Below are 72,089 nucleotides of genomic sequence, written 5' to 3'. Positions count from 1 at the left end.
ACATTGGTATGTTATATTTATTATGAGCACAGATGGTATAAAATATTGGTATGTTATATTTATTATGAGCACAGATGGTATAATACACTGGTATGTTATATTTATTATGAGCACAGATGGTATAAAACATTGGTATGTTATATTTATTATGAGCACAGATGGTATAAAACATTGGTGTGTTATATTTATTATGAGCACAGATGTTATAAAACACTAGTATGTTATATTTATTATGAGCACAGATGGTATAAAACATTGGTGTGTTATATTTATTTTGAGCACAGATGGTATAAAACACTGGTATGTTATATTTATTATGAGCACAGATGGTATAAAACACTGGTATGTTATATTTATTATGAGCACAGGTGGTATAAAACACTGGTATGTTATATTTATTATGAGCAAAGATGGTATAAAACACTGGTATGTTATATTTATTATGAGCAAAGATGGTATAAAACACTGGTATGTTAGATTTATTATGAGCACAGATGGTATAAAATATTGGTATGTTATATTTATTATGAGCAAAGATGGTATAAAACACTGGTATGTTATATTTATTATGAGCAAAGATGGTATAAAACACTGGTATGTTATATTTATTATGAGCAAAGATGGTATAAAACACTGGTATGTTATATTTATTATGAGCACAGATGGTATAAAATATTGGTATGTTATATTTATTATGAGCACAGATGGTATAAAACACTGGTATGTTATATTTATTATGAGCACAGTTGGTATAAAATATTGGTATGTTATATTTATTATGAGCACAGATGGTATAAAACATTGGTATGTTATATTTATTATGAGCACAGATGGTATAAAATATTGGTATGTTATATTTATTATGAGCAAAGATGGTATAAAACACTGGTATGTTATATTTATTATGAGCACAGATGGTATAAAACACTGGTATGTTATATTTATTATGAGCACAGATGGTATAAAACATTGGTGTGTTATATTTATTATGAGCACAGATGGTATAAAACACTGGTATGTTATATTTATTATGAGCACAGATGGTATAAAACATTGGTGTGTTATATTTATTATGAGCACAGATGGTATAAAACATTGGTGTGTTATATTTATTATGAGCACAGATGGTATAAAACACTGGTATGTTATATTTATTATGAGCACAGATGGTATAAAACACTGGTATGTTATATTTATTATGAGCACAGATGGTATAAAACATTGGTATGTTATATTTGTTATGAGCACAGATGGTATAAAACATTGGTATGTTATATTTAATATGAGCACAGATGGTATAAAACACTGGTATGTTATATTTATTATGAGCACAGATGGTATAAAACACTTGTTATATTTATTATGAGCACAGATGGTATAAAACATTGGTATGTTATATTTATTATGAGCACATATGGTATAATACACTGGTATGTTATATTTATTATGAGCACAGATGGTATAAAACACTTGTTATATTTATTATGAGCACAGATGGTATAAAACATTGGTATGTTATATTTATTATGAGCACATATGGTATAATACACTGGTATGTTATATTTATTTTGAGCACAGATGGTATAAAACACTGGTATGTTATATTTATTTTGAGCACAGATGGTATAAAACATTGGTATGTTATATTTATTATGAGCACAGATGGTATAAGACACTGGTATGTTATATTTATTATGAGCACAGATGGTATAAAACACTTGTTATATTTATTATGAGCACATATGGTATAAAACACTGGTATGTTATATTTATTATGAGCACAGATGGTATAAAACATTGGTATGTTATATTTATTATGAGCACAGATGGTATAAAACACTGGTATGTTATATTTATTATGAGCACAGATGGTATAAAACACTGGTATGTTATATTTATTATGAGCACAGATGGTATAAAACACTGGTATGTTATATTTATTATGAGCACAGATGGTATAAAACATTGGTATGTTATATTTATTATGAGCACAGATGGTATAAAACACTGGTATGTTATATTTATTATGAGCACAGATGGTATAAGACACTGGTATGTTATATTTATTATGAGCACAGATGGTATAAAACACTTGTTATATTTATTATGAGCACAGATGGTATAAAACACTGGTATGTTATATTTATTATGAGCACAGATGGTATAAAACATTGGTATGTTATATTTATTATGAGCAAAGATGGTATAAAACACTGGTATGTTATATTTATTATGAGCACAGATGGTATAAAACACTGGTATGTTATATTTATTATGAGCACAGATGGTATAAAACACTGGTATGTTATATTTATTATGAGCACAGATGGTATAAAACACTGGTATGTTATATTTATTATGAGCACAGATGGTATAAAACATTGGTATGTTATATTTATTATGAGCACAGATGGTATAAAACACTGGTATGTTATATTTATTATGAGCACAGATGGTATAAAACACTGGTATGTTATATTTATTATGAGCACAGATGGTATAAAACACTGGTATGTTATATTTATTATGAGCACAGATGGTATAAAACACTGGTATGTTATATTTATTATGAGCACAGATGGTATAAAACACTGGTATGTTATATTTATTATGAGCACAGATGGTATAAAACATTGGTATGTTATATTTATTATGAGCACAGATGGTATAAAACACTGGTATGTTATATTTATTATGAGCAGATATGGTATAAAACACTGGTATGTTATATTTATTATGAGCACAGATGGTATAAAACACTGGTATGTTATATTTATTATGAGCACAGATGGTATAAAACATTGGTATGTTATATTTGTTATGAGCACAGATGGTATAAAACATTGGAATGTTATATTTAATATGAGCACAGATGGTATAAAACACTGGTATGTTATATTTATTATGAGCACAGATGGTATAAAACATTGGTGTGTTATATTTATTATGAGCACAGATGGTATAAAACACTGGTATGTTATATTTATTATGAGCACAGATGGTATAAAACATTGGTGTGTTATATTTATTATGAGCACAGATGGTATAAAATATTGGTATGTTATATTTATTATGAGCACAGATGGTATAAAACATTGGTGTGTTATATTTATTATGAGCACAGATGGTATAAAACACTGGTATGTTATATTTATTATGAGCACAGATGGTATAAAACATTGGTGGGTTATATTTATTATGAGCACAGATGGTATAAAACATTGGTGTGTTATATTTATTATGAGCACAGATGGTATAAAACATTGGTGTGTTATATTTATTATGAGCACAGATGGTATAAAACACTGGTATGTTATATTTATTATGAGCACAGATGGTATAAAACACTGGTATGTTATATTTATTATGAGCACAGATGGTATAAAACACTGGTATGTTATATTTATTATGAGCACAGATGGTATAAAACACTGGTATGTTATATTTATTATGAGCACAGATGGTATAAAACATTGGTATGTTATATTTATTATGAGCACAGATGGTATAAAACACTGGTATGTTATATTTATTATGAGCACAGATGGTATAAGACACTGGTATGTTATATTTATTATGAGCACAGATGGTATAAAACACTTGTTATATTTATTATGAGCACAGATGGTATAAAACACTTGTTATATTTATTATGAGCACATATGGTATAAAACACTGGTATGTTATATTTATTATGAGCACAGATGGTATAAAACATTGGTATGTTATATTTATTATGAGCACAGATGGTATAAAACACTGGTATGTTATATTTATTATGAGCACAGATGGTATAAAACACTGGTATGTTATATTTATTATGAGCACAGATGGTATAAAACACTGGTATGTTATATTTATTATGAGCACAGATGGTATAAAACATTGGTATGTTATATTTATTATGAGCACAGATGGTATAAAACACTGGTATGTTATATTTATTATGAGCACAGATGGTATAAGACACTGGTATGTTATATTTATTATGAGCACAGATGGTATAAAACACTTGTTATATTTATTATGAGCACAGATGGTATAAAACACTGGTATGTTATATTTATTATGAGCACAGATGGTATAAAACATTGGTATGTTATATTTATTATGAGCAAAGATGGTATAAAACACTGGTATGTTATATTTATTATGAGCACAGATGGTATAAAACACTGGTATGTTATATTTATTATGAGCACAGATGGTATAAAACACTGGTATGTTATATTTATTATGAGCACAGATGGTATAAAACACTGGTATGTTATATTTATTATGAGCACATATGGTATAAAACATTGGTATGTTATATTTATTATGAGCACAGATGGTATAAAACACTGGTATGTTATATTTATTATGAGCACAGATGGTATAAAACACTGGTATGTTATATTTATTATGAGCACAGATGGTATAAAACACTGGTATGTTATATTTATTATGAGCACAGATGGTATAAAACACTGGTATGTTATATTTATTATGAGCACAGATGGTATAAAACACTGGTATGTTATATTTATTATGAGCACAGATGGTATAAAACATTGGTATGTTATATTTATTATGAGCACAGATGGTATAAAACACTGGTATGTTATATTTATTATGAGCAGATATGGTATAAAACACTGGTATGTTATATTTATTATGAGCACAGATGGTATAAAACACTGGTATGTTATATTTATTATGAGCACAGATGGTATAAAACATTGGTATGTTATATTTGTTATGAGCACAGATGGTATAAAACATTGGAATGTTATATTTAATATGAGCACAGATGGTATAAAACACTGGTATGTTATATTTATTATGAGCACAGATGGTATAAAACATTGGTGTGTTATATTTATTATGAGCACAGATGGTATAAAACACTGGTATGTTATATTTATTATGAGCACAGATGGTATAAAACATTGGTGTGTTATATTTATTATGAGCACAGATGGTATAAAATATTGGTATGTTATATTTATTATGAGCACAGATGGTATAAAACATTGGTGTGTTATATTTATTATGAGCACAGATGGTATAAAACACTGGTATGTTATATTTATTATGAGCACAGATGGTATAAAACATTGGTGGGTTATATTTATTATGAGCACAGATGGTATAAAACATTGGTGTGTTATATTTATTATGAGCACAGATGGTATAAAACATTGGTGTGTTATATTTATTATGAGCACAGATGGTATAAAACACTGGTATGTTATATTTATTATGAGCACAGATGGTATAAAACACTGGTATGTTATATTTATTATGAGCACAGATGGTATAAAACACTGGTATGTTATATTTATTATGAGCACAGATGGTATAAAACACTGGTATGTTATATTTATTATGAGCACAGATGGTATAAAACATTGGTATGTTATATTTATTATGAGCACAGATGGTATAAAACACTGGTATGTTATATTTATTATGAGCACAGATGGTATAAGACACTGGTATGTTATATTTATTATGAGCACAGATGGTATAAAACACTTGTTATATTTATTATGAGCACAGATGGTATAAAACACTGGTATGTTATATTTATTATGAGCACAGATGGTATAAAACATTGGTATGTTATATTTATTATGAGCACAGATGGTATAAAACACTGGTATGTTATATTTATTATGAGCACAGATGGTATAAAACACTGGTATGTTATATTTATTATGAGCACAGATGGTATAAAACACTGGTATGTTATATTTATTATGAGCACAGATGGTATAAAACATTGGTATGTTATATTTATTATGAGCACAGATGGTATAAAACACTGGTATGTTATATTTATTATGAGCACAGATGGTATAAAACACTGGTATGTTATATTTATTATGAGCACAGATGGTATAAAACACTGGTATGTTATATTTATTATGAGCACAGATGGTATAAAACACTGGTATGTTATATTTATTATGAGCACAGATGGTATAAAACACTGGTATGTTATATTTATTATGAGCACAGATGGTATAAAACATTGGTATGTTATATTTATTATGAGCACAGATGGTATAAAACACTGGTATGTTATATTTATTATGAGCACAGATGGTATAAAACACTGGTATGTTATATTTATTATGAGCACAGATGGTATAAAACACTGGTATGTTATATTTATTATGAGCACAGATGGTATAAAACATTGGTATGTTATATTTGTTATGAGCACAGATGGTATAAAACATTGGAATGTTATATTTAATATGAGCACAGATGGTATAAAACACTGGTATGTTATATTTATTATGAGCACAGATGGTATAAAACATTGGTGTGTTATATTTATTATGAGCACAGATGGTATAAAACACTGGTATGTTATATTTATTATGAGCACAGATGGTATAAAACATTGGTGTGTTATATTTATTATGAGCACAGATGGTATAAAATATTGGTATGTTATATTTATTATGAGCACAGATGGTATAAAACATTGGTGTGTTATATTTATTATGAGCACAGATGGTATAAAACACTGGTATGTTATATTTATTATGAGCACAGATGGTATAAAACATTGGTGTGTTATATTTATTATGAGCACAGATGGTATAAAACACTGGTATGTTATATTTATTATGAGCACAGATGGTATAAAACACTGGTATGTTATATTTATTATGAGCACAGATGGTATAAAACATTGGTGGGTTATATTTATTATGAGCACAGATGGTATAAAACATTGGTGTGTTATATTTATTATGAGCACAGATGGTATAAAACATTGGTGTGTTATATTTATTATGAGCACAGATGGTATAAAACATTGGTGTGTTATATTTATTATGAGCACAGATGGTATAAAACACTGGTATGTTATATTTATTATGAGCACAGATGGTATAAAACATTGGTGTGTTATATTTATTATGAGCACAGATGGTATAAAACACTGGTATGTTATATTTATTATGAGCACAGATGGTATAAAACATTGGTGTGTTATATTTATTATGAGCACAGATGGTATAAAACACTGGTATGTTATATTTATTATGAGCACAGATGGTATAAAACATTGGTATGTTATATTTATTATGAGCACAAATGGTATAAAACATTGGTATGTTATATTTATTATGAGCACAGATGGTATAAAACATTGGTGGGTTATATTTATTATGAGCACAGATGGTATAAAACATTGGTGTGTTATATTTATTATGAGCACAGATGGTATAAAACATTGGTGTGTTATATTTATTATGAGCACAGATGGTATAAAACACTGGTATGTTATATTTATTATGAGCACAGATGGTATAAAACACTGGTATGTTATATTTATTATGAGCACAGATGGTATAAAACACTGGTATGTTATATTTATTATGAGCACAGATGGTATAAAACACTGGTATGTTATATTTATTATGAGCACAGATGGTATAAAACATTGGTATGTTATATTTATTATGAGCACAGATGGTATAATACACTGGTATGTTATATTTATTATGAGCACAGATGGTATAAAACATTGGTATGTTATATTTATTATGAGCACAGATGGTATAAAACATTGGTGTGTTATATTTATTATGAGCACAGATGTTATAAAACACTAGTATGTTATATTTATTATGAGCACAGATGGTATAAAACATTGGTGTGTTATATTTATTTTGAGCACAGATGGTATAAAACACTGGTATGTTATATTTATTATGAGCACAGATGGTATAAAACACTGGTATGTTATATTTATTATGAGCACAGGTGGTATAAAACACTGGTATGTTATATTTATTATGAGCACAGATGGTATAAAACACTGGTATGTTATATTTATTATGAGCAAAGATGGTATAAAACACTGGTATGTTATATTTATTATGAGCAAAGATGGTATAAAACACTGGTATGTTAGATTTATTATGAGCACAGATGGTATAAAATATTGGTATGTTATATTTATTATGAGCAAAGATGGTATAAAACACTGGTATGTTATATTTATTATGAGCAAAGATGGTATAAAACACTGGTATGTTATATTTATTATGAGCAAAGATGGTATAAAACACTGGTATGTTATATTTATTATGAGCACAGATGGTATAAAACATTGGTGTGTTATATTTATTATGAGCACAGATGGTATAAAACACTGGTATGTTATATTTATTATGAGCACAGATGGTATAAAATATTGGTATGTTATATTTATTATGAGCACAGATGGTATAAAACATTGGTATGTTATATTTATTATGAGCACAGATGGTATAAAATATTGGTATGTTATATTTATTATGAGCAAAGATGGTATAAAACACTGGTATGTTATATTTATTATGAGCACAGATGGTATAAAACACTGGTATGTTATATTTATTATGAGCACAGATGGTATAAAATATTGGTATGTTATATTTATTATGAGCACAGATGGTATAAAACATTGGTATGTTATATTTATTATGAGCACAGATGGTATAAAACATTGGTGGGTTATATTTATTATGAGCACAGATGGTATAAAACATTGGTATGTTATATTTATTATGAGCACAGATGGTATAAAACATTGGTGTGTTATATTTATTATGAGCACAGATGGTATAAAACACTGGTATGTTATATTTATTATGAGCACAGATGGTATAAAACATTGGTGTGTTATATTTATTATGAGCACAGATGGTATAAAACACTGGTATGTTATATTTATTATGAGCACAGATGGTATAAAACATTGGTGTGTTATATTTATTATGAGCACAGATGGTATAAAACACTGGTATGTTATATTTATTATGAGCACAGATGGTATAAAACATTGGTGTGTTATATTTATTATGAGCACAGATGGTATAAAATATTGGTATGTTATATTTATTATGAGCACAGATGGTATAAAACATTGGTGTGTTATATTTATTATGAGCACAGATGGTATAAAACACTGGTATGTTATATTTATTATGAGCACAGATGGTATAAAACATTGGTGTGTTATATTTATTATGAGCACAGATGGTATAAAACACTGGTATGTTATATTTATTATGAGCACAGATGGTATAAAACACTGGTATGTTATATTTATTATGAGCACAGATGGTATAAAACATTGGTGGGTTATATTTATTATGAGCACAGATGGTATAAAACATTGGTGTGTTATATTTATTATGAGCACAGATGGTATAAAACATTGGTGTGTTATATTTATTATGAGCACAGATGGTATAAAACATTGGTGTGTTATATTTATTATGAGCACAGATGGTATAAAACACTGGTATGTTATATTTATTATGAGCACAGATGGTATAAAACATTGGTGTGTTATATTTATTATGAGCACAGATGGTATAAAACACTGGTATGTTATATTTATTATGAGCACAGATGGTATAAAACATTGGTGTGTTATATTTATTATGAGCACAGATGGTATAAAACACTGGTATGTTATATTTATTATGAGCACAGATGGTATAAAACATTGGTATGTTATATTTATTATGAGCACAGATGGTATAAAACATTGGTATGTTATATTTATTATGAGCACAGATGGTATAAAACATTGGTGGGTTATATTTATTATGAGCACAGATGGTATAAAACATTGGTGTGTTATATTTATTATGAGCACAGATGGTATAAAACATTGGTGTGTTATATTTATTATGAGCACAGATGGTATAAAACACTGGTATGTTATATTTATTATGAGCACAGATGGTATAAAACATTGGTGTGTTATATTTATTATGAGCACAGATGTTATAAAACACTAGTATGTTATATTTATTATGAGCACAGATGGTATAAAACATTGGTGTGTTATATTTATTTTGAGCACAGATGGTATAAAACACTGGTATGTTATATTTATTATGAGCACAGATGGTATAAAACACTGGTATGTTATATTTATTATGAGCACAGGTGGTATAAAACACTGGTATGTTATATTTATTATGAGCACAGATGGTATAAAACACTGGTATGTTATATTTATTATGAGCAAAGATGGTATAAAACACTGGTATGTTATATTTATTATGAGCAAAGATGGTATAAAACACTGGTATGTTAGATTTATTATGAGCACAGATGGTATAAAATATTGGTATGTTATATTTATTATGAGCAAAGATGGTATAAAACACTGGTATGTTATATTTATTATGAGCAAAGATGGTATAAAACACTGGTATGTTATATTTATTATGAGCAAAGATGGTATAAAACACTGGTATGTTATATTTATTATGAGCACAGATGGTATAAAATATTGGTATGTTATATTTATTATGAGCAAAGATGGTATAAAACACTGGTATGTTATATTTATTATGAGCACAGATGGTATAAAATATTGGTATGTTATATTTATTATGAGCACAGATGGTATAAAACATTGGTATGTTATATTTATTATGAGCACAGATGGTATAAAATATTGGTATGTTATATTTATTATGAGCAAAGATGGTATAAAACACTGGTATGTTATATTTATTATGAGCACAGATGGTATAAAACACTGGTATGTTATATTTATTATGAGCACAGATGGTATAAAACATTGGTGTGTTATATTTATTATGAGCACAGATGGTATAAAACACTGGTATGTTATATTTATTATGAGCACAGATGGTATAAAACATTGGTGTGTTATATTTATTATGAGCACAGATGGTATAAAACATTGGTGTGTTATATTTATTATGAGCACAGATGGTATAAAACACTGGTATGTTATATTTATTATGAGCACAGATGGTATAAAACACTGGTATGTTATATTTATTATGAGCACAGATGGTATAAAACATTGGTATGTTATATTTGTTATGAGCACAGATGGTATAAAACATTGGTATGTTATATTTAATATGAGCACAGATGGTATAAAACACTGGTATGTTATATTTATTATGAGCACAGATGGTATAAAACACTTGTTATATTTATTATGAGCACAGATGGTATAAAACATTGGTATGTTATATTTATTATGAGCACATATGGTATAATACACTGGTATGTTATATTTATTTTGAGCACAGATGGTATAAAACACTGGTATGTTATATTTATTTTGAGCACAGATGGTATAAAACATTGGTATGTTATATTTATTATGAGCACAGATGGTATAAGACACTGGTATGTTATATTTATTATGAGCACAGATGGTATAAAACACTTGTTATATTTATTATGAGCACATATGGTATAAAACACTGGTATGTTATATTTATTATGAGCACAGATGGTATAAAACATTGGTATGTTATATTTATTATGAGCACAGATGGTATAAAACACTGGTATGTTATATTTATTATGAGCACAGATGGTATAAAACACTGGTATGTTATATTTATTATGAGCACAGATGGTATAAAACACTGGTATGTTATATTTATTATGAGCACAGATGGTATAAAACATTGGTATGTTATATTTATTATGAGCACAGATGGTATAAAACACTGGTATGTTATATTTATTATGAGCACAGATGGTATAAGACACTGGTATGTTATATTTATTATGAGCACAGATGGTATAAAACACTTGTTATATTTATTATGAGCACAGATGGTATAAAACACTGGTATGTTATATTTATTATGAGCACAGATGGTATAAAACATTGGTATGTTATATTTATTATGAGCACAGATGGTATAAAACACTGGTATGTTATATTTATTATGAGCACAGATGGTATAAAACACTGGTATGTTATATTTATTATGAGCACAGATGGTATAAAACACTGGTATGTTATATTTATTATGAGCACAGATGGTATAAAACATTGGTATGTTATATTTATTATGAGCACAGATGGTATAAAACACTGGTATGTTATATTTATTATGAGCACAGATGGTATAAAACACTGGTATGTTATATTTATTATGAGCACAGATGGTATAAAACACTGGTATGTTATATTTATTATGAGCACAGATGGTATAAAACACTGGTATGTTATATTTATTATGAGCACAGATGGTATAAAACACTGGTATGTTATATTTATTATGAGCACAGATGGTATAAAACATTGGTATGTTATATTTATTATGAGCACAGATGGTATAAAACACTGGTATGTTATATTTATTATGAGCACAGATGGTATAAAACACTGGTATGTTATATTTATTATGAGCACAGATGGTATAAAACACTGGTATGTTATATTTATTATGAGCACAGATGGTATAAAACATTGGTATGTTATATTTGTTATGAGCACAGATGGTATAAAACATTGGAATGTTATATTTAATATGAGCACAGATGGTATAAAACACTGGTATGTTATATTTATTATGAGCACAGATGGTATAAAACATTGGTGTGTTATATTTATTATGAGCACAGATGGTATAAAACACTGGTATGTTATATTTATTATGAGCACAGATGGTATAAAACATTGGTGTGTTATATTTATTATGAGCACAGATGGTATAAAATATTGGTATGTTATATTTATTATGAGCACAGATGGTATAAAACATTGGTGTGTTATATTTATTATGAGCACAGATGGTATAAAACACTGGTATGTTATATTTATTATGAGCACAGATGGTATAAAACATTGGTGTGTTATATTTATTATGAGCACAGATGGTATAAAACACTGGTATGTTATATTTATTATGAGCACAGATGGTATAAAACACTGGTATGTTATATTTATTATGAGCACAGATGGTATAAAACATTGGTGGGTTATATTTATTATGAGCACAGATGGTATAAAACATTGGTGTGTTATATTTATTATGAGCACAGATGGTATAAAACATTGGTGTGTTATATTTATTATGAGCACAGATGGTATAAAACATTGGTGTGTTATATTTATTATGAGCACAGATGGTATAAAACACTGGTATGTTATATTTATTATGAGCACAGATGGTATAAAACATTGGTGTGTTATATTTATTATGAGCACAGATGGTATAAAACACTGGTATGTTATATTTATTATGAGCACAGATGGTATAAAACATTGGTGTGTTATATTTATTATGAGCACAGATGGTATAAAACACTGGTATGTTATATTTATTATGAGCACAGATGGTATAAAACATTGGTATGTTATATTTATTATGAGCACAAATGGTATAAAACATTGGTATGTTATATTTATTATGAGCACAGATGGTATAAAACATTGGTGGGTTATATTTATTATGAGCACAGATGGTATAAAACATTGGTGTGTTATATTTATTATGAGCACAGATGGTATAAAACATTGGTGTGTTATATTTATTATGAGCACAGATGGTATAAAACACTGGTATGTTATATTTATTATGAGCACAGATGGTATAAAACACTGGTATGTTATATTTATTATGAGCACAGATGGTATAAAACACTGGTATGTTATATTTATTATGAGCACAGATGGTATAAAACACTGGTATGTTATATTTATTATGAGCACAGATGGTATAAAACATTGGTATGTTATATTTATTATGAGCACAGATGGTATAATACACTGGTATGTTATATTTATTATGAGCACAGATTGTATAAAACATTGGTATGTTATATTTATTATGAGCACAGATGGTATAAAACATTGGTGTGTTATATTTATTATGAACACAGATGTTATAAAACACTAGTATGTTATATTTATTATGAGCACAGATGGTATAAAACATTGGTGTGTTATATTTATTTTGAGCACAGATGGTATAAAACACTGGTATGTTATATTTATTATGAGCACAGATGGTATAAAACACTGGTATGTTATATTTATTATGAGCACAGGTGGTATAAAACACTGGTATGTTATATTTATTAAGAGCACAGATGGTATAAAACACTGGTATGTTATATTTATTATGAGCAAAGATGGTATAAAACACTGGTATGTTATATTTATTATGAGCAAAGATGGTATAAAACACTGGTATGTTAGATTTATTATGAGCACAGATGGTATAAAATATTGGTATGTTATATTTATTATGAGCAAAGATGGTATAAAACACTGGTATGTTATATTTATTATGAGCAAAGATGGTATAAAACACTGGTATGTTATATTTATTATGAGCAAAGATGGTATAAAACACTGGTATGTTATATTTATTATGAGCACAGATGGTATAAAACATTGGTGTGTTATATTTATTATGAGCACAGATGGTATAAAACACTGGTATGTTATATTTATTATGAGCACAGATGGTATAAAATATTGGTATGTTATATTTATTATGAGCACAGATGGTATAAAACATTGGTATGTTATATTTATTATGAGCACAGATGGTATAAAATATTGGTATGTTATATTTATTATGAGCAAAGATGGTATAAAACACTGGTATGTTATATTTATTATGAGCACAGATGGTATAAAACACTGGTATGTTATATTTATTATGAGCACAGATGGTATAAAATATTGGTATGTTATATTTATTATGAGCACAGATGGTATAAAACATTGGTATGTTATATTTATTATGAGCACAGATGGTATAAAACATTGGTGGGTTATATTTATTATGAGCACAGATGGTATAAAACATTGGTATGTTATATTTATTATGAGCACAGATGGTATAAAACATTGGTGTGTTATATTTATTATGAGCACAGATGGTATAAAACACTGGTATGTTATATTTATTATGAGCACAGATGGTATAAAACATTGGTGTGTTATATTTATTATGAGCACAGATGGTATAAAACACTGGTATGTTATATTTATTATGAGCACAGATGGTATAAAACATTGGTGTGTTATATTTATTATGAGCACAGATGGTATAAAACACTGGTATGTTATATTTATTATGAGCACAGATGGTATAAAACATTGGTGTGTTATATTTATTATGAGCACAGATGGTATAAAATATTGGTATGTTATATTTATTATGAGCACAGATGGTATAAAACATTGGTGTGTTATATTTATTATGAGCACAGATGGTATAAAACACTGGTATGTTATATTTATTATGAGCACAGATGGTATAAAACATTGGTGTGTTATATTTATTATGAGCACAGATGGTATAAAACACTGGTATGTTATATTTATTATGAGCACAGATGGTATAAAACACTGGTATGTTATATTTATTATGAGCACAGATGGTATAAAACATTGGTGGGTTATATTTATTATGAGCACAGATGGTATAAAACATTGGTGTGTTATATTTATTATGAGCACAGATGGTATAAAACATTGGTGTGTTATATTTATTATGAGCACAGATGGTATAAAACATTGGTGTGTTATATTTATTATGAGCACAGATGGTATAAAACACTGGTATGTTATATTTATTATGAGCACAGATGGTATAAAACATTGGTGTGTTATATTTATTATGAGCACAGATGGTATAAAACACTGGTATGTTATATTTATTATGAGCACAGATGGTATAAAACATTGGTGTGTTATATTTATTATGAGCACAGATGGTATAAAACACTGGTATGTTATATTTATTATGAGCACAGATGGTATAAAACATTGGTATGTTATATTTATTATGAGCACAGATGGTATAAAACATTGGTATGTTATATTTATTATGAGCACAGATGGTATAAAACATTGGTGGGTTATATTTATTATGAGCACAGATGGTATAAAACATTGGTGTGTTATATTTATTATGAGCACAGATGGTATAAAACATTGGTGTGTTATATTTATTATGAGCACAGATGGTATAAAACACTGGTATGTTATATTTATTATGAGCACAGATGGTATAAAACACTGGTATGTTATATTTATTATGAGCACAGATGGTATAAAACACTGGTATGTTATATTTATTATGAGCACAGATGGTATAAAACACTGGTATGTTATATTTATTATGAGCACAGATGGTATAAAACATTGGTATGTTATATTTATTATGAGCACAGATGGTATAAAATATTGGTATGTTATATTTATTATGAGCACAGATGGTATAATACACTGGTATGTTATATTTATTATGAGCACAGATGGTATAAAACATTGGTATGTTATATTTATTATGAGCACAGATGGTATAAAACATTGGTGTGTTATATTTATTATGAGCACAGATGTTATAAAACACTAGTATGTTATATTCATTATGAGCACAGATGGTATAAAACATTGGTGTGTTATATTTATTTTGAGCACAGATGGTATAAAACACTGGTATGTTATATTTATTATGAGCACAGATGGTATAAACACTGGTATGTTATATTTATTAAGAGCACAGGTGGTATAAAACACTGGTATGTTATATTTATTATGAGCACAGATGGTATAAAACACTGGTATGTTATATTTATTATGAGCAAAGATGGTATAAAACACTGGTATGTTATATTTATTATGAGCAAAGATGGTATAAAACACTGGTATGTTAGATTTATTATGAGCACAGATGGTATAAAATATTGGTATGTTATATTTATTATGAGCAAAGATGGTATAAAACACTGGTATGTTATATTTATTATGAGCAAAGATGGTATAAAACACTGGTATGTTATATTTATTATGAGCAAAGATGGTATAAAACACTGGTATGTTATATTTATTATGAGCACAGATGGTATAAAATATTGGTATGTTATATTTATTATGAGCAAAGATGGTATAAAACACTGGTATGTTATATTTATTATGAGCACAGATGGTATAAAATATTGGTATGTTATATTTATTATGAGCACAGATGGTATAAAACATTGGTATGTTATATTTATTATGAGCACAGATGGTATAAAATATTGGTATGTTATATTTATTATGAGCAAAGATGGTATAAAACACTGGTATGTTATATTTATTATGAGCACAGATGGTATAAAACACTGGTATGTTATATTTATTATGAGCACAGATGGTATAAAACATTGGTATGTTATATTTATTATGAGCACAGATGGTATAAAACACTGGTATGTTATATTTATTATGAGCACAGATGGTATAAAACACTGGTATGTTATATTTATTATGAGCACAGATGGTATAAAACACTGGTATGTTATATTTATTATGAGCACAGATGGTATAAAACATTGGTATGTTATATTTGTTATGAGCACAGATGGTATAAAACATTGGAATGTTATATTTAATATGAGCACAGATGGTATAAAACACTGGTATGTTATATTTATTATGAGCACAGATGGTATAAAACACTTGTTATATTTATTATGAGCACAGATGGTATAAAACATTGGTATGTTATATTTATTATGAGCACATATGGTATAATACACTGGTATGTTATATTTATTTTGAGCACAGATGGTATAAAACACTGGTATGTTATATTTATTTTGAGCACAGATGGTATAAAACATTGGTATGTTATATTTATTATGAGCACAGATGGTATAAGACACTGGTATGTTATATTTATTATGAGCACAGATGGTATAATACACTTGTTATATTTATTATGAGCACAGATGGTATAAAACACTGGTATGTTATATTTATTATGAGCACAGATGGTATAAAACATTGGTATGTTATATTTATTATGAGCACAGATGGTATAAAACACTGGTATGTTATATTTATTATGAGCACAGATGGTATAAAACACTGGTATGTTATATTTATTATGAGCACAGATGGTATAAAACACTGGTATGTTATATTTATTATGAGCACAGATGGTATAAAACATTGGTATGTTATATTTATTATGAGCACAGATGGTATAAAACACTGGTATGTTATATTTATTATGAGCACAGATGGTATAAAACACTGGTATGTTATATTTATTATGAGCACTGATGGTATAAAACACTGGTATGTTATATTTATTATGAGCACAGATGGTATAAAACACTGGTATGTTATATTTATTATGAGCACATATGGTATAAAACACTGGTATGCTATATTTATTATGAGCACAGATGGTATAAAACATTGGTATGTTATATTTATTATGAGCACAGATGGTATAAAACACTGGTATGTTATATTTATTATGAGCACAGATGGTATAAAACACTGGTGTGTTATATTTATTATGAGCACAGATGGTATAAAACACTGGTATGTTATTTTTATTATGAGCACATATGGTATAAAACACTGATATGTTATATTTATTATGAGCACATATGGTATAAAACACTGGTATGTTATATTTATATATTATTAATACACAAAATCATTGAGACAAATCACTTTTTCAAGCAAACCTTCTTTTAATCTTGAGAAGAACAAATATTGTTTTTTTTGTTATATAAAATAAAGCATTCATGTAGTTGTAAAAAAAATATTAAAAAATCCGTCTACTTATAATGCTTTATTTTATATAAAAAAAAACTTGTTCCACTGAAGCAAACTATGCTACAATAGTTTTCAATTGAATTTCATAGAATTTGACAGCAGACATAGAAAGATTACTATAAACTTGAATCCTAAAGAATAAGGGTTGGTTTCACCAGGATTACAGAACAGAATGAGGTACTTTATATTATAACTATTCGAACTTTATTTACAAATGAGGTTAAAGTGTTAAGTGCTAAAATTCTAAACTACATAAAACATTATATATACTAAATTTTCAGAAAGAAGAGTTTGCTTCCATATTATATTAACATATAAATTCCAATAAAAAGTTGGGTATTTTGCAAAAATAGAACTGATAAATGATTTTTAATAATAGGCATATTTTTTTCAGAAATTATTAGAGGAAAAGGGATATTTGAAAGCTGAAAAAACATCACTTGAAGAACACAGCTCAATGTTAAAGAAACAAGAAGAGGTAACTAGATTACTAACTTATTATTGTAAAAATCTAAAACATTGTGAGGAATAATAATAATGCAACATTCAAATATCGTAATCTATAAGATAATACATTTTAAGCTAGTAGGTCATATTTCACGTCCATGGTATGTTATATTTATTATGAGCACAGATGGTATAAAACACTGGTATGTTATATTTATTATGAGCAAAGATGGTATAAAACACTGGTATGTTAGATTTATTATGAGCACAGATGGTATAAAATATTGGTTTGTTATATTTATTATGAGCAAAGATGGTATAAAACACTGGTATGTTATATTTATTATGAGCAAAGATGGTATAAAACACTGGTATGTTATATTTATTATGAGCAAAGATGGTATAAAACACTGGTATGTTATATTTATTATGAGCACAGATGGTATAAAATATTGGTATGTTATATTTATTATGAGCAAAGATGGTATAAAACACTGGTATGTTATATTTATTATGAGCACATATGGTATAAAACACTGGTATGTTATATTTATTATGAGCACATATGGTATAAAACACTGATATGTTATATTTATATATTAATAATAGTCGACCTTTGCAGAACAATGTTTTAATGCAGATTCCTTTATTAAAAATTTATTTGTCATAAATGTTTAAATGAAAAACTTGCCACTATTACTAAAACCAGCATTGTTTTTCAATTCTTAATTCAATTTACAATGCAACTAAAAGTATTTGAAAATCACGTAAAGTGAAAGGCAACGACAGTGACAATAATAATAATAAGTATCATGCCAAAAAATGACTTACATGTCCCCGTCTTTCCACCAACCATACGGTAAGGTCCACGTTTAATGGTCGCACATTTTCTTTGAATTTTGAAACTGATATAACTTGAAAAACAAACAGTATTATGTATTTACTCACATGAAACTAACCGGGATGTGGTATTCAGTACGTAGGAGAAACTGGACGATATTTATCTAAACGCACTCAAGAACATCTGTATCGTTTTAAAAGACCCAATAAATTCAAAAGTATCATTTACCAACACCTTAAGAAGCACAACCATCCTTTTAAATATTTAGCAGTTCAACCTTCAGAAGTAATAAATAAGCAGCCTGGTGAATCGCATTCAAAGTTTGTACGATCACGGAAAATAATTGAATTAAATTGGATTAAAAAATTACAGACAGTCTACCCTCTCGGTCTTAATGATAATATCATGGGAATTGGTAATATATCTAAAACCGATTCCGTTAACATTTTGGATATAGTTTCTAAAACTGTTCGTAAAAACCGTTCTCATTGTCGTAGAACAAATCGCAATCAAAGAAAATTTCGGACCAATCATACCAATATTTATGACCTAATTTCTATTTCAAAAAACAACGGCAGACATTATCTGTTAACAAAACTCTGTTCATTACCGGTTAATAAGTTAAATAAAATTTTGGAGGATTGCAACACAATTTCATATAGCAGTCCTAAGTATGAAATTGTTCAAATTATTATGGCATATTGTTATTCTAAACTATTTCCCAATATTGATCGCCCTGAAGATCATAAAAAACATTTTATTACAATAAAGTATGTCAATAAAGGTTTTAATTTTGTAAATATTGCCGGTATATTTAACGACCATTCTGTTAAAGAACAAATTCCTGGATATTTTGACAATACTGAGCTACCTCTTATTTGTTATATTTACAAGAAATCTACCCGGAAATTTGTGTTTAATTATAGTCAATTGTGTAAAGATGTTAATATCAGTGAAAATACCCCTACTTCATGTAATTGTAGTACCTCCGAATATATTTATGGACCCATTTCCCATGTTATAACAGGAGATCTTAACATCGTTCAAGACCGAGAGTTAAAATCATTCCTCAGTAAAGGACCTAAATATCGTCCCCCGTCAATTATTAATTGGAATGATTGTCGTAATATCATCCACGACTCACTCCATACTTACTGTATGAAATGGATAAAACGGGGAAAAGCTGACATAAAATCTGTGGACTCTTTTTTTAATTCAGTAATGAAGATAGTTGATATACGTATTCAACATTTTAAAGAACATTTTACTGTTAACAATAACCACAATAAACTTATTTCTCGTATCAAACATAAACTAAAAGAACTAGCCAAGAAATTTATTTTTGTCCCGGCCGATAAAGCTGCTAATAATATTATTATTGTTTGACGCAAATTTTACATTGAGGTTCTGAAAAAAAAAATCACCAATTCACCAACATTCCAATTGACTCCATTTTCAGAAAACGACATCTGTAACAAACATAAACTTTTAGCTACCGCTTTACAAGCAGAGCCAAACACAATGAAAGTCCAAACTATGTATTGGCTTCCGAAGCTACACAAAACACCTTACAAATATAGATTTATTTCGTCTTCAAGCCATTGTTCCACTACTAAATTGTCTATTCTTCTTACCAGCTCACTTGGTACAATTAAAAACCTGATAATAAATTGTTCAAATAAGGCCTTCGAAAATAGTGGAATTAATTACTTTTGGAGTGTCAAGAACTCGTTGGAAGTACTTGATAAAATGCATGCTTATATTGGTGATTTTGAATCTGTTCAAAGTTTTGATTTCTCTATCCTGTATACCACATTGCCTCACATTCTCATTAAGAAAAAATTCACACACCTAATTAAATGGGCATTTAAAAAGTCAGAATGTGAATATATATGTTCAAACTCTTTTAGGTCATTTTTTAGTAGCAATAAACAAAAAAACTAAGTCAATTGGACATGCTTTGAAACTATATATGCCCTTGAATTTTTACTAGATAACATTTTTGTTCGCCTTGGTGATTCCGTATATCGTCAGATTATCGGAATTCCAATGGGGACTAACTGTGCACCACTTATTGCGGACCTGTTTTTGTATTGCTATGAGTTACAATTTATGACAAAAATAAACAAAGACCCATCGAAACAACATCTGATAAACAAATTTAATAATACTTTTAGATATTTGGATGATATTTTGGCTCTCAATAATGACGACTTCAGTATGTATATTAAAGAAATTTATCCCGTTGAACTTACTTTAAATAAAGCTAATACTAACAATGACCACTGCCCTTTCCTCGATCTATAACATTAACGGAAAGCTGAATACTAAAATTTATGATAAAAGAGACGATTTTTCATTTCCTATCGTTAATTATCCATTTTTAGATGGTGACGTTCCCTTGTCACCATCTTACGGTGATTTTAACGAGAGAAATTTATGTATTACTGAAAAATTATTACACCAGGGTTTTCGATATCACAAACTAGTCAAAACATTTACTAAATTTTATCATCGGTATAAGGACATCATTCGTAAATAAAGCTCAACATGCAGACTTCTTATACGTTCAGGTATTTCACATCCATTTTTTTATGGAGATATTCTTTATAAAGCACAAAGGTGTCAGTATTCACCTCAAAAACTAACAAAACCTTTGAATAGACTTAATAAGAAGGGATAGAGTTACGATACTGTTTTCAGGTCATTAAAGATTGCATATTTTGGCGTTAATATTGATTCACTTATATGGTCTTTGCATCGGAACTAAACACATTTATTCAAAAAACAGTTGTTGGCATGACACGGGTTATGTTCTTCTCATATATGTTATGATGGTATGATACTAAACCCCTAACGGGAAGGATTGCACCTGATGTTCATATGATGAATTCATAATCTTTCAGTCAGTTTAATTGAAGTCTGGAGCTGGCATGTCAGTTAACTGCTAGTAGTCTGTTATGGACTTTCCAAATTGATTTTCCTCTGAGTTCAGTATTTTTGTGATTTTACTTTTTGTTACTTATGTATTATCGTCATTTTGTTTATTTTCTTTTGTTACATCTTCTGACATCAGACTCGGACTTCTCTTGAACTGAATTTTAATGTGCGTATTGTTATGCGTTTACTTTTCTACATTGGCTAGAGGTATAGGGGTAGGGTTGAGATCTCACAAACATGTTTAACCCCACCGCATTTTTGCGCCTGTCTCTAGTCAGGAGCCTCTGGCCTTTGTTAGTCTTGTATTATTTTAATTTTAGTTTCTTGTGTACAATTTGGAAATTAATATGGCGTTCATTGTCACTGAACTAGTATATATTTGTTAAGGGGCCAGCTGAAGGACGCCTCCGGGTGCGGGAATTTCTCGCTACATTGAAGACCTGTTGGTGACCTTCTGCTGTTGTGTTTTTTTCTATGGTCGGGTTGTTGTCTCTTTGGCACATTCCCCATTTCCATTCTCAATTTTATTTTGTTAAATATTTCAACCTTTATATGGTATACTTATGTGTATATTGAATGAATGTATTTCTTTTAGGAAAGCGTTTTACCATTCCCTTTACCTACCACTAGTCTTGAAACTCCTCCACCAGTAGAGAATACTGTAAGTGTTTTCAAAAGTATACAAATAGTTTTTCAATGATAAAGTGGTCAGATGAAGAAACTCAATTTATTTTTGATGAATCACAGGATGATCGTCTCTGATTTCCTAGACAGACCCTGCATGAAAAAGAGGCATGAGTGCCAATCAGACAAACACCCACAAAAGATGATGTAACCAATTACATATCACTGTATATTATATAATAGCTCTGATTCCTTTCACGGATTTGGCTATACTTTTTGGACCTTTTGGATTATAGCTCTTCATCTTTTATATAAGCTTTGGATTTCAAATATTTTGGCCACGAGCGTCACTGAAGAGACATGTATTGTCGAAATGCGCATCTGGTGCAAGAAAATTGGTACCGTTAATTTTATTACTACCACTGAGTCGATGCCTCTGCTGGTGGACTATTAGTCCCCGAGGGCATCACCAGCCCAGTAGCCAGTACTTCGGTACTGGCATGAAAATACGGATTTTTTTTGTGTTATTAAAATTTGCTGTTACAAAATATTAAAAATAGTTACAAATTAAGGAATGTCTCTCCCTCATGCAAAGCTCTGATTCCTTTCACGGATTTGGATATACTTTTTGGACCTTTTGGATTATAGCTCTTCATCTTTTATATAAGCTTTGGATTTCAAATATTTTGGCCACGAGCATCACTGAAGAGACATGTATTGTCGAAATGCGCATCTGGTGCAAGAAAATTGGTACCATTAATTTTATATAACAATGAGTGCAACCAATCCAATAGGGTAATCTATAATGGAACCTGATATGGCAAAATGTAAAACAATTTAAGAAAGAAAACAAGCAACCTGTGTCAATTATTTCAGATAAGCCCTGTTCCCAGTTGACATACTGCTGATGTAGGAAATGCTCTTGTATATCTGCAAATTAAACCCATGGCTGTAATATAAGATCCAGGAGATGTGGAATGGTTGCAAATGATCAACTAGTAGACTAAGACCAAATTTTAGGGATGTTTTAAAAAAATGTATTTAATCTAATTTCATTTCATTATATATAATTTAAACATTTTTTTTAAAATTGAGCACAAAGGTATTGCAAGATACCAATTGGACACATGACTGGAGACCAATTTATTTCCAACGAAAATAAAGACTCTTACGTTTTAGACAGAAAACACATTCAAGGGGACCAAGAAGGTTTCATAATATGCTGTATTAAATGCAATGTGAATGACAATAAAATTTGTTCGTTTAAACCAGCATCAAGACTAAAGGATAGAATACTAAATTATATGAAGGATGAAGGACCGAAGGATGGAGGACCAAAGGACGACGGATCAACTGAAAACAATAAACATGACAAGGCTGATGATACATCCAAATGAAATAAACTTGTTTTATTATATGACTAAATTTTCTGTTTTCTAATTTGCTAAAAATATTAGCTTAACATTTGCTTGAATATAAATTTTCAAAGGAAACGTCAATGATGTAAGTTAATGACGTTATGTACGGTCCATTATTCGTTGAAGACTATTTATGGCATTTAGTTTTTTCTGGTCTGTGTGTCTGTTTGTTTGTCCGTCCGTCTGTCCCGCTTCAGGTCAAAGTTTTTGGTCAAACAAACTTGAAACTTAATACACATGTTCCTTTCATTATGATCTTTTTAAATTCAATGTCAAATAAGAGTTTTTAATCCATTTTCATGGTCCACTGAATTTAGAAAATGATAGTGCGGATCCATGTACCATAAACTCATTCTTGTTCTCCTTGTTTTCTGTGCATTTTTTGCTGTTCTTTTTGTTGTAGGTGTATTTCTATATCAACTTTACTGAATTCTTCAACTTACAAAATGTGTGAAAAAAATTAACAATCAGGAGATAGGTAATTTGATTTTATAACATGTATCCATCAGTGTTTTTGTGATGACATCATTATAAACTGGTCTCAACATCTCTAAATTGTTTAAAGAATTTGTCTTTGGTCTACAAAAAATGTGTTTTGAATAACAACGTTCTATAATATACATTATCTTTAACTCATATGGAGGAATTTTTTTTTTAGAAGTGAACACATATTGCAATGTTTTTTTTCTATATGTGTTTTAATTTATTGGTCATGATTAACTGCTGACAAATAAACGAGTTGTCTCATTGGCAATCATACCACATCTTCCTATGTCTACGGAATGCAATCTTTAAGTGTGTGTTTGTTGTGTAATGTTAATAAATTTCAAGTTGTAATTTGGATAAACATATATATTGATTTGTGCAGCTCTTGTAACAGAAATCAGATGACCTTTTTCAAAATGTATAAGATATCATACCAAATGAAAACCCATTGACATTCATTTTCGAAACTGTGTAAAATACATATCTCCCAAAATACGTCTGGTTAGTAGTTGTCTCAAATAGAAAATAAATCATTAACTCAGATATGTATTATTCCTCTGTCAGATAGTATCCCTCAACCATGTTAACAAATATTTTTTAACAAAATTCTGTTAAAAAAAGATGTTTCCGCAGATATATAGTATATTCTTAACAGAATTCTGATAAGAAAAATATTTTCCTCAGTTAGATAGTAATCCTTAAGCTGGGGTCACGCATTCACGATTTTTACTGCCGTCCTTGACAGGACCTTTCCCGATAAAAAATTGTCAAAAGTCTGATCAAGATCCTGTGAATCGTGGATGGAAATTCAAATTTTAATTAAAATTTGTAAAACAAATAATTTAATCACGACAACAATCAGATATTGTTCAGGAAGCGTCGATATTCAACCGTTTCCAAGCGAATTTATCACGATAATCACGTTCTCAATCCGCTTCTAATCAAATTTGTATCTTTCGCCAGGTAAATTATCGACCGAGTATGTTACGACTGCGTCCCGATTCTACTGAATTTAATTCGACAGAGATCAGACAGTGACCAGACAGTGAACCGACGCTGATTGAAGTTATCCGTTCGAAAACTGTCGGCATAATCGGGATCAGCAGGTACTGTCGGAACGTAATCCTATCACGGTCCGCTCTATCGCATTGCAAACGGCTTTGTCTGGTCTCAGTCGTATTGTATTCTGTAATTGTTGGGACTCTGACGTGAGAATTAGTGACGAATTTCGTATAAATAACGGGACTGTTTCGGAACGGTTTCGGCAAAAACGGTTCGCAATCGACAAGATCTGGATGCAATCTGGACTCAAACGGCAGAAAAAACAGCAATGGAATATTTCTCCAGATCATCCCCATTCAACAGAACACCGTCCAGAATACACAGAACATTGTTAGGATTGTGATCCGATACAGCAGAATCTGTCACGACATAGGCACGATTGAAATCCGACTATACTAAATCGGCTTAGTTTCCCCGAATGTTACGGAACTGTCGGGGTGCTTCGCCGAACTATTCGGACCTGTAGGAATCTGTTACGATCTTAAACGACTGCGATCAGACAATGATAGGACATTCCAGATAATTGAGGATAGTAATCCGACTTTTTCACTTTTCGTTTCGTATCGCTGTCCGATCTCAAACGGGAGCAATAATCGGCAATATGTGAACCCCGCATTAACAGAATTCTGACAAGAAATTTTTTTTCCTCAGGTAGATAGTTTGCTTAACAGAATTCTGATAAGAAAATAATTTTTCTCAGATAGATAGTATCCCTTAACAGAATTCTGATAAGAAAATCGTTTCGTTAGATATATAGAATTCCTTAACAGAGTTCTGATAAGAAAATCGTTTCCTCAGGTAGATAGTACCTTAACAGAATTCTGATAAGAAACTTGTTTTCCCATATATAGAGTCTATTCTAAACAAAATTCTGATAAGAAAATCGTTTCCTTAGATAGATAGTATATTCTAAATAGAATTTTCTAATAAGAAAATTGTTTCTTCAGATAGATAGTATCACTTAAAAGAATTTTTTCTCCAGATTTACAGAATATTCTTAACAAAATTTTGATAAGAAAATATTTTCCTCAGACAGATAGTTCTATTAACAGAATTCTGTTTAGAAAATAATTTCATTTGATAGATAGTTTTCTTAACAGAATTATCATAAAAAAATCGTTTTCTCGGATATATAATATATTCTTATCAGAATTCTGATAGGAAAAAAGTTTCCATCGATAGATTGAATTGTTACAGAATTCTGATAAGAAAAAGACATTTCCTCAGATATATCTATATCATTCTTAACAGAATTCTGATAAGAAATAGTCCTCCTTAGATAAATAATATTCTTTATAGAATTCTGATAAAAAAAACAGTTTTCTCAGTTTCTCCTAGATAATTATTTTAACAAAATTCTGCTAAATCTTTAAAAAGTCTCAAAAAGACTACAAACCGGGAATCATTCAAATTAATCGTGATAAATTGATACATAGTTAGAATATATGTCTCATTCTTATCGTACCAAATCCGGAATTTGATCATATGGAAATAATCAGCTGCAAATGAAATCTGTTTTGAGCAGAAGGAGTGATTTTACTGATAATACATCTGATGAAATTGCAAAGCTGTCTAAGTGTTTTTGTTTTTTTGGAGTTAAACAGTCTCTTAAATTTAAAAAAATTAGGTCTGCAATTATGAGTTCGTTTGGTATCAATCTTTTTCTTTCATTTTCTAAAGCAAACAAAAGTATAGTGAGAATCGACTCCGATATCTCAATTCTGACATAAATAACATTTTCTTTCACTTCTGCCAATATGATACCATCTACCCTTCCCGTAGAACTATATGGCATTACTCCATTCAACGCAGTGTATAGCGAATTGAGTTTATACATTTCTGTGTGTGTGTGTTCTTGAAAAGATTTTGTTTGCCACCAGCTTATCAAAGTGCATAATAGTTGCACAGTTATAATTCCTTAACGTATCGTTAAAAATTGTGTCATAATCGTCTGATAATGTGTTGTATAAATGACCCTTGTCTAACGGCCTGTTTGGGGAAAGTCAAAAGTGGGGAGCTTGGTACAAAAAATTTGAAGTCCATAATAGAGACCTCACTAAATTTGTATCAAAAGCACTTTACAATGTCTATTGTACCTGTTTCATTTCAAATAATATCTTTCTTTTCTTCTGTAGGATAGCAAGTGGTTTAAATATAAGCCTGTTGAGATTAAAATTGCATTCAAGTTTTTCACTAAAAAGGCAAACATCTTTGTATCAGACCATACTGTACCGAATATTTAAAGTAGATTACCAGTACTACAGACTTTTTGAACATATATAGTACCTATGCAAAAGTGGCTGTGTACACTGTTCACTAATTATGAAATTTTGTTCACATTTAAGATGATGTGGTATGATTGCCAATTAGACAACTCTCCATCCAAGTAATAAATTAAAAATATAAACAATTACTGGTCAAATGTATGGGTACGGTGGGTCAGGAGGAGGTGGGGGTTCCTCGCCAATATGTGATTCTGCGGCTCCTGCTACAGCATTGCGATCATTAGGATCACATGTTGATAAAACATTATGGTAGCTTAAAATAGTATCGTAACAGTAAGTTTCACACTATAGAAGATGTATCACATATGGAAACGTGTATGACTGTCCAATTGTAAAAACAATACCGTAAATAATTCTTTGCTCAAGTGTGAATGACTTATAAATTCATGTTGACAAATTTGTTATAGGAGAGGAGAAAAATAATTTATATAAATCCACCATTTTATACATTTGAAAATGCCTGTACCAAGTCAGGAATACGACAGTTGTTGTCTATTCGTTTTTTGTCATTTGATTTTGCCATGAGATTAGGGACTTTTCGATTTTATTTTCTCGAAGTTCAGTGTTTTTGTGATTTTACTTTTTATAAAGCAATAACAAAAGTTGTTGAATAAACATGATTCTAGTAAACAATTGCAAAGCATTTTATTTGATTACCCGTGTTATTCATATGTTAGTTGTTTTATTTTGACTATATGTCGATCCGAAGAGTGTAAAAATTTACAATCAGGTGTCAAAATTCTTAAATTTTTAGTATATTTAATTGTTGCCCGTTCAACCCCAAAAAAAGTCAGTGTTCTTTAAGGGAGTAGACCTTGGGTAGGGAAAACAACTATTATAAATATATTGTCATTTGTATATTTTAACCAAGCAGTAATTGAAATAGTGGTCAATCATTTTTGTTGTTTACATTTTGTTATAAAAATAATACAGGAGGAGTTTTTGGAATGACACTTGACATCTATTAGATAACGTCTTGGAAGGTTGCAAAACATTTAATTTGAATTGTCTGATTGATTTCGGCATTATTGTGCTTTTTCGCGACTGTCAGTTTTCATTGTCGGAACAAGCTAGAAATCGCGAAGAGAACAACTGACCTTCAGCAGGAAACTGACGATCCTTGTCAATTAAGATTAAAGTCGAGCGCACCTACCACGAGATTCAAACTAACAACCTCAGTGTGTGTTGACAGACTGGTGATACAATTGTTCGACTACGTACATCATTCAGCTGCCAATCCCCTAAATTAATTTGGAAAAATGGATTGAATAATGAATTTATTATGTCTAATTGCAGATAACCAACATAATTTATTAGAGAAATGCTATGTCAATTCGTTCCATTTGTAAATAATTCTTATATCATTTGCATATCTATAAATACTTGAATTGGATTGGTCAAGTAGAATTTTTCTCTTGGTTTACACTTCGATAAACCATGTTTCCGAAACTACTTTTGTAATCTATTTATGCGCGATACACATTATTGCAGGGATACTCGGATTTTCAGCAAGTTGAGATTATAAAACAATTGCATAACAGTTTTTTCTGTTCTAATGCATATATAACCAAAAAAAATAATGAAATAAAATAAATGCACTAAAGCTTCGAAAATGTATAAAAATAAAATTTAAATAAAATTAAATTGGATTGGTCAAGTAGAATTTTTCTCTTGGTTTACACTTCGATAAACCATGTTTCCGAAACTACTTTTGTAATCTATTTATGCGCGATACACATTATTGCAGGGATACTCGGATTTTCAGCAAGTTGAGATTATAAAACAATTGCATAACAGTTTTTTCTGTTCTAATGCATATATAACCAAAAAAAATAATGAAATAAAATAAATGCACTAAAGCTTCGAAAATGTATAAAAATAAAATTTAAATAAAATTCCGGGAAATTTCACGAATGATTTGGCGAAATTACGTCATGGCAAAACACGACGTCATACGATTGAAAACTTTCAGACGGTAGATTATTTCGTTACTTGTACGCTTCAAATTCGGAAAATATCTAATTAAAATGAAGTTTTTGAGGTAGGTGCTAGTTCATTTTAGATTCTGTTACATTTATCGAACATTTAAGTTTTTTAGAAAGTCAAGATGGCGGCGTACTCCTTAGTTACGACATGTCATTGTGCTTCTGATGGTACATATAGTAGCCATCATAGTAATAATGTAAATTAATAATCGCGTATGTTTGGCTGAAGAATTATAAGGATTAAACACATTTTTTCTAGAGGTTATTGATGTGTAAACCTGGTCTCTAACTCACAAACTTGACATAAAAGTCCTTCGGACTTTTATTCAGTTTGTGAGTTAACCGCCCCGGTTTACACATCAATAACCTCTAGAATCTTTGATTAAATTGTACCCCTTCATTTATAAACTTGACTCCAATTATTATTGGGATCATATCATTTTCACTATGCACACACAAAAATTGCAAAAAGAGACCATTTGATCAAGCAATATACATACTGTCATAGAAGTGATAGGTTAAGGTTTAGCTAGCTATAAAACAAGGTTTAGTCTACGTTTTTCTACATAAGAACATGTCTGTACAAAGTCAGATATATGACAGTTGATTTCAATTCGTTTGATGAGTTTGAGCTTTTGAATTTTCCCCGGATTTCGGTATATTTTTACTGGTTGGTAAAGTTCTCTTTTGTAGTTAGTTCGTGTGCATAAGCATAGATGCCGATCATAATGATTTTTGCTTTAAGAGTCTCTCAGTCGCCTTGTGATTTACTTAATAAAATTGAGAATGGAAATGGGAAATTTGTCAAAGAGACAACAACCCGACCATAGAACAGACAACAGCAGAAGGTATATAACTAAGGAATTTAACTAAACTCAAATGAAGGAATCAGGAAATAAACGAACAAAAAAATAATATTGCATTTAATTTAAAATAACAATTGTCAAAATTCTTTTCTGTCTATGTGTTCATTAAGCTGATACCATAGTAACTATAACTGAATTAATCAAAAGAATACGCAACACGAACCCCATCAATTGATATGTGAATGCACAAATGACTTATGATTTTGAGGTGTAAAAACTTCGAAGGATGGCTGAAAAGGAAGACATATACCGGTAAATGATATTATATAACAAAAATATGATTATTTTTTAAAACTGAAACACATTTGCGGCACCTACTGAAAAGGACCAAAAAAAGGACAACAATTTTCGGCCAAATTCCTGAAGAAAAAACACGAATTCAAAGAAGTATTTCTAAGTCATTCTTTGACTGAATGCCCCTAAGAAAAATATAGTAGTGTATGTAGAAATTTCTTTAGTTAACCAGGCCATATAAGGCAAATTATACAGTTAACCAATTAAATGCAAACTTGATCTCTGTGTATACATGTTTCATAAGATTTGATTGAGGTAAACAAAAATTATAAAATAGAAACCAACTTTGTGACAACTAATGTACTGACGAACATGAGTTAAACCTACTACTACTCCTCCCCGCCCCAAAAAAATAAAAAATTGCGGCACGAAAGTGTTTATTTTAGTTTTTGCCCTTGTACCTTGAATCGATCAAATGTAAGCACAAAGAGTGGGACATTGGAAATTTACTTTTTTTATTTGACATGGGACACTTAAAGTCATAAGAAACCTCAAATCAAAAAAAAATAATGCATATGTTTTTTATAACTCAATGGATAGTTTTCATTATAAAACTTATGTACATATACTTTTTTCTGAAAAAATTCTTTAATTTATTCATATTTAGAAGAAGTTTACTTTATTTTAATTGCTTGCTTCCAGCAACCAATTCCCCCGACATATTTTCCGTATGCAAAGTGACCTCAGTGTAACCCATCTCGTAAAACTCCGGTGATCACAATACGCATGGATGTCCTTAAAATAAACTATTATCTGAATACACATGTTAAACACGTGCTCTCTTTCCATGCTTTTTTGTTTATTTTTTGTCGATTGTTGACAAACAGGTGACCATCGTTAAACTTCGTCTTCAAAACACGAACTTTAATTACCTGCCATATTTTCACAACAACACTGACCGATCGAAAAAAAAATTGACGATTATACGAAATTTACACGAAAAAAATGGTAAATTCGTGCACAGAAGACTAAGTTTATGATGTATGTATGCATTGGTTCAAAAATTGGAAGAACATAATTTTTCACCGGTCACTCGTTTCTTATGACTTTAAGTCTTTTTAAGACTAGAAAACATTGATAATTACAAAGAACAATAACAATGGTATGTACTGTGCTGTTTCTAGTGTTGCAGTTAATTGAATGTGTGGAATTTGTATTCAAATTATTACTGTTATTAATCTTGTATTTATGCGGGCATTCTCAGCTTAGTGGTTCCATTCCAAATCTCGGGATTAATGCAGTCTTTTGTAAAGGTTACAGAGTCAAATACAGAAAATAAGGGCGTAATTTATGTAAAGGTTAAAAAAACCGTTGAGAATAGCAAAACAATGATTTTGAAGATTCATCCTAAAAAAATGATACTTCTATTTACCGGTTTACTATCTTAAAGGAGAGGAGGGGGATTTCAGAAGGATAAGATGTGTGCTTCAGCTGAAGCCCCCTCCCAAACACACACACACAACAACAAGATATTAAGTTATCGGAATTTAGAACTTGTGAGATATATGTAGAACGACGCATAGTAAGGAATTATTCCTTCTTGATATAATTATATTGCTTGATAAATTTGATTTGATAGTTTTGCCGGTAAAATCATAATTATTTTACCAGGATTAGCACAATTCCAACCTAGCAGATGTATTCTATTTGTCTTTCTCGGAGATCATGAATTTCATTTGCGGGATAGTAGTACAACAAAGCAGTTACATGTATTAATGATATGTTAATAGCTACATGTATATATTAAGAGGATTCCATCATACTGGACTTCCGATATTAGCTATCACCCATTGCCTATTATTTTTTTTAAATCACCACCAACTTAAAATGTGTTCAATTTGCCTGTCCCTCTATATCCACCCGTCCATCAAACTTCAGTTTCAGTTTAGAAATGCTTTGACCAAATGATTCTATTATTGGTTTGTTAATATTATGTTACGGGTCAATTTTGTGATTCATGCTGGTGGAATAACATCTCAGACGGATGTGTGCCATAAGAAATTAAGAATTTTCTTACGTTTGTTAGGGCCATATATATCTTGCCTTTCCATAAGCCAGGTTGGTCCGGCTTTTGCAATCCCATGAAGTTCATCACCTGTCAACCTTAAACCAGATGCTCCACAGAGCACAGCTTTATACGACCACAGAGTTCGAATCTTGAACAGTATGGACACAACATTAAAGCTTGATACAACTCTGAATTTGGATTGCGAATAGTTGACACAACATAGTTTTCTGAAACAGAATGAATGTGGTCTAAGAACTTGAACTTACCTATTATGGTCCAATATCCCAATTCTAAATACATGGTTTGATTCATCATATCAAAGAACCCCAAGAATTCATTTTTTGATAAAATCAAAGTACTAGTAAGTTTAATTTTGGACCCTTTGGACCTTAATGTAGACCAATTTGAAAACAGGACCAACAATTAAGAATCTAAGTTCACAGTTCAGATTTGGCATACTAGTATTGAAGAACCCCAATTATTCAAGTTTAATTTTGACCCTTTTGGTCCCTAATTACTAAACTGTTGGGACCAAAACTCCCAAAATTATTCCTAACCTTCCTTTATGGTCATTAACCTTGTGTTAAAATTTCATAGATTTCTATTTACAAATACTAAAGTTATGGTGCGAAAACCAAGAAAATGCTTAATTGGGCCCCTTTTGGTCCCTAATTCCTAAACTTTTAGGACCAAAACTCCCAAAATCAATCCCAACCTTTCTTTTGTGTTCTTAAACATTGTGTTTGAATTTCATAGATTTCTATTTCCTTATACTGAAGATATTGTGTGAAAATCAAGAAAAATGTCTAAATGGGCCCTTTTTTGGCCCCTTATTCCTAAACTATTGGGACCAAAACTCTCAAAATCAATCCCAACCTTCTTATTGTGGTAAATAACCGTGTGTATAAATTTCATAGATTTCTATAAGATTAAACTAAAGTTAAAGTGCGAAAACCAATATTTCTTCGACGAAATGCAATTATCTTTTCAAGTATCTACTTGTATGCAACATTTAAAAAAATCAACTTACACCCTCCCCCCTTTTTCCAAGCCCCCCACCCCCCCCACCCCCAACCCTAATGTTTCATGACATATTACATTTAATGAACAATCTGAAGAAAAAATCCAAGACAAGACTGTGAATGAAGCAAAGAATTAAGTCATATTCCAATTTGAACCCTTTATTTATATATTTTTTGTACATACATTTCTATTTATGCAGTTTTTTTAGTGGATGATGCTATGGATAATATGTGTTTCCGTGGTAACAATTGAAGTCAACAACACTTAACGATTGTTATTTAAAGTTTGCATTAGCTTCTATGTATTTTTCTTATCGGTTATGAAAAAATTCAGGACATTTAAGCTCTTAAATTGCAATATTCTGCAAATGAAAACTCTGTTTCCAAGGGAAAAATCGGTTACTATGGTGATAAAACTAAAAAAAATCCCACACATTTTTCTATTAAATTTGGTAAAGTAGTATCCAAACTTCATAACTACAGTGCTAACTATTCTGTACACATTTGCACTTTTCTGAAAAACACCAGAGAAAATGTGGTAATTCAGCAAAAATCCCGATTTCAGAAAAGTTGAAAATATGCATTTTTTCACAAAATTTTAACCAAAAAATTACAAATTTTGTTGACATGCAATCTTCACTAAAATAAAGCTTAAACCAAGTTCTGTCAATGTTACATATGAAAATTAATGAAAAATGCACGATTCTATTCATAATCAGGCTCTGAAATGTGGTGATTTAGCTGATTTTTGAAAGATTTTACAACGCTTAACAACCAAAAAAATGTGTGTCCGTTACCATGGCAACCACTCATATTTTCCTGCTCAAAATTATTTTTTGAGCATTTTTCACTCATTGCTTCTACTAGGCCAAATATAGATAAAATCTGAAACCCCCCATGTATCACATGTATATGGCACACTGCCTGGTTCTTATAAAGAGCTGTACTTGAGAACTATAAACTAATTAAATCTACCATTCCATTGTTTTATTATAACTTTGAAAAAACTTTGAACGACAAACGACAAAATTATTTTACTCGCGTAGTGGTATTGACCGTATGTGGATTCTTTAAAGAATTTAAAGAACTTCTGGACTATTTTTAATCTAGGTCTATTTCAGAAATTAATTCTAACAGAACTTTTGATTTGTATCACTGTATTCATAGCTAGATAATACAATTAATTATCTAATTACTACCACTACTTGATATAAATAAGCATTGCAATTTTCATTGTTATTAATAGATTTAATATCAGTATTACAAATCTAATCTTTAATCAATCCTAATTCTAGAAATTCAAATTTGACGCCACTTTGGGCGTTGCGATGGCTTTTGCTAACACGGCTGTGTATTTTTGTAATGTATTCGTTTTTATTCTATAGCTAGTCACCACTTCAGTTTAATCATGTATATCTGTTGTATGGTCATTTTATAGAATTTACTGTTTGCAAGGGTATAAATTATTCTTAATAGTAAGGATGTTCTTGTCCCAGGCGGATAACCCTGGCCGTATTGGTCACAACTTTTTGAAACTTTTGGTCCTCGGTGATCTTTGGCTTTGTGCTTGTTTTAGCTTTCAGGCTTTTTTAATCGAGCGTCGCTGGTTAGTTTTGTGGAGACGTGGCGCACGTCAAGCGTGTGAAACTTTTAACCTGGTACCTTTTGTTGGCCATTATTTGTGTGTTTCTCTGTCTTATATTTTCTCCCATTTATTTATTGTAGTCCTGTCATGAAATGTTGTCATTTCAATGCTATAATAAACATCGCCATTAAAACGGGAGCTTTGCGTGCCACAAAACCATGTTCAACCCACCATTTTTTTCATAAAATGCTCTGTACCAAGTCAGGAAAATGGCCATAGTTATATTATAGTTCGTTTTTGTGTGTGTTACATTTTAATGTTGTGTTTCTGTTGTGTCTTAGTTCTCTTGTATTTGATACGTTTCCTCAGTTTTAGTTTGTAGCCCGGTTTAGTTTTTTCCTCTATCGATTGATGAATTTCGAACTTAAAAAAAATTGTTTAAGAATTTCAATTTACCTTATCGATTATTCAGTTCGAATAATTGTACGTACAACAGAGCAGTTCAAAGCTTGAATATTTTACACGATATTGGTTTACTATTGAATATTGTTAATATTAATTTTACCAAATGTGCATTATTATTGTACCATTATTAAGTGTATCATGTTTTAAATATCCTTATGTATTACCTTAAGTAGTATATACTTCTATGTTTATATTAAATAAGATTTTACAAGTACGACTAAATGAACTATACATACACACATATATAAACTACAAGATAAGATGAACTTATTGTAACGGTCTTATCAATATGCTGTTATTTCTATTGTACGGATTAACTTGTGTCCGTCTGTCTTTTGGTATGTACATATATGTTCGTTCTTCAAATTTGTATTTTATTTGACCTTTTAACCTTTTCGATTCCAACGTCACTGATGAGACACATTTAATCTGGTATCTATGATGTTTTTATTTGTATGGAGATAAAATTGAGAATGGAAATGGGGGAAATGTCAATGAGACACCAACCCGACAAAACGACAGACAACAGCCGAAAGCCACAAATGTGTCTTAAACATAGCGAGAATGTCCCACATCCGGAGGTGGTCCTCAGCTTACCTCTAAAAAACAGATTGCACTAGTTCAGTAGAAAATGAACGCCATACTATAAGCTCCTGTCAAACTGTCAGGCAGATGAAGTAAGTCTCTATTCTTTCATTTTTTTTATTCAACAACTGCAGAAATATGATTAATGTATTTTGCCTGGTATCAAAGTAATAAAAATGACACTGATTTCATCAAAGACTGTAGTTTACAAGTTCTAATCAAACGTCTTGTATGGCAGGAAATGGTAATTACTACGCCAGTAAAACTTCCTGTTTTAGAGTTTGATTTGGGGTAGTGGTAACAGTTTTTATCTTTACGTATTAGTCAATAACCGTCGAGGGATGTTCAAAAAATGTTGCAAGAGATGACTGTAAAATCAAATGTGTTGGTACAGCCGCTTCTGAGGGTGGAAATTACTATGGCATTGCTTGGTCAACCGAAAAAAACTTTTCAAAGTTTTCTTTTAAAGTTGTTTATCCTGTAAGCAACTTGTGTTGATACTCTGCTACATGTATGCACACCATTTCTAGTTAGAGTGTGGTGTATTACATTGGCATTTGGTTTCTGTTGACCTTAAGTATTTCCTAACAGATCTTGTACAAGATCTTATCAACAATAAACACTTTTTAATCGGACAAAAATCGTACTTTTTAATGAGTTGTGTAAAGATCTGTTCACAACAAACAGGCAAATATACTTGATCATCCAACTTTTGCTCAATAACCTTATTGTCTTAAAAGTTTTCAATTGACCCCTAACAATAGTATCATTTGTGTATATATTATACAATATCAATTATGTTCACAGATATGTATGGTTTCACAGAATCCAAAGTTGAATGGAGACCTGTTCTTCAACCTAGGTTGTTTTGCAAAGTCGGTAAGATTGAGATTTATTTTATAATTTTATGTAGCAGTTATAGAACTTTGTTAGTCACACTTATTGATGTACTTATGTGAGGTTTGGATTTTTTTTTCAAATGTTTGGACCTCTATTTTTTCTCTTATACAAGGTAAAACATTTTGCTATAAAGAACCCATTTTGGAGTATATTTTAGACTTAATTAGCTTTTAAAAGCTCATTTACCAAAAATTTAAGCAGATCATATCAATATTTTAAGCTTATATGGTTCCTTCAATAATGTTCTTCTAACTAAAAAGTACCAATAATAACTTTTTGATTTCTTTTATTTCACATAAGTTTTTCCTCAAATTAAATTTAAAGTACTTGTTTATATTTTACTATAACTACATGTAGTTGCGGCTTTTCGTGCAATATGCAAGAAATCATTTGTAGCTTGTCTTGTATTAATCTTCCTGTGCAGAAAATGAAAATTTATAAAAACATGAAAAACATTTGTTATATTTCAGATTTTTCAGTACTTGTTTAAATTTTATATTTCAGATTTGTCAGTACTTGGATATTGGTTATTTTTCAAACTTGTCAGTTCTTTGATATTTTTTATTTTTCAGACTTGTCAGTTGCTGAACATATGTTATTTTTCAAACTTGTCAATAACTGACTATTTGCTATTTTTCTGACTTGTCAATAACTGAATATTTGTTATATTTGAGACTTGTTCGTACTTCATTATTTGTTATCTGCAGACTTGTCAGTACTTTGATATTTATTATTTTACAGACTTGTCAGTTGCTGAGTATTGGTTATTTTTCAAACTTGTCAATAACTGACTATTTGTTATATTTTAGACTTGTCAGTACTTCAATATTGCCCACGGTGTTGGACGTCGTATCTTAGTGAGTTCACCTACCTCAATAACAAAGTGCTGTGATTCGGATAATTGTAACAGTAATTATTTTACATGTTCCATGTTATTTACATTTTATATTTATGTTATTTACATTTTACTTTTAAATGTTGTCTACATTTTGCTTTTTTACATTTTACAGGTTATTTACATTTTACGTGATAATTGCATTTTACATTTAACATGTGATTAACATTTTGCATGTAACATGTAATTGCATTTTTAATTTTACATGTTATTTACATTTTGCATATTACATGTTATTTGCAGTTAACATTTTGCATTTAATTTATATTTTACAAATGTAATTTAAATTTTTAACATTTTACATGTAATTAACATTTTACATTTTACATGTAATTTACAATTTCCATTTTAACGTATTTTACATTTTACATGTAATTTACAATTTCCATTTTAACGTATTTTACATTTTACATGTAATTTACAATTTCCATTTTAACGTATTTTACATTTTACATTTTACATATTCACATTTTACATGTTATTTATATTTTACATGTTATTTGCATTTGACATTTAACATGTAATTTACTTTGCATGTTACATGTAATTTGCATTTCAGATCATACATGTAATTTGCAGTTTACATTTTGCATGTAATTTACATTTTCACATTTTACATGTAATTTATATTTTACATGTAATTTGCATTTTACATTTAACATGTAATTTACTTTTCAGTTCATACATGTAATTTGCAGTTTACATTTTGCATTTAATTAACAGTTTTCATTTTGCATGTAATTTACATTTTACATTTTACATGTGATTTGCATTTCACATTTAATTTACATTTTACATGTAATTTACATTTTACATTTTACATGTCATTTACATTTCACTTTTAATTTACATTTTACATGTACTTTACATTTTACATTTAATTGACATTTTACATTTTACATGTAATTTACAGTTCACATTTTGCATGTAATTGACATTTTACATTTTTACATGTCATTTACATTTTAAATGTAATTTACATTTTACATGTAATTTACATTTTATGTTTAACATGTATTTTACATTTAACAACTTATCCAATGTCGTCTTATGAAATGATGCTAGTATCATGTGAGTATTTCTGTATTAGCCTCGTTAATGGTTCGAGAGTTGCTGTATTGTATCTGATGCAAATCCGACGTACAAAACAGCTGGTAAAGGATCAATAACAAGTTTAAAACAAAAATACGCAAGTAATGATATCCTTATTATTATTTTTTTCCATTTCACAAAAGATTTACCTGATTATTTTGCAAAAGAACTATCCAAACCAGAGTTTAATTTTATAAAGGAGCTACCATTTGATTTTTATGGGGGGGGGGGGGGGGGGGGGGCTAGGATGAAATTTGAAAAAAATAGGCAGGACAGGAGTTTTGAGTAAAAAAAAAAGGCAGGATGTAACATTTGCAAAAAAAAAAGGCAGGACGACAATTTAGGTAAAAAAAGTCAGGATAAACTAAAAAAAAAGGCAGGACCGAACAGAGTGAAAAATAAAAAGGCAGGACAGAGATTACAGCTAAAAAAAAAGGTAGGACAACATTTTTCATCCTAGCCCCCCCATAAAAATCAAATGGTAGCTCCCTAAGCTTCAATGCCAATTGATCAGGCCTTGAAGTCATAAATCTTTCGAGTCAGATTTTTGTACGCATACTCCAAAATCAACCAATCAAATTGGTTGATTTTGTGTTTCGAGCATGATTTTTGTGCTCCGAGCACTGGGCAAAGTTTTATGACTTCAAGGCCTGGTGCTTTTTCGAGATGTCTTTTACATTTCCATTCGATCTAATTTCATATTTAGACGCCACACATAAATAGTAATTAGACATGTTACAAAAAGGTATATTCTCGACGTTGAGGTTGACAAATTACATTTTAAATTTGGGGACGGTGTCAAAACATTGTTTATAGATAAAAATTAAAGCATGTGCGTCTTGATGAATTCACATTTATGTAGAACATCATTATGTAACATCCTAATATTATGACAGTTGCTTTTGTGATATTGTTGGCTATCATACGACATGAAAATTGTACTCGTGCAAGAGTGGCTAGAAAAAGGGGAGTTGAGAGTTATACAAGTTCATTCGATTCTAGATTAATAATGTATACATAGTAAGCCAGTTAAATAATAGTTTTATTGTTGTATTACAGTTCCTGAAAAAGTTCAATATATCGCTGTACTTATCCCGCACAAAGCTCTACAGTCTGATTTATTTATTCTCTCGGGTGTCTCCATCAGCTTCCAATGACTCTGAAAGTTTTGAAGCGCCTTATATCGTGTTCGACATATACCCGCCACTCTGATATACGCAAATTCATTTTTAGCTCACCTGGCCCGAAGGGCCAAGTGAGCTTTTCTCATCACTTGGCGTCCGGCGTCCGTCGTCGTCGTCGTCGTCCGTCGTCCGTCGTCGTCCGTCGTCGTCCGTCGTCGTTAACTTTTACAAAAATCTTCTCCTCTGAAACTACTGGGCCAAATCAAACCAAACTTGGCCACAATCATCATTGGGGTATCTAGTTTAAAAAATGTGTGGCGTGACCCGGTCAACCAACCAAGATGGCCGCCACGGCTAAAAATAGAACATAGGGGTAAAATGCAGTTTTTGGCTTATAACTCAAAAACCAAAGCATAAAGAGCAAATCTGACAAGGGATAAAAATGTTTATCAGGTCAAGATCTATCTGCCCTGAAATTTTCAGATGAATCGGTCAATCGGTTGTTGGGTTGCTGCCCCTGAATTGGTAATTTTGAAGAAATTTTGCTGTTTTTGGTTATTATCTTGAATATTATTATAGATAGAGATAAACTGTAAACAGCAATAATGTTCAGCAAAGTAAGATCTACAAATAAGTCAGCATGACCAAAATGGTCAGTTGACCCGTTTAGGAGTTATTGCCCTTTATAGTCAATTTTTAACCATTTTTCGAAAATTAAAGTAATCTTTTACAAAAATCTTCTCCTCTGAAACTACTTGGCCAAATTAATCCAAACTTGGCCACAATCATCTTTGGGGTATCTAGTTTAAAAAATGTGTGGCGTGACCTGGTCAACCAACCAAGATGGCCGCCACCGCTAAAAATAGAACATAGGGGTAAAATGCAGTTTTTGGCTTATAACTCAAAAACCAAAGCATTTTGAGGAAATCTGACATGGGGATAAAAATGTTTATCAGGTCAAGAACTATCTGCCCTGAAATTTTCAGATGAATCGGTCAATCGGTTGTTGGGTTGCTGCCCCTGAATTGGTAATTTTGAGGAAATTTTGCTGTTTTTGGTTATTATCTTGAATATTATTATAGATAGAGATAAATTGTAAACAGCAATAATGTTCAGCAAAGTAAGATCTACAAATAAGTCAGCATGACCAAAATGGTCAGTTGACCCCTTTAGGAGTTATTGCCCTTTATAGTCAATTTTTAACAATTTTCATTAATTTGGTAAATTTATGTAAATTTTTACCAAATATAGTTCTCTGTTACTAATGGGCAAAGTTCCTGATAGATATAATTGTAAGAAGCAAAATCGTTCAGTAAAGTAAGAACTTCAAACACATCACCATCACCAAAATACAATTTTGTCATGAATCCATTTGTGTCCTTTGTTTAATATGCACATAGACCAAGGTGAGCGACACAGGCTCTTTAGAGCCTCTAGTTTTACATTTTATTCTTTCTGCTCGTGGTTTAGCTCTTAGTTGATGCCTTTTTCAAATCTAATCCTAGCCCCCTCCCTCTCCATAAAAAAAACCCTGGTACCGTCGTAGAGTAGTAATAGGTACACATCTATAAAAACGCCATTATATTTTTTTATGAAACCCCTAGCATTGTTAGCTTAACTAGAGGAAAGACCCATCGACCATCGGTGTTAATTTTCATATTGTCATTTTCTTATGAAACGGTTGGCGAATTTCAACAAAACTTTCCAGGAATTTATAAAAATAGAAAATATTTGCATAAGGTGGTGTTAAGGTGTAAATGCAAAGTCAATATGTAATGCTTTTGAAACTCTGCAGGAATGTTCAACTGATGAGAAGTGAGTCATATTTTACACAAACCTCTTATCGTTCTGAACAGACATTCAATATTTGCCACTGGACTTCATGCTACCAATAGTTAATCAGTCACAAACACCTTATAAAGAAAATACAAATTGAGCTGTTTAAATTAAGACAAAGTTGGAAAGAAATAAAGGAAGAAATACATGCCCTCGAAGCTATGTGACCGGGAGTAAAAATTTTCTAAACTAGAATGCAACATGTTTCAAGTTAAAATAGTCTAAAATCATGTTTATGTGTTTTTAAACAGACTCCGTTAGATAAAAATTTAGGAGGCAAACAACTGGATCAAAATACACACACTTCTTTGTGTGCTTTTCATAACTATATGAAAATGACCGTTGCATATATATTCACGAGCAGGTATAAAGCAGATTATAATAATTAAGATCATGTGCAAGGTCTATCAATTTTGCAAGGGCTCACCGAAATATTTACACACGTATGTATCACATGTCTCCGTTGTATTTACATGACCACCCCCCCCCCCCTATTTTTTGCATTAGAGTATCTTAAAAATATTATGGAATTTATTAATATCTATTTCCTATATTTATTATGGTAAAAATGTTTCTGAATATACATTCCATACGGCGGAATTGCCTCCCAAAGTATCAATGCAGTTTTTAAATAATAGTCAATGTATACACAGGTAATCTCTTTTGTGTTTTGATACAGTCCTCACATTTAAAGTGTAATTTGTCAACCTCAGCGTCGTGAATATACCTTTTCGCAACACGTCTAGTAAAAAGGTGCTGCCATTGCCCGAGAAATGTAGAAACTTAAACAGCGTTTCTAAATAAAAGTAGGAAATAAACTCATCATACATACCAGGATTGAAATTTCGAATAAACGCAAGACGCACGATTCGTCTACAAAGACTTGTCAGTGACTCTCGAATAAAAAAATGTTAAAAAAGCCAAATAAAGTACGAAGTTGAAGAGCATTGAGAACCGAAAGTTCATACAGGTTTTTCCCAATACGGCTACGGGTAATCTATGCCTGGGATAAGTGTTATAATTCATATTTAGATGCCACACATAAATAGTAATTGGAAAGGTGCTGCCATTGCACGAGTAATGTAAAAACATAAAGAGCTTTTCTAAATAAAAGTAGGAAAAGGAGGATATCTTTTGAGTTATTAGACCAAATAACCAAAGAACGAAGACTTGAAGAATGACTAGTTACCTTTCAACCATTCTTATATATTTAAAAAATAGAAATGGTATGATTGCCAATCAGACAACTTTACAGAAACCAAATAACAGAAAATTAGCAACTATAGGTCACCGTACGGCCATTATTAATAAGCAATGCCCATACTGCATAGTCAGCTTTAAAAGGGACCCGAAAGGTCAAATGTAAAACAATTCAAACAAGAAAAACTAATGGCCTAATTAATGTACAAAACATGAACGTCAAAGAAAATTTGTAAAACCGCTTCAATTCACACCACCGAATTACGGGCTCCTGACTTTGGACAATCACATACATACAGATAGTGACGGGTTTCAACATGTATGCCTGGTTCTGTTTGAAAAATTAATGACACAACTCATGTGAAGCAAAAGTGAAATGTAAATCAATCTATACTCATTAAGATTGTAAGGTGTTTTTGTTCTAGAAGAGATGAACTTTTTCATAATCTACGAGCTCGTTGCCAAAATACGAAAACATTATTTTCTCCTTGCAAAATAATTTTATTTTAATGACTGAGAGCGTCTTTTGTAGAAGATCTGTTATGTCCTGGCGGGATTTGTGGTAAGTTGAATGCATATTTTCCTGACGATTTAAAAGATGGGACGAACAAAGATTATGTGAATAGTTATCAAAGGTACCAGGCTTATAATCTAAAACGTTAGACGCGCGTTTCGTCTACATAGGACTCTTCAGTGACGTTCAGATCAAAATAGATAGAAAGCCAAAACAAGTACACAGTTGTAGAGCATTGATGACCCAGAATTTCAAAATGTTGTGCCAATTACGGCTAAGGTTATCTTCGCCTGGGATCAGAAAACCCACAGTTTTTCGAATAATTCATAAACGTAGACGCTTCTTTAAAACTACAGTCTGTATGCATATGTGATAACATAGTATAAATATAGCAATTCCCATAGTGTATACACCTATGTAAAAAAAAACAAATTGAATAACTGAATAACCAGGAAAACGGTTTTTGTATGTTAATCACATTATATAAAATGTAAAAAAAATATAACTATAATGTGCTATGTCTTTCCAATATGAATTACACATCTTACATGATTGTTGTTACATACAACTGTCATGTGCTATGTCTTTCCAATATAAATTACACATCTTACATGAGTGTTGTTACATACAACTATAATGTGCTATGTCTTTCCAATATGAATTACACATCTTACATGAGTGTTGTTACATACAACTCTAATGTGCTATGTCTTTCCAATATGAATTACACATCTTACATGATTGTTGTTACATACAACTCTAATGTGCTATGTCTTTCCAATATGAATTACACATCTTACATGAGTGTTGTTACATACAACTATAATGTTCAATGTCTTTCCAATATGAATTACACATCTTACATGAGTGTTGTTACATACAACTCTAATGTGCTATGTCTTTCCAATATGAATTACACATCTTACATGAGTGTTGTTACATACAACTATAATGTGCTATGTCTTTCAAATATAAATTACACATCTTACATGAGTGTTGTTACATGCAACTCTAATGTGCTATGTCTTTCCAATATGAATTACACATCTTACATGAGTGTTGTTACATACAACTCTAATGTGCTATGTCTTTCCAATATGAATTACACATCTTACATGAGTGTTGTTACATACAACTTTAATGTGCTATGTCTTTCAAATATAAATTACACATCTTACATGAGTGTTGTTACATGCAACTCTAATGTGCTATGTCTTTCCAATATAAATTACACATCTTACATGAGTGTTGTTACATGCAACTCTAATGTGCTATGTCTTTCCAATATGAATTACACATCTTACATGAGTGTTGTTACATACAACTATAATGTGCTATGTCTTTCCAATATGAATTACACATCTTACATGAGTGTTGTTACATGCAACTCTAATGTGCTATGTCTTTCCAATATAAATTACACATCGTACATGAGTGTTGTTACATACAACTCTAATGTGCTATGTCTTTCCAATATGAATTACACATCTTACATGAGTGTTGTTACATACAACTCTAATGTGCTATGTCTTTCAAATATAAATTACACATCTTACATGAGTGTTGTTACATGCAACTCTAATGTGCTATGTCTTTCCAATATAAATTACACATCTTACATGAGTGTTGTTACATGCAACTCTAATGTGCTATGTCTTTCCAATATGAATTACACATCTTACATGAGTGTTGTTACATACAACTATAATGTGCTATGTCTTTCCAATATGAATTACACATCTTACATGAGTGTTGTAACATGCAACTCTAATGTGCTATGTCTTTCCAATATAAATTACACATCTTACATGAGTGTTGTTACATGCAACTCTAATGTGCTATGTCTTTACAATATGAATTACACATCTTACATGAGTGTTGTAACATACAACTCTAATGTGCTATGTCTTTCCAATATGAATTACACATCTTACATGATTGTTGTTACATACAACTGTAATGTGCTATGTCTTTCCAATATAAATTACACATCTTACATGAGTGTTGTTACATACAACTATAATGTGCTATGTCTTTCCAATATGAATTACACATCTTACACGAGTGTTGTTACATACAACTCTCATGTGCTATGTCTTTCCAATATGAATAACACATCTTACATGATTGTTGTTACATGCAACTATAATGTGCTATATCTTTCCTAAATAAATTACACATCTTACATGAATGTTGTTACATACAACTATAATGTGCTATGTCTTTCCAATATGAATTACACATCTTACATGAGTGTTGTTACATACAACTATAATGTGCTATGTCTTTCCAATATGAATTACACATCTTACATGAGTGTTGTTACATACAACTATAATGTGCTATGTCTTTCCAATATAAATTACACATCTTACATGAGTGTTGTTACATACAACTATAATGTGCTATGTCTTTCCAATATGAATTACACATCTTACATGAGTGTTGTTACATGCAACTCTAATGTGCTATGTCTTTCCAATATAAATTACACATCGTACATGAGTGTTGTTACATACAACTCTAATGTGCTATGTCTTTCCAATATGAATTACACATCTTACATGAGTGTTGTTACATACAACTCTAATGTGCTATGTCTTTCAAATATAAATTACACATCTTACATGAGTGTTGTTACATGCAACTCTAATGTGCTTTGTCTTTCCAATATAAATTACACATCTTACATGAGTGTTGTTACATGCAACTCTAATGTGCTATGTCTTTCCAATATGAATTACACATCTTACATGAGTGTTGTTACATACAACTATAATGTGCTATGTCTTTCCAATATGAATTACACATCTTACATGAGTGTTGTTACATGCAACTCTAATGTGCTATGTCTTTCCAATATAAATTACACATCTTACATGAGTGTTGTTACATGCAACTCTAATGTGCTATGTCTTTACAATATGAATTACACATCTTACATGAGTGTTGTAACATACAACTCTAATGTGCTATGTCTTTCCAATATGAATTACACATCTTACATGAGTGTTGTTACATACAACTCTAATGTGCTATGTCTTTCCAATATGCATTACACATCTTACATGAGTGTTGTTACATACAACTCTAATGTGCTATGTCTTTCCAATATGAATTACACATCTTACACGAGTGTTGTTACATACAACTCTCATGTGCTATGTCTTTCCAATATGAATAACACATCTTACATGATTGTTGTTACATGCAACTATAATGTGCTATATCTTTCCTAAATAAATTACACATCTTACATGAATGTTGTTACATACAACTATAATGTGCTATGTCTTTCCAATATGAATTACACATCTTACATGAGTGTTGTTACATACAACTATAATGTGCTATGTCTTTCCAATATGAATTACACATCTTACATGAGTGTTGTTACATACAACTATAATGTGCTATGTCTTTCCAATATAAATTACACATCTTACATGAGTGTTGTTACATACAACTATAATGTGCTATGTCTTTCCAATATGAATTACACATCCACATGAGTGTTGTTACATACAATTATAATGTGCTATGTCTTTCCAATATAAATTACACATCTTACACGAGTGTTGTTACATACAACTTTAATGTGCTTTGTCTTTCCAATATGAATTACACATCTTACATGAGTGTTGTTACATACAACTATAATGTGCTATGTCTTTCCAATATAAATTACACATCTTACATGAGTGTTGTCACATACAACTATAATGTGCTATGTCTTTACAATATGAATTACACATCTTACATGAGTGTTGTTACATACAACTATAATGTGCTATGTCTTTCCAATATGAATTACACATCTTACATGAGTGTTGTTACATACAACTATAATGTGCTATGTCTTTCCAATATAAATTACACATCTTACATGAGTGTTGTTACATACAACTATAATGTGCTATGTCTTTCCAATATGAATTACACATCCACATGAGTGTTGTTACATACAATTATAATGTGCTATGTCTTTCCAATATAAATTACACATCTTACATGAGTGTTGTTACATACAACTTTAATGTGCTTTGTCTTTCCAATATGAATTACACATCTTACATGAGTGTTGTTACATACAACTATAATGTGCTATGTCTTTCCAATATAAATTACACATCTTACATGAGTGTTGTCACATACAACTATAATGTGCTATGTCTTTCCAATATGAATTACACATCTTACATGAGTGTTGTTACATACAACTATAATGTGCTATGTCTTTCAAATATGAATTACACATCTTACATGAGTGTTGTTACATACAACTCTAATGTGCTATGTCTTTCCAATATAAATTACACAAAGTACATGAGTGTTGTTACATACAACTCTAATGTGCTATGTCTTTCCAATATAAATTACACATCTTACATGAGTGTTGTTACATACAACTCTAATGTGCTATGTCTTTCCAATATGAATTACACATCTTACATGAGTGTTGTAACATACAACTCTAATGTGCTATGTCTTTCCAATATTAATTACACATCTTACATGAGTGTTGTTACATACAACTCTAATGTGCTATGTCTTTCCAATATGAATTACACATCTTACATGAGTGTTGTTACATACAACTCTAATGTGCTATGTCTTTCCAATATGAATTACACATCTTACATGAGTGTTGTTACATACAACTCTCATGTGCTATGTCTTTCCAATATGAATAACACATCTTACATGATTGTTGTTACATGCAACTATAATGTGCTATATCTTTCCTAAATAAATTACACATCTTACATGAGTGTTGTTACATACAACTATAATGTGCTATGTCTTTCCAATATGAATTACACATCTTACATGAGTGTTGTTACATACAACTATAATGTGCTATGTCTTTCCAATATGAATTACACATCTTACATGAGTGTTGTTACATACAACTATAATGTGCTATGTCTTTCCAATATAAATTACACATCTTACATGAGTGTTGTTACATACAACTATAATGTGCTATGTCTTTCCAATATGAATTACACATCCACATGAGTGTTGTTACATACAATTATAATGTGCTATGTCTTTCCAATATAAATTACACATCTTACATGAGTGTTGTTACATACAACTTTAATGTGCTTTGTCTTTCCAATATGAATTACACATCTTACATGAGTGTTGTTACATACAACTATAATGTGCTATGTCTTTCCAATATAAATTACACATCTTACATGAGTGTTGTTACATACAACTTTAATGTGATTTTTCTTTCCAATATGAATTACACATCTTACATGAGTGTTGTTACATACAACTATAATGTGCTATGTCTTTCCAATATGAATTACACATCTTACATGAGTGTTGTTACATACAACTCTAATGTGCTATGTCTTTCCAATATGAATTACACATCTTACATGAGTGTTGTTACATGCAACTCTAATGTGCTATGTCTTTCCAATATGAATTACACATCTAACATGAGTGTTGTTACATACAACTCTAATGTGCTATGTCTTTCCAATATAAATTACACATCTTACATGAGTGTTGTTACATACAACTATAATGTGCTATGTCTTTCCAATATGAATTACACATCTTACATGAGTGTTGTTACATACAACTCTAATGTGATATGTCTTTCCAATATGAATTACACATCTTACATGAGTGTTGTTACATACAACTCTAATGTGCTATGTCTTTCCAATATGAACTACACATCTTACATGAGTGTTGTTACATACAACTATAATGTGCTATGTCTTTCCAATATGAATTACACATCTTACATGAGTGTTGTTACATACAACTCTAATGTGCTATGTCTTTCAAATATGAATTACACATCTTACATGATTGTTGTTACATACAACTCTAATGTGCTATGTATTACATGAGTGTTGTTACATACAACTCTAATGTGCTATGTCTTTCCAATATGAATTACACATCTTACATGAGTGTTGTTACATACAACTCTAATGTGCTATGTCTTTCCAATATGAATTACACATCTTACATGAGTGTTGTTACATACAACTCTAATGTTCTATGTCTTTCCAATATGAATTACACATCTTACATGAGTGTTGTTACATACAACTCTAATGTGCTATGTCTTTCCAATATGAATTACACATCTTACATGAGTGTTGTTACATACAACTCTAATGTGCTATGTCTTTCCAATATGAATAACACATCTTACATGAGTGTTGTTACATACAACTCTAATGTGCTATGTCTTTCCAATATGAATTACACATCTTACATTAGTGTTGTTACATACAACTCTAATGTGCTATGTCTTTCCAATATGAATTACACATCTTACATGAGTGTTGTTACATACAACTCTAATGTGCTATGTCTTTCAAATATGAATTACACATCTTACATGAGTGTTGTTACATACGGCTGAATTGTGCTGACTTTCAAGTGTTCTATGAAACTTCTTCCTAAATATTTACCATAGTTTTATCAGCAATCAATACCGGGCTTCAACATTATTGTGCAACCACTCTACTCTGAAAGTGGAAGAAATCAGATGTCGATACTTAAAGATATTTCAGAGTACATACAAGCAAAGTCTCTTTCCTCTTTCAATTGTATTATAACATTTCAATTTTACACAAATCTTCTACATTTCAAATTAAAAAAAAATGGTTGAAGTTTGTTTCGTAAATAAGAATGGCTAATGCATGTAATGTAGATACAAATATCTTGTCTTCCGGAGGGATAAGTCTTACAGTTTAAAACATAACTCAAATAAAAAAACTGATGTTCTAAAGATGATTGATTTCTGAATTGATAACATACGTATCTGTTACATTTGAAAGACGTGGGAAACAACGGTGCTACTCTTCTTGCCGACTTTTTCCTCTATTCAAATGTGCTATAATACCAAATCTAATCCACCGTTTTTTAAATAAGAAAATGCTGGTGTCAGGGCTTCAAAGTTAGTGTGAAACTGCCTATTCTAGAGGTGGCGTGAATCAGATATGGATACTTAAAAATTCCAAAGATCTCTTAGAGTACATACAATCTAACTCTCTTTCATCTTGTATTTGTATTAAAACATTTTACTTTTCTACACTTTACACAAGTATTCCACATTCCAAACTAAAGGACAAATTGAAAGAGTTGGTATTGCTTTGTTTCATAAAATAAAATGGCCAACGTAGATACACGTATCTTGTCTAAGGGATGGAAAATCCTACTTTTTAAAGGATCACTCTGCTTCAAACAAAAAAAATTCTAAAAAATGACATTATCAAGATGCTTGATTTCTTGATTGACAAAATATTTGTTACGTTTGGAGGACATGTTTTTCATCAGACTGTCGGCATTCCAATGGGAACAAATTGTGCCCCTCTTCTTACCGACTTGTTTCTTTATTATTATGAGGCTGACTTCATACAGGAACTTCTTAGGAAGAAAGAGAAGATGTTAGCAATATTCTTTAACTCTACTTTCCGCTATAAAGATGATGTTCTTTCACTAAATAATTCAAAATTTGGTGACTATGTTGAACGCATCTATCCCATCGATTTAGAGATAAAGGATACAACAAATACAGTTAAGTCGGCCTCATATATTGACTTACATCTAGAAATTGACAATGAGGGCCGGTTGAAAACAAAACTTTACGACAAAAGAAATGATTTCAGCTTTCCAATTGTGAACTTTACATTTCTAAGTAGCAACATTCCAGCAGCACCTGCATACGGTGTATATATATATCTCCCAATTGATACGATATTCCCGTGCTTGCATTTCCTATCATTATTTTCTTGATACAGGGCTGCTACTCACAAGGAAGCTTTTAAACCAAGAGTTCCAAATGGTGAAGTTGAAATCATCACTTCGTAAATTTTACGGACGCCATCACGAGTTGGTTGACCATTATGGAATAACCGTTTCACAAATGTTATCGGATATGTGCCTTGCGTAGTAGCTACAATCCCTTCCCTTTCATGAATGTGACCTACCGACTATTTACCGGATTTGTAATCACATAAGCAATACGACGGGTGCCACATGTTGAGCAGGATCTGCTTACCTTTCCGGATGCACACGAGATCACCACTTGTTTTTGGTGGGGTTCGTGTTGTTTATTCTTTAGTTTTCTATGTTGTGTCCTGTGTACTATTGTTTTTGTTTGTCTTTTTCATTTTTAGCCATGGCGTTGTCAGTTTATGTTCGATTTATGAGTTTGACTGCCCCTCTGGTATCTTTCGTCCCTCTTTTATATAGCTTCCATTGGTTGAATGTCTTTGTGGTGTAGATTTTGAATTGAATAAGGGACTCTCTGTTTATTTTATTTTCCTTGAAGTTTCGTATTTTTTGTAATTTGTTTTTTTTTATATTTAGCTAAAAAATGCGTTCCTTAAAAAAGAATTCCAAAATAAGTGTAACCGTAAGTGAGTAAACAATATGCTTAACAAATGAATCCTATTTTACTACTGCATTTATTCATTGATAAATTGTGTGTAAAATTGAACACACACAAAAAAAATGTCTTTAAGTACATGACATGAATCAATGTTTTGTATTACCAAAGTTATTTCAACTGATATGGCGTAGCTTATGTTTTATTTGCATAAGGACAGTCTTTTTGTAGATGTGTGTGATAAGGATGATTGGATTATAATCAGTGTCACCAAACGCATTTACCAAAGAACTGAGTGTATGATATTGGACGAATAACTGGACACTTCATTGATGAGTTTATCCCAAAACGCCTGCCTATAGATGGACTGGTCTTAAATGAGCAAACTTCTAACACCCCGCCCAGTCAAGTGAAATAAATCTAGTAATAATAATGAAATGTTATCAATCCATTTACTAGATATGGTCATTTTTGCAGGCACTACATCAATTATACCGAGTACAACCAGTATTCCCACTACAACCAGTACAAACAAAGATTGTCTAGATGATGATATACCGATCTGTAAAAGTTCGGCAACTATATCTCTTGTGTGCAGAGATCATGATATGAGACAAAACTGCAAAAAAACATGTGGATTATGCCGTAGGTATTATTTTTTACAAGATAATTTATTGTGAATAGAAGCTGCTTACCCTTCTGGATGATATGAGTTCAACTTTTACATATTCCTTGGGTTTCAGTCACTTAATCTTCGTCTGTCTGTGTTATGTGTGGGTGTTTTTCCTGTACGCACACTTGTATAGAATGCAAACTGTAAAATCAAAAACAAAACTATCGCTTTTTCTCTCTTTTTCCAACGCGGGCCTCATTTATAACCAGACAATAAACGGAAAAAATATTAGTACAAATAGCAACCAACGACAACAACAGGACTACTGGATCTGGACTTGAGACAGGTTCTCGCTACTTATATTATGATAACCTGTACTAAGTCAGAATGTAATGTTCATGTATCATTTAGCCAGGAAAAAACCTTAGCGTGTATTGTACAAACGCATGCATACACATCTGTACCGTATATGTAGCCATAAAATTGTAAAAGTGTATAAACAACTCAATAAAAATGACATTTGGAACTACTCACGCAATTGATCACGCGTAAAGACAGTTTGAAGAGTCAAGAAATCCCCGTGCTAAATGATATTATTGTTGGGGTTGGGCAGGAAACATATATACCTCCAAGTTATATATATTTTAATAAGAATTAACTTTGTTTCTCTTATAGAAGATTCATAATTTTATAATTATCACATTGTATGGCAAATCTTTTAGCGAGTTCGTACAAAACTTTATTGCTAGAGATTTACCAATACTGCAGATATTTAAGAGATATATTCTCTATAACAATTTCGTTATATATACAAAATGTGGATGATCTAAAAACAGTTTACCTAGCAACACTTTCATACACATGTCCCATGTCATATTATTTAGCAACACTTTCATACACATGTCCCATGTCATATTATTTAGCAACACTTTCATACACATGTCCCATGTCATATTATTTAGCAACACTTTCATACACATGTCCCATGTCATATTATTTAGCAACACTTTCATACACATGTCCCATGTCATATTATTTAGCAACACTTTCATACACATGTCCCATGTCATATTATTTAGCAACACTTTCATACACATGTCCCATGTCATATTATTTAGCAACACTTTCATACACATGTCCCATGTCATATTATTTAGCAACACTTTCATACACATGTCCCATGTCATACTATTTAGATAATGTAATATGCATGGCATATCTTTAATTACTATAAACCAAATAATTACTAACACATTTCGCCTGTCATTTAATTTCGCGACATTCGCAAAAAAAGAAATAATTTCAATATAAATCTAGAAAAAAAAATTGATCTACAATATTATGTTCAATTTTTTTTTTACTTTTATAGTCGTAGGACGATTTGAAGTCTGATTATATATCGTATAGAAAGGCCAGTCTATTGTTGAAATGTATATGTGGCTTCTATATGTCTGTTTGTAATTTTTGTCCTGATAATGTTGTGTCATGAGAATTTACTCTTCTTTTATTCATTAATTTGAAATTAGCTGTCGGATGCTAATTAACTAAACTATCGACACACATCTTTTTCAGCTCCTCCTACCACTCAACAGTTTAGGGTGTGTCAAGATCACGTGATTGACTGTAATGACCAATCATTTCTGTCGGCTGTTTGTGGAAGACAGGAAGCTCAGTATTTCTGTAAAAAATCGTGCAAAAAATGTTGTGAGTATCAAAATCTTATTATTTTCTTAATAATTTTTATTTAAGATTTTTAAAACATATATCTTTACTTTGTTGCAAAATGAAAAGTCATGTAAAAATAAGATGTGACATGGAACTGAATACCGTAGAAGGATATCCACTATAGGTCATCAACAATGAATAAAACTAATACCGCTTAGCTATGAAGGCGCATATCGCATACCACATAGGAAGCCCCGAAATGACGGCGTGTGTACAAATTTTTAAACGTAAAACAAATCCACTACATGTTCGTCTGGGCTCAGATCTGTCTTTTTAACAAACGGGTACAGGTCTACTTTTCTAAGTTTGTTTATACCTATTTACGGGAAAGTGTTCAGCATAAAATTTGTAAACAAATTAAAGGACTCCGTATTTATGTTATTGCATTGCAACAAATAGCTTAAATTTACAAGAAGCTCTAAATTTAGCAATATCCTGTAAAATTAGTTTTTCATGTATACTTTTGTAATCATTTTTTTTTTATTTCAGGATTAAAGTTGATTGGTTAATGGAGTGGTTTATTGATGAAGATAATTTTTGACTAAATCAAGTTATCCTGAAATAATATTACAAACTCAAATTAACGTTACGAGTTTGAATATGTTACATGTATGTGTTATCGACTTCTTTTTTAATTAACCTGAAAAAAATCAGCAGTTATCTATGACGACGTACAAACTAATGATATATACCAGGCTTAATAAGATTGTGTACACGTGCACCAGACGCGCGTTTCGAAATTACCGAGCTGGAAAGGAAATTCAACACGAAAAGTACTCAGGGCCCGTCCCCTCCCTTTTCTTTGAAAAAATTGGTTGATTATATAGGGAATCACTGAAGCATGATTGGAGCGGGCCCATCTTATGCAGCCAGTGAGCCCCCACTTGTGAACATTTCTGAATCCGACATTGTTATTTTATTAGCTAGCCAAACCTATCACTTGTACGACAGTCGCAGCAAATTCCATTATATTTGCAACAGTATGTGAGCAGTACAAAAGATATACTCGCAAAAAATGTCAAAAATTGGGATACAGCAGCCAACATTGTGTTATAATCACAATCACTATAAAAAAATAACTGTTTAAGCAAAAATAAATTGAAAATAGACACTATAAAAAGTCAACAATAATAACGCTGATCAATAGTTTTAACTTAATTAAGCAAAAACAAATCGGGGAGACAAATTAAACCGAGGGAAACCCATCAACTATAATAAGAAAACAACGGAACAACAGAAACACCGAACTACAACAAAAAATAAACATCAGCATATATAGAATTGGACTGTTGATAACAACTGCGATACTCCTGACTTGGTACAAGACGTTTTCAGAAAAAAAATGATGGTGAGGAAACATAGTACAGAGAAATACATAAATAAATAATATTATACATTACAACATCCAAATCGAAGAATAACCACGAACACCTCCCAGAAATTTACGACAGCACACCAGGATACCTAAAACCAAATATAAACTATGCGTAACATGAATTTATCAATGTCAATATAACTGACGTATTTTTGTGACGTTTATATTATCAGAGGTAAATTTCTAAAAACAAAATTGATTTGTTATATTTATAGCCACGTACAAGTCTATTAATTTGAGATTCAGTTTGTAATGGTGTTATTTTATATATTTTTTAACCATGACACGAATATAAAAATGTGTGTGAGCTTGTGTTTGATCTCGTGTTTGAGCTTGTTTTTGATCTCGTGTTTGAGCTTATGTTTGATCTCATGTTTGAGCTTGTGTTTGATCTCGTTTTTGAGCTTGTGTTTGATCTCGTGTTTGAGCTTTTGGTTGATCTCTTGTTTGAACTTGTGTTTAGTCTCATGTTTGAGCTTGTGTATGATCTCATGTTTGAACTTGTGTATGATCTGGTGGTTTGATCTCGTGTTTGAGCTTATGGTTGATCTCGTGTTTGACCTTGTAGCTGATCTCGTGTTTGACCTTGTGTTTGATCTCATGTTTGAGCTTGTGTTTGATCTCATGTTTGACTTTGTGTTTGATTTCATGTTTGAGCTTGTGGTTGATCTCGTGTTTAAGCTTATGTATAATCTCGTGTTTTATCCCGTGTTTGAGCTTGTGGTTGATCTCGTGTTTGAGCTTGTGTTTGATCTAGTGTTGGTTTCGTGTTTGAGCTTGTGATTTATCTCGTATTTGAGCTTGCGTTTGATCTTGTGTTGGTCTCGTGCTTGAGCTTGTGTTTGATCTAGTGTTGGTCTCGTGTTTGAGCTTGTGTTTAAGCTTGTGTTTGATCTCGTGTTATAGCTTGTAATGTAATAAGTTTATTGCAAATCAGTATATAATATAATGCTATAGCATCAACAACATATATAATATAGTAAGCGACATAATATAAATGAAAACAGAAAGCAAAATAATAACAAACAAAACAAACCAACATATTAAAAAAATAGTATTTTATATAATCTACTTTATCAGTTGTGACCGTAGTTTCCAGTTTTCATTTAACAAACAACAAAGTTTTAATACCAGATAAACATTTTGACATATTAGGTCAAGAACAATAATATTTAGGCAGATGTCCATAGGCTGGACAAATCATTACAAAATGATATTCATTTTCAATAGCTTTCCTATTGCAACATTGACATAGTCTTTCATTACGAGGCACATTATTATATCTACCAGTTTCAATGTTGAGTTTAAGTGAACCACATCTTAGTTGTGTAAGAGTTAAAGATTGACATCAAGTAAATATTTTTCCAAACAAAAGTCAATTTTGAACATTTTTCACAATCCAACATACTAGAACGCCAGCTTTGTATAAACTGATCATAGAGGCGTAGTTTCAAAACATCATATGAACAAAATACATTTTCTTGGTTAAACCATAAAAAAATTATAACCTAGATCATTTAACAAGGTACGCCCAGTTTGTTTTACCTGCATTCTTAGCATCATTAACTAACATTTTATATATATCAAATACAATAGGAGGTTTCTTGGTAACAATTTTCAACCAATATTTAAGTATTCTTTGTTTTCTAATAATATGCATTGGCAAATGTCCAAGTTCACCGATAACAGCACATATAGGTCATTTCTTACCAACTTTAAGTACAAATCTACAAAACTTATTATGAACCTGTTCAATGTCCCTGGCATGATGAAACCCCCATATCTCAGAACCATAGCTTTAGATCGATCCCACAAGACTATCGAACATTTCACATTTCTGTTGAGTTGATATGTTCAACATCTTAAATGAATTAAAGAGTGACGCAAGAGCTTTATTACCTTGCTGGGATAATCTCTTTTGGGTTTGCTGAGATTTTCCGTTATAGTGAAATAAATTCCCTAGGTAAACAAAAGAGTTCACAACTTTGAGCTCGTGCTTGTCATAATACCAACTGTGATTGACTTGTTGCCATCTATTACGGAATATAATTATTTCAGTTTTATCTTTGTTCACTTCAATTTTCAATTTTGAACAATATTTTAGAAGTTTATCAAGAAGTAGCTGCAGTGCCTCTGGTGTTTTACCGAATAAAACTGTATCGTCAGCAAAAAGTAGCAGATGAATCAAAATACCATTCACACTAACGAAGTCGTTGTTATTTGTTTCAAGCTCCTCAGCAATGTCATTAATGAAAAATATAAAAAGTAAAGGTGATAAAGGCTAGCTCACCTTGTTTCACGCTAGAAATATTTTCAAACACTTCCGAAAATTCTCCATCAGTTTTCACACGGAGGCGCACAGATGCATATATCGACTTTATCGTAATAATTGTTTTGCTACTTATTCCAGAGTTAAAAAGCTTATACCATAATATTCATCTGTCTACATTGTCAAACGCTTCACAGAAATCAACAAATGCACAGAATAGTTTTTCTTTATTTTGTAAAGTATGAGAAATAATACCATGAAGCACGAAAATTGCATCAATTGTTGATTTATTCGGTCCGAATCCAAATTGGTTTGCTAATAGCTTTTTGTTCATTTCAGCCCATTTTATAAGACGTTTGTTCAAAATATAAGTAAAACGTTTTGAAAATATACTGACAAGTATGATTGGTCTATAATTATTTGGGTTTGACAGGTACCCTTTTTTCGGCACAGAAATAAAAATTCCATCACTCAAATTTTCATGGTAATAACCATTATCGAAAAGAAAGTTAAAAAGCGTCAGTAAAATGGGCACACAAAGTTCGGAATCGGAAATGAACATTTCTCCTATGATTTTATCGAATCCTGGACTTTTACCCATTCGAAGGTTTTTAAATAAAGGCAACAGTAGTACTAGTATACCACTGTTTAAAACTCATAAATCTATAGACAAAAAACAAAATCGGGGCAACAAACTAAATCTGAGGGAAACGCATTTAATATCAGAGGAGAACAACGACACAACATTTAAATACAACACACACAGCAACGGACTAAGCATTAGACAAAATCCAATGAGAATAACCAATATAACATCAAAACCAAATATATGAATTTGGGATAGAAAAGTACCGTGACACGTCTTATAGTAATGTGAATTCACACTCAAGTATAGGAGAAAACAAACGACACAACGGAATCACAACGTACAAATGTTACACACACAGAAACGAACTATGGTATAACAATGGCCATTTTCCTGACTTGGTACAGGACATTTTTTTTTAAAATGGTGGGTTGAACCTGGTTTTGTGGCATGCCAAACCTCGCACTTTGATGGAATTGTTAAATATAACATTAAAATGACAACATAATAATACAGTTTTTAAGTGTGTAATTAATTTCGAAATTTGTGATAGCGCAGTCAAGAGCAGCACCTGCATACGGGGTATATATCTCCCAATTGATACGATATTCCCGTGCTTGCATTTCCTATCATGATATTCTTGATAGAGGTTTGCTGCTCACAAGGAAGCTATTAAACCAAGAGTTCCAAATGGTGAAGTTGAAATCATCCCTTCGTAAATTTTACGGACGCCATCACGAGTTGGTTGACCGTTATGGAATAACCGTTTCACAAATGATATCGGATATGTTCCTTACGTCGTAACTACAATCCCCTTCACTTTCATGAATATGACCTACCGAATTAGACTATTTACCGGATTTGTAATCACATAAGCAACACGACGGGTGCCACATGTGGAGCAGGATCTGCTTACCCTTCCGGAGCACCTGAGATCACCCCTAGTTTTTGGTGGGGTTCATGTTGTTTATTCTTTAGTTTTCTATGTTGTGTCGTGTGTACTATTGTTTTTCTGTTTGTCTTTTTCATTTTTAGCCATGGCGTTGTCAGTTTGTTTTAGATTTATGAGTTTGACTGTCCCTTAGGTATCTTTCGTCCCTCTTTTCTTCAATAGAAAGTTTATTCACATATGGATCGTTAATTAATATTCTAATATCTGACGATATTTCTTTTTGGTCACCACCCAAAACGGCTTTAAAGTGCTTGTACATACTGTCCGCCTCAACTTTACACGATGATTTAGTTTTTCGTCTAATTTTTGACCAAAATGCTTTTGGTTCCGTTTTTGCCAGTTTGCACAATTCAATACCTTTTGATTTTTTATATTGAAATTTTGCAGAACGTCTAGTCTTGTTATGTTTTGTTCGTGCCTGTATATATAATTGTTGGTTTGTTTCATTTCCATTACGTAAAAAGGTATTACGAACTGAATTAAACTGAGCTTTCTCAAATTTACATCTCTGGTTGAACCACTCATTATTTCTGATTTATCCCTTTTCATGGGTCAATCTTGAGCTACCGAACACCTCAAACGCACAATTATAAATAATATCCGTTAATGACTTTACCGCCGAGTTTGCATCACCAACTTGTTGTAGATTTTCAACAATCTCCGTCATAACGTTCTTGTGCAAGTTCAACTTAGTTTTATATTCTTCCACTTTATCTTTTTCCCATTTTATAAAACTGGATACTTTTGGCAAATTTTCTTCTGTAACAGTTTTGATACCAACTTCAAACACAAGGGGTGAGTGGTCTGAAATTTCATTAATATCAAGAATGCCAAAGTTTGAAATTTTATCATAATCATTTGGTGAAGCTAACATATAGTCAATTAAACTGCGACCATTAGGTGAACAAAATGTAAATTTTCCATCTCGATCATTTCCAAGTCTTCCATTGCAAATTGTTAGACGGGTGTTATAGCACAGTTGTACAAGCAATTTACCAAATCGGTTAGCAATAGTATCCAACGAACAACGAGTTGGGATATTGGGAACTTCATCATGCCACATAACATCAGTGTACCTATCTAGATTATCAGAAGGTAAACTATTATTAATTAAACCAGTGCGACTATTAAAATCGCCGCATACAAACACACTACCTTTGTTACAATATTCTAAAAAAAATACAGTCAATACAATTAAAAAAGTCACAATCATTTATTGAATAAAATGACGATCTTTCATGTGGAATATAAACAAAACATATATACATGTCATCTTGCATATGATAAAAATCTTTTTTTAGTTTTACTAAAACAATACCATTTGTTAATATTTTTTTTACAATAATACCGTTATAAATAGAAGGTTTACAGTAAACAGAAATACCACTTTCCCTTCTAACTCCAATATTCTTTTTTCCAGAAAAGCTTGTTAAAATTTCGAAATTTGAGATTTCAAGCCTTTTGCTATCACTCAACAAAGTTTCACATAAAAAAAAAAAATCATATTCATTGATCATATTTAGGAAGTCATTATCATCAAAACATGAATATAAACCATGAGCGTTCCAACTGAGACATCTAATGTTATTAAATTGCCCTCTAGTGTGCTGCTATTTTTAGTATTCTTGGCCACCAACATGTATCTTGTCTCTCACAAAATAAGCTTTATGTCCTTCATCGCGATAGTTTCTTTGTTTATAATTTTATACTTCTTTTGTTGTTGTTTTTGACGGCTTTTTGATCTTGTGTTGGTCTCGTGTTTGAGCTTGTGTTTGACCTTGTTTGATCTCGTGTTATAGCTTGTGTTTGATCTCGTGTTTGATCCCGTGTTTGAGCTTGTGTTTGATCTCGTGTTTGAGCTTGTGTTTGATCTAGTGTTGGTCTCGTGTTTGAGCTTGTGTTTGATCTCTTATTTGAGCTCGTGGTTGTGTTTAATGCGGTTATTATTTGTATTGTATATAAATGAAGCTGTTTTTTTTTTACTTTTACATACACATGGAAAATAAAAATTAAAATAACTTGCATATAAGGCAAGATCATGGAGGACTTAACAGTAAACAAGCATGAAAAATCCCTGTAGACTTATCACAAGTAACTCGACTATATCGACAATTAAGACATATTTTAAAAGTACCGAAACTACTTAGGGAGCTACCATTTGATTTTTATGGGGGGCTAGGATGAAATTTGTATAAAAAAGGCAGGACAGGATTTTGAGTAAAAAAAAAGGCAGGATGAGTAACTTGGCCAAAAAAAAGGCAGGATGACAATTGTTGTAAAAAAGTCAGGATAAGCTAAGAAAAAAAAGGCAGGACCGAATAGACTGAAAAATAAAAAGGCAGGACAGAGATTTCAAATTAAAAAAAAGGCAGGACACAATTTTTCATCCTAGCCCCCCCCCCCCCCCCCTAAAAATCAAATGGTAGCTCCCTTAATTCAAACCACAAACAAAATAAACAGACAACAGCTCAGCACAAAATAACCCTCCAGTCCCACATGTTTGGAGTCGTCCATCTGTGTCAATATTGAAGAAAATACCATGGTATGAAACCAGTGGCGGATCCTGAGGGGGCGTAGAGGGCGTACGCCCCCCCCCTTTTTGCTTGGACTTTTTTTTGTAAAATGATGAATCAGACTAGACTTCGTGAACTTTGCCATTTCCCGTGTACTCTAGTATTTAATGTTTATGCGACAATTCTTTACTTATAAGGATATTATCGCTGGAATTTACTGATTGTCAAAGTTATGCAATTCGCTATGGTGCGTCGAAAAAACGTCTCTCAGTCATTTTGAAATTCATATAACTGTAAGACATTGCTTAGGCTGAGGATGACAATCATGACACCTTCAAAGCGACACAGGATTGAGCAAGAACGTATTGACTTCTATTTCACTATTCCACCAAAGTAATCGACTATTACACTCTCATGAAAAAAGTTCCACAGCAATATTATTTACTTACGAAAAAATGTTTAACCCCAAACGCCCCAGCCTATTTTAAAAATAACATAGCTGAATAATGATCCCCACTCAGTATAAGCTCTATACAGATTTAAAGTCGTAAGTACGAACCATTTGTTTTGAGGAAGCAGTCTTAGATATTTTAGAGAAAAATTTGACTCTGTTTCCATAAACAAAAATTCTGGCCGTATCTGGATTGAAACAATAATATTGTCCACTTTTTGCTATTAGAAACGAAAATTTCAAACAGAATTATTTTTTTGTGGCCGGGGTTTGCATGTCTGACCGGAATGTCTCTTTCGCCGCGAACTGATATATTGAATACTTTTTTCAAGACCAGACTGCAACCTGCCTAGTTGTGCGGCATTTACATTGTATGTCTCCATTTGTCGACCGTCATTCATAAATTCGTTGTCATTTCAGACTCCTTCGTAGCCTTTGGTTTATTTAGAACCCCTCACTTCCCTTAATTTTGTTGGTGAAAAATATCAACCAAACATTTGGATAAAAATTGCTTGTTTGTCTTTTTTAACTCGTGTTGGTCAAATTGAAAATTTCGTCGAATAGCCCGGCGTATAACTTGTTTACAACAAGAAATCTGTGAGGTTATGATAACTTAACTTACAACAAACCGGCGAGAATTTTCCGTGTCTATTTTTTACTGACAAGTCCCACATCAAATTTATCAGTACATAGCTTTGGATCCAATCATACTATCATTTTATGCTAGACAATTAATAGCGCGAATACAGCATCGAAAATGTCCCACTCTTACACTTTACAGCAACTACAAAATGTTCACGCATACGCCAGGAACCGTTTAAAATTTAAAAGTGCATATTACACTTATTTTATGTTACTAGCCCAAAAAAGTTTCAAAGTTTTACCCTCGCTCCGCTCGCCGATCTTTTCAAACTTCGCCCCCTTTTCAAAATCCTAGATCCGCCCCTGGAAACAGTTCATACGAGTACAAAACAAATCGATGGATGCAGAAATAGTAAATAAAGTTTAGATAATGAAATGGTGTATAATTTAGTTCCGATATGATGAATTTCTACAGGTTTTTCAACAGACGAAAAAAGACTGTCAATTGTCACAATGTGGTGTGTAACATGAATTCTAGGGAATTACTGAAGCATGACTGGGGCGCACCCACCCCTCCCCACCCCTTTTCTGGATCCGCATCTGATTCATACATTACCATGAAGTTTGATCTAGAACTGAAGCCTTGCAAATTCAAATCAAAACAAGAAAAAAGAGATAATTATAATCGATAAATCTTTGAAACTTTGAAACTTTTAAAACTTTGAAACTTTGAAACTTTTTATTTCTCAAGACCCCATCAGGGGTATGTGAATATAAACGATAATAACAAACAATAACATATATACAAAATAATGAGATCATAGAATGACATGGTTACATATTCAATGATATACATAAAGTACATGATTTAAGGAATTTGCAGTGGAAGGCAAATCTAATTTATAACAGACAGAACAATTTTACAAAATTTGGCAAGTTTGACAATTAAATTGTAGTCATCAGAACAAAAAAGTTCACAATATTTTATAGCATTTGGCTTTTTATACACATTACAGGGCAAAAGCCTTTTTCTTTCATTTGAAAAAAAAGTACATTTAAATAGATAATGAAATTCATCACCAATTTCACATAAATTGCATAAATCACAAATGCGATCATCACGTTCAACACCCCAAAAACGACCTTGTTCTATTGGCAATTTATGGTTCATACATCTAAAATTACAATATGCCTTTCGAAGATCATATGGTAGATCAACAATATATCTTTCAAAATTATGAATGGTTTTGAAAATTCTATAATTTAAACATTTAGCTGAATCATAAACAGTAGTAACCCATGTTTGTTTGAACTGATCACAGAGACATTGTTTGACTAGATTTGATATGACTACATTTTTTGGTACACTCTGTGACAGCCAGTACTCTGAGAGACCACAATTATTAAGGGTTTTTTCAATACAAACAATCCATTTAGAATGGAAAACATTCTTGATATGCATGTTATATAATAACTTGTACAAAGTAGCAGCAATTTTATCTTGCTTATTACAAATAATTCTTTTCCAGAATGCAACCATTCTACTTTTGATAAAAATATCAATAGGAAATCTTCCTAGTTCACCATACATGATACAATTTGGTGTACATTTCTTCAGACTTAGTATATATTTATAAAATTGCAGACAAAATGATTCTAGTATACTGTTATTAGTAGAACCCCAAATCTCACAACCATACATTAATATAGGTAAAACCATTACATCAAACATCTCAAGCTGTATATCAATAGGTAAATTTAGTTTTCTACTTTTTTTCATTATACTAAACATAGCCTTTCTAGCTTGACAAACTAATCTTTCTTTATTTTTACAAAATGAACCATTTGAAGCAAAAATTATTCCAAGATATGTAAAATCATCAACAATATCTATATTTTGACCATCATAAGTGAAAGCAAGGTTATTATTCAGTTCAAAAGTACGTTTTCTAAAAATTACTATCTTAGTCTTAGCAACATTTACTTCTAATTTCCGACATTTGCAATACAAATACATGGCATTCAAGGCAGCTTGCAATTCAGATTCAGACTCTGCTAGAATTACAGTGTCATCAGCATAAAGTAATAGATACAATCTAAAGTATACAGCAATTTCATCATTATCAAGAAAAATATGAGCAGCATTGTAAACATTTGACAAACCTTCATAAGAATGTGACAAAAATTCAACTAGATCATTTAAAAACAATGAAAATAGTACAGGAGACAAATTTTCTCCTTGGCGTACGCCAACATTGCTAAAAAAGAAACTTGAGGTGTTACAACCTAATCGTACACAAGATTTGGCATTTTTATACATACTGTGAATAACTTTAAACATTTTACCATCAATACATTGTTGTAGTAACTTGTGCCATAATGCACATCTATCCACCGAGTCAAAGGCTTTCCGGTAGTCAACAAAAGCACAAAATAAAGGTTTGTTACATCGCAAGTAAAGATCAATCAGACAGTTCATATTAAAAATGTGATCAGTAGTACCATAATGCTTTCTAAAGCCTGCTTGCTCTTCGCAGAGAACATTAAAATTATCTAAATAACAATTAAGCCTATTATTCAGCACACATGTGAATAATTTACCAAAACAGCTAAGAACCGTAATGCCCCTGTAGTTATCAGGATTTGCAGGGTCTCCTTTACATTTATATATTGGTACAATAATACCTTCAGACCATGAGTCTGGTATACAACCAGATTCAAAAACAATATTAAACAAAGCAATAAAAACTGGTAACATTTTATCAGCAGAATGCTTCAAAAATTCATTAATAATCAAATCATTTCCACAGGCTTTATTATTTTTCAACCCTTTAATAGCCTGTCTCACCTCATTTTCTGAAATAGCTCTATTCACTTCAGTATTTAAACTAGTAATATTTACAACATCAATATTTTCAAATGTATCATCATTTTCATCTTGAGCAGAGTTCAATTTCTTAAAATGATTATAAAAATGATTATATCAACAGATCCGTCGACAAACTGGTGTCTGCAATTACCTGAAAAACTGGTTCAAAACCAATTCAAAAAAATTTCGAAAAATCAAGCTCCATCAATTGTATTTTAAAAGAGTTTAAACTTGACAATCTTTAAAATTCAGATTTGTAATTTAACGTCATAGATCATAAATAATATTCGTTACATAGTGTGCTAGTGACATAATACGGTATATTTGGGGTCAGTAAATTCCATATGGGGTGAGAGCGAAGCTCGAATTCCCATATGGAATTTACTGACCCCATATATACCGTATTACGTCACTAGCATACTGTATAACGAATTTATCTTACCGACTATCTTAACGTGTAAAATTTATACTAGTGACCTAGCAAAATGAGCAAGTCTTCAATACAGTTAGCATTAACATGATTAAGAAACTTCTTCCTCTGATCCTACAAAAACAGATGCCAACAATGACCACTTGTTAGATTTAAATGTGTTTTATGTATTTATTTCACTTTATCATCACTTTCTTCGTCTGTTGAAATCTTTATGATTTTTTCTGAGTACTGTTTTGTTTTTCTAAAGGGAAGTAACACCACTTCTAACCGTGTATGAAATAAGCCCCGCCTCCTTATTACCTGATATGGAATATAAAGGGACGTAACTCCACTACTAACCGTGTATGAAATAAGCCCCGTCCAGTGGCGGATCCAGGGGGGGTTCCGGGGGTGCGCACCCCCCCTTTATTTTTGCCGATCAATGCATTTGTATCGGGACATATGTTTTGCACCCCCCCCCCCTTTGCCCTGTGTGCCCTGTGTTAGCACCCCCCCTTTCGAAAATTCCTGCATCCGCCCCTGCCGTCTCCCAACTAACCTAATATTAAATATACACGGTTTCCACGAGGACGCTTTTAACCAATCATATTCCTAGAAATGTATAGGAGGTAAGATAAGATGTATGATTCACATCTATCACAAATTGAGTGTTCATATTATCAGCAGGATTTGACGATAAGGGGATGCGCAGATGATATTTGAAATTACAAGTAGAAGGCTTAAAAGAACTGTGCTGTATCTATTTTTTCCTTTTCAATTGGCCGTTTCAGAATCTAAAGTATCATGGGTAAAATGTAAAATCACAAAAATACTGAACTCAGAGGAAAATCAAAATCACATGGCAAAATCAAATAACAAAACGCATCAAAAACGAATGGACAAGAACTGTCATATTCCTGACTTAGTACAGGCATTTTCAAATGTAGAAAATGGTGGATTGAACCTGGTTTTATAGCTAGCAAACGGTTTAACCTCTAACTTGTATGACAGTCGCATCAAATTCCGTTATATTGTCACCGATGCGTGAATAAAACAAACAGACACAATAGGTAAAAATGGTCAAAAATAGGGGTACAGCAGTCAACATTGTGTTATCATCTTAATCACTATCAAAACAACAAATGTAACGAAGAAGCACAAAAAGACATACATCAAATTAACATCCTCATTTTGCTTATATTATACGAATTTATTTGTCTAAGTAAAATGCACCCATATAATTTCGGATCCCTAAATGAAAATAACGTCACGTCATTGGTTAAATTTCCATTGTTTATGACATTTTAACCAATCATGACGTTTTGCTGTACACTTTTGGAAATATTACCCAGGATGCATTAGATTCTGAAACGGCGAATTATATAATTCTATTTTTAGTCATTATAGGTCTTAGGCATACTTTAAAACCTGTGTGAGAGATATGAATTTCTTGCACCAAATGTCTTATCTTATAATTCGATCAAATCTGTGTCAAATACAATGTTCCTTATTGGGATATTAATTCAACTCGTATACTGCTTCTCTTTAGTGAGTGGTAAGTTTTATAGATATTGACAATAATTATCTTACCGATGTATATAGGTAGAATTAACATAAATCTATTAAATTAAATGATTTCCTCATTCTAGTAAATACTGTCCTATGCACAATATCCTTTTCAGTGATATGCTAACATTCAATGTAAAATTGAGAATGGAAATGGGGAATATGTTAAAGAGACAACAACCCCACCGAAGAGCATACAACAGCCGAAGGTCACCGATAAGTCTTCAAAGCAGCGAGAAAATCACGAACCCGGAGGTGGTCCTCAGCTTGTCCCTAAATAAAAGTAATGTGAAATTGTGTTTACTTTTCAATTATGCAAAGAAACAAATATCAAGTGTAATTATCAGTTAGTGTTAATGTTTAAGACACAAAAAAATAACATTTTTGATCCTTTTAATCGCCATTACCACACTCCTGTCTTCCTTTACCAAATATGACCTACCTATTTTAACTTTTTAACTCGATATGTTGTTTAAAAGTTTCAAAATTATTCCAAAAATAAACATGTTAATGAGGATATAAATTTGTTTTGATTTTGTAGGCCTACGATGCTATAACTGTAAAAATTTGAACAGTGTTTCTAAATGTTACTTCAGAACAAGTTGTGGTCAAGACGAGGTATGTAATAACGTTACAATGAACAAACTTTAAAAAACATGCACTATCTGGTCAAGATAACAAGGACAGATCGAACAACAAAACAATGTCTTCAAATATTTTTTTTAGAATAGTTTCAAACAACCAAACACAACAGCCATATTTTTCCACTGGTTTTAGTTTTAAACAGGCATTATAGCAAATGCACTGGAAGAATAAAAGTGTTCTGAAATTATTTTACAATTGAATTATCTCTGATCTAAAACAAATCAAACGGTCCGAGTACACAGTTATCGTCCTTTGAATATAGTCCTTAGTGTGGACAGTGTGTTACTTGCCAATTTTTGTTATACCCCTTCCAAATTTATTTCTCCATGTTTTATGCCTCATATAGCAAGTTGGGGGGGGGGGTGAAATGACACTGTAAAAAAATTTGGGTCATACATATTAATGTAAAGTAGTGATTAGGTCCAGCTGAAAAAGGTCAGAAATTAGCACTTCGGAAGCTGTCAAAAGATTTCAAGACCCCCTTAACACAAAATTGTCCATATTTTGAGTTAGAGCTGATGAAGTTTTCTATAATTTTGATATAATTTGTCCCAAAAGTAGTACAACACACTGTAAAAATATTATTGAGAAAGCGCAGGTGGGATCTTTTTAATTTTCATTTATTGTCTGAAAGAAATGCACTACGAAATAACTGTGTACTCGGACCAAACACCAAAACTTTTTTGCCTTGTAGAATATATCTATAGCTAAATAAACAGTACAAAACTGGTCCGTTTGACAGCCCAAAATGAATGTTGCATTTTTCTAAACATTGTGCAAATACTGAACGAGACATTAATTATTTTTCTACATATGGCCCTCTTTCGCCAGTTATAAAAGACACATATTATTATGTGCTTGTGGTTGCAGATGCAAATGCACTGACAATTGTTTTATGGTAGAATACATATCCAGAAAATTATGCTATGCTTTACATGCCAAGAGAAACGAACTCTTAAAGACCTTACCGTCTAGCAAGAGCAAGAGTCAATGACTGTAGCCAACGTACACCCCACGGGGCGTACATTTATATTTTTATTTTTTATATTTTCAAACTAAGTGTGTATAGACATATATATTCATTGTGAAGTGCTCCTTTGAAGGAGGGATTTCCTAATACAGATACAGACACATGGCTATTGAAAACACCTGCACTTATGAGGGTTTGGATGGGGTCCTTTATTTATGTAGTATTACTTTATTTTTATCCCATTTTTCTCTATTCTTTTATATAAAATTGAGAAATGAAATGGGGAATGTGTCAAAGCTACAACAACCCGACCATAGAGCAGACAACAGCCGAAGGCCACCAATGGGCCTTCAATGTAGCGAGAATTCCCGCACCCGTAGGTGTCCTTCAGCTGTCCCCTAGAAATATGTATACTAGTTCAGTGATAATGGTTTAGTATGACGTATATATTCTGTATTGATTCTTTATTTTTTTGCCCATAATCACTATTCTTTTTTTTTTTGTCCGATTTTCTCTGTTTTATTTACATTTTGCACATTATTCTCTATTCTTTATATTTGGGCACCTCATTATTCTCTTCTTCTTCTTTTTTTTTTTGGGGGGGGGTTCCATCTTTCTCTGTTCTTCATGTTTTGCCCATTATTCTCGATTCTGTAAACCTCCATCATACCCTCACTTAATAATATTAGATCTATCTATAATGTTCAACGTTCCCATACATTTTAGTCATGTTACGCGGGTTATTCAGTGTGCACCACATTTTTGATGTTATTGATCATTCATAGGCAGAATGTCGAGATATCCTGACGAGTATGGTGTAGATATATACAGTCTTGGTTGCTTGTCAAAAAGTGTAAGTAGTATAATAGGAAGCAGTGGCGGATCCAAAGGGGGGGGGGGGGGGTCCGGGGGTTGGAACCAGCCTCTTTTTGGACGATCAATGCATTTGAATGGGGACATGTAGTTGGAACCCCCCTTTGTCCTGGGTTAGGAACCCTCTTTCTAAAATAGCTGGATCCGCCCCTAGGATAAAACAGGATACACATACACTAACCAAGCGGGCATGATCGATTTTGAACTGACACGGTAACAAACATCTTTGTTTTGTTTTATCAACATTCAGTGTACATTTCTCAACATCTGAAATTCCTGCTCGAAAATAATTTTCGCATCGATTTTTTTCCTTTTTATAAGACAACTATTATATTGTAATAAGAACATATATCCATGACACAAAATAATAATATACAACAAGCCAACACACAAAAAAGCCTTCAATACGCGTACGGAGAAAAAAATGTCACCTCACTGCAAGTTTAAGACAATCCCTA

The sequence above is a fragment of the Mytilus trossulus genome, chromosome 5 (assembly GCF_036588685.1).
Source record: "Mytilus trossulus isolate FHL-02 chromosome 5, PNRI_Mtr1.1.1.hap1, whole genome shotgun sequence".
In the NCBI taxonomy this organism is placed as follows: Eukaryota; Metazoa; Mollusca; class Bivalvia; order Mytilida; family Mytilidae; genus Mytilus; species Mytilus trossulus.
Note: the sequence above shows the minus strand (reverse complement) of the source record.